At 43.7% G+C, this 72089-nt stretch overlaps 3 protein-coding genes and 1 pseudogene across 5 annotated transcripts in view; 2 read left to right on the forward strand and 2 right to left on the reverse strand.

Moving 5' to 3' along the window:
- Nucleotides 1-625, reverse strand: part of LOC308149743 (glycerol-3-phosphate acyltransferase 4-like) — a 6897-nt pseudogene extending 6272 nt beyond the window's left edge. Inside the window, exon 1 of the transcript in view lies at nucleotides 470-625. The product of the transcript in view is annotated as a glycerol-3-phosphate acyltransferase 4-like (transcript). The remainder of the gene's footprint in view (nucleotides 1-469) is intronic.
- A 15939-nt stretch (nucleotides 626-16564) lies between these two features.
- Nucleotides 16565-38935, forward strand: LOC308149744 (structural maintenance of chromosomes protein 6-like; the record flags this gene model as incomplete). Its single annotated transcript, XM_080522640.1, has 26 exons — nucleotides 16565-16687; nucleotides 16933-17050; nucleotides 17271-17376; nucleotides 18534-18670; nucleotides 19110-19171; nucleotides 19323-19403; nucleotides 20329-20430; nucleotides 20691-20813; nucleotides 21292-21390; nucleotides 21650-21796; nucleotides 23431-23519; nucleotides 24490-24654; nucleotides 27545-27723; nucleotides 29044-29245; nucleotides 29442-29556; nucleotides 30105-30265; nucleotides 30505-30640; nucleotides 31237-31317; nucleotides 31503-31619; nucleotides 32334-32471; nucleotides 33703-33848; nucleotides 34014-34139; nucleotides 37048-37153; nucleotides 37322-37456; nucleotides 37773-37870; nucleotides 38830-38935. 26 exons carry the CDS (start codon nucleotides 16565-16567, stop codon nucleotides 38933-38935), a joined length of 3198 nt encoding a protein of 1065 aa, XP_080378766.1.
- A 3557-nt stretch (nucleotides 38936-42492) lies between these two features.
- On the forward strand, nucleotides 42493-54552 carry hoga1 (4-hydroxy-2-oxoglutarate aldolase 1). Of its 2 annotated transcripts, XM_080524344.1 has the most exons (7): nucleotides 42504-43047; nucleotides 44888-45016; nucleotides 46300-46427; nucleotides 46619-46753; nucleotides 50790-50886; nucleotides 53609-53742; nucleotides 54197-54552. In XM_080524344.1, exons 1-7 carry the CDS (start codon nucleotides 42834-42836, stop codon nucleotides 54344-54346), a joined length of 987 nt encoding a protein of 328 aa, XP_080380470.1. In that variant the 5' UTR covers nucleotides 42504-42833; the 3' UTR covers nucleotides 54347-54552. The 2 variants fall into 2 exon arrangements, with proteins under 2 accessions (XP_080380471.1, XP_080380470.1); XM_080524345.1 differs by lacking the exon at nucleotides 44888-45016 and having other exon boundaries at nucleotides 42493-43047.
- A 12223-nt stretch (nucleotides 54553-66775) lies between these two features.
- LOC308152045 (MORN repeat-containing protein 4-like) overlaps nucleotides 66776-72089 on the reverse strand; it is a gene marked incomplete at both ends in the record, with an annotated part of 11262 nt that continues 5948 nt past the window's right edge. Inside the window, 2 exons of the mRNA XM_080524952.1 lie at nucleotides 66776-66930; nucleotides 70009-70118. Coding sequence (XP_080381078.1) covers nucleotides 66776-66930; nucleotides 70009-70118 — 265 coding nt within the window. The remainder of the gene's footprint in view (nucleotides 66931-70008; nucleotides 70119-72089) is intronic.

Raw genomic sequence — 72089 nt, forward strand, 5'->3', positions numbered from 1 at the left:
TGTGTGTCTGTGTTGTGCATGTGTGCGTTTGCGATGTTGAAACTGGACTTGTAGATTTCAGCAGGTTGGCTACTTGAAAAGATCTTGGTTCAAAAAAGATTGAACAATGAGCACCCCTGATATAGTCGAAACTGGCAACTGTTTTTTTTGTTTTTGGTAATCTGATCACAAAGTGACCCTACAGTTTATTAGCGGGTTCTAGGGCATCACAATTGCATTTCCTTGAAACGGCGTTCACTGATAGCGTGTATGTGTAATTATGTGTATTTCTATATCTTATGCTTACCCAATCTAAAAGCTCACGGCACGTGCCTGGTGTGTAGATTCTGCTTTATAATGTCCCTGAAGTTGTCTTTATTCGTAACCCGTCCAGTCCTTTCTCCATCCTTGAAGTAGGTGAACTGTCCTATATCAAAGATAATTCAAGACAGACATTGAGTTGAGTCTGTGTCTGACCAGGTGAATTCACCTCAAAGACCTTGAGAAGGGTCTTCATGTAGAGTCTCCGGATCCCAAAGGAAACACCAAGGATAGCTGGCACAATGATGAAGACCAACCACACAGTAAGGGAGATGCCAAGGAACATGCACAGTAGGTTATCAACGGGGAAGACGAACCAGTCCATGTTGGCACAGTTGGGGGGTTAGGTGCAGCAGGGTAGTGAAGGTTGGAGGATAGCTAGACCACGTGTTGCATTATAGCCTCAGCTTTTGAAGCCTGTTAGGGGCTGTTAGAAAAATACATTATGTCTGTTAGAAATATAAATTTTGCCCAATATCTTTCATTATAGAGATGCAGCAACGTTAGAGCAGAGAGTATCCACTTCACAGCTCTCATCTGTATCCAAGCGCCTGCAATAGGAATAGGAATATTACTTCATTATGCGGTTCACTAGATCCAAGTAAGTAAGATAAACAAACATGTCTCTAGCTAGCTAATAATAGAGTTGTTTTGAAATGTATACGTGGTCACAGTGAGTGGGTGGCCATCGCCAAAATGATGACAGCTAGCCTATCACTGTAACAGGCCAAACAGTTGCATGCAGAAAACAAAAGCACATTATGAAATTCATGAAGTCATTGTGTTGAAGTTAGCTAGCAATGTAATACCGGTAATTAGCTCTCTGTCTCTGCTCTGAGCACAGGCTACAGTAACAGGACGCTAGACGGAGAGCATCCTCGTCTATTCAGTGCTCTGGGCAGAGAAGTATTCACTTTGCCCTGTATCGAAATAAACACGACCCCGTCAAGAGTAAAGTGTATGTCTGTTGCCAATAATGTTTGTAAAAAAAAACAAAAAAACATGCACATTGTATGTAGCTACTCTGGTGTGTGTGAGTGATATATATTTCCTGCAGTTAACCAGTACGTTCCACTGTTTCTTCTACCTGACAACATTCACATAATTCTGTCGGATGTTTTCCCATAATGTTAAGAGTTCCATTCAAATTACTGTGCCCTATTCCTATTCAGCAGGCCTGTAACTTGTAACTTTTTTGGTTGGGTGATTCTCAAATGATTTGTGCCCTCTCAAATGTATAGTTTACACTAATCTGCTGTCTATGTATATTCAGTGGCATTTCCCCTGCCTCACCTTGTATGGCACACACAGGGGATGTTCTTGTTGCAGGGCTCTCAAGTCTCACGCATTGGGCGTGAGACACACGCGGCGTGTGAGCGTGTGAACGGGTTGAAATGCGTGTGTCTCACGCCCAATGCGTGAGACTTGAGAGCCCTGTTGTTGCTCCTATGCAGAACCTGAGGGCCCGGGCCTGGATCACATCCAATTCTCCAAGCACAGTCTTTGCTGCTGATCCATATACCACACTCCCATAATCCAGCCTTGATCTAATTAGTGCTACATATATACATTTCACGGATGCTACATCAGCTCCCCAGTCCAACCCTACAAGGCATTTATCCACAATGTTTTTAATGTGTTCCCTCCATGTTAATCTGAAGTCAAAGTATACTCCCAAGAATCTAAATGTCTCAACTACCTCTAAATTATTTCCATATAGTTTTAACTGGGTATTTCCTCTATTCCTCTTTTTGGTGAAAACCAAAACCCCTTTTTCACAGAGTCCCATCCTCTGCAAATAATGATCTTCCCATATCTACCAAAATATTTCCAAAGATATCATTAATCATGATAGAGAATAGTGTAGGACATCACACTCCCCTGCGGTGTTCCATTTCCCACCTCATCTATTAGACTCCCTACTTTTACCTGGATGGTTCTTTTATTAAAGAAATCCATAATCCAGATAAAAACATTACCTCTAATTCAAAAGCCCCTCCTTCCATATCATATCATATTGTGAGACAGTCCACCATGGTTGGCTTTCCCTGTTGTTGTTGTTGTGTTTATGTTACCGTTATTGTTGATTGGTTACTGTATGTCACATGATCACCCAGAGAGAGAGATAGCTCGTTACCTTGGTTACGTAAACAGTCAGTAAAGGGAACAACGCTCATCGGTATGGACAGCAAAGCTGCTGTTCTGTGCCAGAGCTAGTTTTCCCGTCATCTATTAACCTGCCATCTGGGACACAATTAGTTGTATCTTGTATTGTGTATTGTGTTAAGAAGAAGTTCACTAAAGAACCAGAAACGGAGAATCCCTTGTCGTGTGAGTCATTATACCCACGCACATCAGACGGACAAAACACGACAACTGGTGTCTGAAGTAGCGATCATCCGTGAGTACATCCACCTGACAGAGGAAAAGCTAACAGAAGCTAACGGAAGATAATAAAGTTATAAGAGCCAAAGCTAACGGGAGCTAATAGGGGCTAACAGGAGACAGCTAGCTAGCCAGCTGACTGGATTCAGGAGTTGCTACAACAACTGGTTGAGTACTGCCACCTGGTGGTGTTTGGGCAGACTGTACTCCCGTTAGACTCAACTAAATTAAGCGGACAATTCCATTAATAAACAACTCAACAAAATCAAAGAGACAATTATATAAATAAACAACTAAATAATACAAAGAGACAACTACATGAATGAGAACAAGACAAGTGGAACAGACAATCCACCGAAAATAAAAGGACAATTACATGAACAGAAAACTCAATAAAATGACAGAGGAACAAGGAGCTACAGTAGGACCTACTGAGCCTGATAGAGCCCCAACATGGCTACAAGCTTTGTTGGATAGCCAAAATCAGCAGACAAAACACCTGCAAATGATGCTAGCCCCCGTACTAACACACATAACAGGAGGAAATCCCGTTACACAGCAAGCCTCACCACCACTTGCTGCTTCCAGTCGAAATGGGGATAAGATCTTACAGCGCCCCACATTGGACAGGCATGCTTCTGAGCCTGAAGCTATACCTTCAGCCTCTTGGGATATACCAGTAAGACCAAAAACTCGTGTTGGTGCCCCCTTTGCAGCTGAGTTGGATGTCATCAATCAGCGCACTCGCAACTTTGGTCCCACCAGGAGGGGCGGCAATGCTGAACCTGACAGTAGATGGAGAGACACTAGAGACTCTGAGAATGAAACCCAACGCTCATTTCCCTATGGTGAGCAGAGACTGAATAGTTCTGGTCACAACAGTCAGCACACTCTGCAAGAAGTGCGTAGACCTAAACTTGCCACATTTGAAGGAAATGATGACTGGGACTCTTTCTTGTTGCCATTTGAGCGCCAGGCCAGGAAGTATGGATGGAGTACTACAGAAAGAGTGGACAGGCTGCATGAATGCTTAAGAGGAGCTGCAATACGATATGTCTGCTCACTGCCAGAACGTACACGGGAGGATTATGCTCTCTTAGTGGAGGAGCTTACTCAGCGCTTTGGGAAAAGAGACCCCCCTACCACAGTAAGGAGAAAGTTGGGAGAACTTCGGCAAGGTAGAGAGGCGTCAGCTGAATTTGCAGAAGAGGTGAGACGCCTCGTCACACTTGCATATCCAGGAGTGGATCTCCAGCTGCAAGATCAACTTGCAACTGATGCCTTTCTTAAAGGTCTAAAAAATCAAAAAGTGGCCTATGAAGTTATGAACCGAGATCCATGCTCCCTTGCAGAGGCTCAAAAGTGTGTAGAGGCTCATGAACACAACTTCAAAGCTACGGTGGGACGTGAAACAGAAATAAAGAACAGAACACGACGCATTTCTTGGGCTGATGATGGAGACATCTGTGAGGACTTTACTCCTACCTCTCGTAGGGTACAGACCCCTCAGTATGTAACTGCTGAACAGTTTGCTACACTAACGGACCAAGTCAAGACCCTCGTACATACAGTAGGGAATCTACAGCTGCAGTTTGAACATCATAAAACTAGAGCAACAACACAACGTCCCCTGTCACTAGAGAGGACACAGAACCATTATCAGGTGCAGCCCGGCCGGATGCGCTCCCAGTCACCAAGCCCAACCCGGGGAGCAGCTGGCCCATGTTATAAATGTGGAGAACAAGGACACTTCAGGAGGGACTGCAGTAGATCGCCGAGCCCAACAGCTGCACGTAACCGCGGTGACAAAGGCCCAGACCAACGGGGGCGGTCAGAAGGGAGACTACATGCAGATCACAAACCACAAGGGCTACAGATTGGCTGCACCAAAAACAAGGGTGAGAGTCTACAGATTCCGGTGACAGTAAACGGCATTCCAACACAGGCTGTGGTGGACACGGGAGCCCAGACAACAGTAATCTCAGAGGAGCTGTATAGGAGTTTCTCTGGAGGTGATCCGACAAGCCTACGTAAGACCTACCTTCTAAATGCGGGAGTTGGAGATGGCATGGAAGCAAAACGTGGACTGAACGTCACCTTTAAAATTGCAGCCAAAACAATCGACTGGGATGTACACGTAGCCCCCATACGTGACTCTGTCCTCATAGGATTGGATCTGATGAAGACTCATGATGTTGTCATCCACACCCGTGGTAAGGTGTTCATCGGTAACGAACTTGTGCCCTCCAAAATAGTAAGAGGGGATGGATCAGACTATCATGTTGCCAGAGTGACCCTAGGAGAGACAACCACCATACCACCTACATCTGAATGTGTGGTCTGGGGCGAGGTGGAAGAACCAAGGCCAGGTGTTCCAGCTGTACTAGAGCCTTTGAACATCACAGAAAATGTAGTCTCCGGGAGTGTTGTTACCACTATGGAGAAGCGGGTGCCAGTCCGGCTATGCAACTTCTCGACCAGCAAAGCGGCCCTGCCAAGAGGAGCATGCCTTGGACTCTTAGTTGAAGCTTATCCTGAGGAGCCATCATGTTCACCTGAGCAAAGTGTAGAGCCCATCATAGAGGGAGAGTCAGAGAGTGTGCCATCACTGGTGGTTGGAAGAGTAGCAGCAATCTCTGAGCTACCTGAACATCTCCAAAGCCTGGTTGGTGCTACTAGTGAGGCACTCAGTGAGGAGCAACAAGAACAATTTATCCAACTGCTAGTGACCTACCAATCCCTCTTTGCCAAAAGTGATTCCGACCTGGGTTACATGTCTGCTGTCACACACAAGATTGACACAGGATCGGCTAAGCCTGTGCGCCAGCGAGTGAGAAGGGCACCTCTTGGATTTCAAAGTGAAGAGCAAACACATCTTCAAGACATGCTTAAAGCCGGTGTCGTTACACCATCATCATCGGAGTGGGCCTCTCCGGTCGTCTTAGTACGCAAGAAGGATGGAGGAGTACGATGGTGCATAGATTACCGCGGCTTGAACAGTCTGACGGTAAAGGACGCATATCCTTTGCCCAAGATTGAAGAGTGTCTTGATGTTCTTGGGGAAGCTACAATGTTCTCAACACTTGACCTTCAGTCTGGCTATTGGCAGATAGCAGTGGATGACCAAGACCGCGGGAAGACAGCATTCATCACCAAATGGGGCCTCTATGAATACACCCGCATGCCATTTGGGCTCTGCAATGCCCCAAGCACCTTTCAGAGGGCAATGGAGCTCGTCCTCAGGGGACTCCAATGGGAAACATTGCTGATCTACCTTGACGACGTCATTGTCATTGGCAGGGGAGTGGATGAAAGCCTGGACCGGCTCGCACAGGTCTTCAAGTGTCTCCACAGCTATGGGTTGAAGCTGAAGCCTTCTAAATGTCACTTGCTTCAAGAGGAAGTTCTCTTCCTGGGCCACATTGTGAGTGGAGATGGGATCTGTCCAAACCCAGCTCTGGTCAAGGATGTACAGCGCTGGGAGCCACCCAACAAGCTGAAGGAGCTGCAAGCTTTTCTTGGACTGTGTAACTACTACCGCAAGTTTGTTCCAGCTTTTGCAGAACTGGCAAGCCCTCTCCACAGCCTTTCAAAGAAGGGGGCTACATTCCTGTGGACAAATGAGCACCAAGATGCTTTTACAAAGCTGAAAGAAAAACTGACAACTACACCAGTGCTGGGATACCCCACTGTTGGAGGCAAGTACATTCTAGACACTGATGCCTCGAACCACAGTATTGGAGCTGTTCTGTCACAACTCCAGTGGGGAGAAGAGCGAGTCCTAACATACGCCAGCAGCCATCTTACACCAGCTCAGCAGAGGTACTGTGTTACCAGACGTGAGTTACTTGCTGTCGTCCGCTACACTCGTCAGTTCCGCCACTACCTACTGGGCAAGAAGTTTCTGCTACGAACAGATCATGGCAGTCTCACCTGGCTGTTTCGGTTCAAAAACCCTGAAGGTCAGTTGGCTCGCTGGCTGGAAGAGTTGAGCCAATATGACTTTGACATAGAGCATCGAGCGGGCCGGCAACACTGCAATGCTGATGCCATGTCAAGGCAAACCAGAGAACATTCAGACAAATGTGACTGTTACCAAGCTGGAAAGAACTTGTCTGATCTACCATGTCAAGGATGTAAGTACTGCCGAAGACTTCATGAGCAGTGGACAAGATTTGAAGACGATGTTGATGATGTTGTGCCGCTCGCAGTTAGGAGTATTGAGTCTGGTGAGACCAGTGGTGATAACACTCAGTCGATGGAAACAGATCCACCACATACAACCATGCTGGAGACTCCAGTAGTTAACTGGCTGCAGTCAGTCAGATTGGAAGAGCTTGCCAAACTTCAGAAAGCTGATCCTGTCCTCTCCACCCTCCACACATGGAAAGAATCAGGAACCCTCCCTACTAAAGATCAGGTGATGCTTGAGAGCCCTGCAGTGAGGAAGTTCTGGCTCTGCTGGCCTCAGGTCATGCTGCAGCAAGGAGTTCTCTACTACTCCTGGGAGAGAGTAGGAGCCCAACAACCAACCGTGTTGCTACTAGTTCCAGCTTCCATGCAAAGAGAGGTCCTGCAGGCTTGCCATAATCCTCCTCAATCTGGTCATCTTGGGGAAGCAAAAACACTGGAGCGCTTACGCCAGAGCTATCACTGGTATGGAATGGGTGAAGAAGTCCATCTGTTTGTGAAGAGATGCCAGCACTGCAATGCATGCAAAACTACGGGACCAGTGAAACGAGCCAAGTTGCAAAGCTACCAAGCTGGAGCACCTTTGGACCGTCTCCACGTAGACATCCTCGGGCCATTCCCTGTATCCAGCTCTGGAAACAAGTACATTCTCGTCATAATTGACCAGTTTACTCGATGGGTCGAAGCCTTTGCTGTTCCTGACCAAGGGGCGGAAACAACAGCAAGGAGGCTTGTGTATGACTTTATCGCCCGATTTGGAGCCCCCCTCGAGTTGCACACTGACCAAGGTCGCAATTTTGAGAGTTCCCTGTTCCAGAATGTATGCAAGCTCCTACAGATCACAAAGACAAGGACCACCCCCTACCACCCTGCCTCTAACGGACAGGTGGAAAGGTTCAACAGAACTTTACTCCAGATGATCCGATGCTACGTGGACCAGAACCAAAAGAACTGGGATGAGCATCTGTCACTACTCACCTCAGCCTACCGCAGCTCACGCCATGCAATCACAGGGTTCACACCTAACAGGCTCATGTTTGGCCGAGAAGTTCATCAACCACAGGATATCCAGTCTGGGGCTGCAGAACTCAAATCTGACCGAATGGAGGTAGCAGATTTCCTTCATAACCTGGGAGAAGGACTTAAGGAGGCACAAAGCACAGCGAGGGAGCACCTCCGCACTGCACAAGAACGTCAGAAGAAGATGTATGATGTCCGAGCACGAGAACATTCTTACAGCGTTGGAGATTTGGTGTATGTAAAGGATGACACGAAAAAGAAGGGATTAAGCCCCAAGCTTCAAGCACCTTGGAAGGGCCCCTTGATTGTGGCTGGATGCCGTGGTCCTGTCCTCTACGATATTCAAGGGTTGAAGCGCAGAAAGATAATGCACCATGATCGGCTTAAACCATACAATAGTGAGGTGGTCCCTGCTGGGATAAAACGTCAAAGGAGTCAAGTGCTGCAGCAGTGCCAAGACCCAGCTACACAGCTACCTGAAGAGGATGTCCCGTTGGTACCAGAGCTGCCACTACAGAAAGACAATGATAAAGATCCAGCAGGGGAAGGAGCTTCTCGAGAGTCATGTGATCAAGAGGAGAAACCTCATCTCAAAGCTCCAAGGTGTCAGCAGGAAAAAAGACAAGAGGACACTCCAAAAAATACTGTTAAAACATCTAAGGGACGCATGGTTAATAAGCCAGAGAGATTCAGGAACTAGTTATTGAAAGAGAGACTGTTTAGTTTATCGGCAGATTGGTTACTTCATCCAAGAAGTTTTGCATTATAAAGAAAAAAAAAAATGTTTTACTGTAAAAATTGTTTACAAGTAGTTAAGTGTTTTAATTGTTTCACTGTTGTTTAGCTATAGGGCCTACGAGTTTGCAAAGAATGTGATGTAAGTAATCAAATAATTTAGACATGTTCATTGAGTCAACTGTTCTATTCCTAGACATGTTAATGTTAAGTCACCTGTACTGAAGGGACTCAGTACTCTTGGAGGGGGATAGTGTGAGACAGTCCACCATGGTTGGCTTTCCCTGTTGTTGTTGTTGTGTTTATGTTACCGTTATTGTTGATTGGTTACTGTATGTCACATGATCACCCAGAGAGAGAGATAGCTCGTTACCTTGGTTACGTAAACAGTCAGTAAAGGGAACAACGCTCATCGGTATGGACAGCAAAGCTGCTGTTCTGTGCCAGAGCTAGTTTTCCCGTCATCTATTAACCTGCCATCTGGGACACAATTAGTTGTATCTTGTATTGTGTATTGTGTTAAGAAGAAGTTCACTAAAGAACCAGAAACGGAGAATCCCTTGTCGTGTGAGTCATTATTATACCCACGCACATCAGACGGACAAAACACGACAATATGCTTTTTCTACATCAAAGAAAACTTCACGCATTTTGTAACTTTCAGGCACTGACATTTTGATGCCTAAATGCTATTTATTCAGCCCTAACCGCCCAAAATATATCCCGAAACTTCGATTAACGTTGGTGAGAGAAGTTTTTTGGGTTGTGGACAAGCTTGTCTAACGATATTAGCCAAAGCCCAACGAGTTGTTTTTCGATGAACTGCGGGAACTAGCTATGTTGACCTCATTTGCATACTCACGCTGTGCGTTGTCATACGCAGGTTCACGTATGTTAATTACGTTCATGTCTATAAATGTGAGAGCGCCAAATAAATCTGTCTCTTTCCTGAATCTTCACCGATGTGAGTGGTCGCGTGTATTTGTTGATTAGAGACAGTTAGCATTAGCAAGCATGGCTTCCACACCGTCAACAGGTTGGGCCCAGGCGTGAAGTAGGAGGAAGCTGGTCTAGAGACTGTGCTTTGCTGGAGACGAGAGAAATTACGAATTATGAAAGACAAAGCTCAGAAGTTTCGGGGACACCGAAAATTATCGTGTTGACGAGGACAACGGCCGAGGCTGAGGGAGACAGCGGACTACAGGATTCGACGCCACGGAGTTGAAGCAACCGCGGAGAGACAGGACACTTCGGTGGACACCGGAGCAACGTCACACATAATAACGGACATACACAAATTCAAGAAGTTCGACGACGTTTCAGCCAGAGAAGCACTTAATCGAGTTGGCGGATGGCACCAGGACAAGCGGCGTGGCGATGATCAAAATGGGCGACGCAGAGGTGAACCTGGTGAATCGCTGACGCACTCCTGGCAGCTACCGCCAACGGAGCTTCAATAAGGTTCAAACAAGGACATGAGAACTCATCCACAAGAGTGGCACGAAATTCGACATTAAAGAACACAACCGGCTCTACTACTTAAACACTGTGAGTGATGCTCCTGTATGAATGATGATTCATGTAACGGCTGTTATGATAATATATATATAATAATAATAATATAATTATCCAAACGGGGCACACAATTCTTGGGCACTGTAATTATGATGATGTTTCCAGGTTACAGAATGTTGTAAAGGGAATGCAGATAAAGGGTAAACTTTATAAGACTAAAATGAATTGTGAAATATGCACACAAGGTAAATTCGTTCAGAGCAGAAACAGGGAACCAGACACAAAAGCGAGGGAAACATTTGAACCTGTACATACAGATTTGGCTGGTCCTATTGTCCCAGTAGCCAAAGATGGGTTTAAATATGCCCTAGCTTTTACAGATGACTACTCAAGTGCAGTATCTGTGTACTTTAGGGATGGACGGTTTTTCGGTTAAACCGAAAACCGGGGTTTATAAAAATAGAAACGGTTTTTTATCAAAACCGTCTGAAACCGTATTTTTTTTTTTTTTTTTTTTTAAAGAATAAAATAGAATAAGAATAAAACTGGAACATGTCACATGTTTGTCGTGTGTGAAAATAACTGATACAGTCTGAATCTGCCGCGCAATGAGTGAGAGGTTTGGTCAGTTGTGAAGAATAACTGAGGATTAATATCTAATTGGGATTATATTTAAGGGTAACGAATCACTCTATGGGAAAGATAGTTGCCTTCAGTTATTGGTAGATAGGAACGTTTTTTTACAATTACTTGCTTACATTTAATAAGATCATTTTCGCTGCTCTCTGTAAAGCGCACCACACTTTTGTGAGAAATGCGCTATAGAAATAAAATGTGATTTGATTTGATATCAATCAATCAATCAAACTTTATTTATGTTCTATAGCACAAATCATGCATTGAATGTAGCTCCAAGTGCAGTATTTACTAAACCACAATATAATAAAACAAGAGCTATACGGATCAAGAGTGTTTGTGCACAGCGCCACTGTGTGTGAAGGCGCTACTGAAAGTGATGACAGAACGCATGTCTCAGAAGATACGCGGTCACTTAGTGACGCAAAGGTAGTTCTGTATTTATCTCTATCTGTATTAGTACATTTATTTTGAAAGCTCTATTTTGACAGCTCTACCATGGGCACTTTTATTTTGATGGGGCATTCTTTGTTGATTGACTTACGACAGTTCAGGGCAAGTCAGTCTCGCGGCATGTGGTTTTTATGAAAAGCTTTAAGTATGTTCACTGCATAATTCTAAGTCTAATATTTCAGTGATTATTGAGCAGTATTCAAATATTTAAATACATTGAGCAGCAGCTGAAACTTTGTCTAAGAACCAAGATATTGAGAAAGCAGTTCATTCAATGAAGACGCTGTGTTGCGACTGTGCTTACGGTGTTTTAATGGTGTTCGACATGAGTGTATTGTAGCAGTAGGGCTCAATTATTTGAAATTGGCGCTCTTTTTTATTTTTATTTTTTTTTTACTTTAACTTTATTTTTATTTATTTATTTTTTTTCGGTTAACCGGAAAACCCCGGTTTTACTCTCTGACGGTTTTTCGGTTTCAATAATTGGAAACCGTCCATCCCTAGTGTACTTCCTAAAAACTAAGAGTGATACGGCGAAAGCTACAGAGAGATACCTCGCAGATATAGCACCATATGGAAAGGTGAAGTGCCTTAGGTCCGATAATGGGACTGAGTTTACAGGACAGGAGTTTCAATCTCTGCTTAACAAGAACCGCATTAGACATGAGTTCTCAGCACCGTATTCGCCACCAAAATGGCACGGCTGAGAGAAACTGGCGCACACTATTTGATATGGCACGGTGCATAATTGAGAGCAATCTGCCAAAGGAGATGTGGACGTATGCTGTACAGACAGCGGCAGTAATACGCAACAGGTGTTTTAATAACAGAACCAAGCAAACTCCATTTCACACGCTGACAGGCAAGAAACCTAACTTATCTAGGATGAGGGTATTTGGGTCGGCGTGCTACGCATACCGACAGGACAAAAAGAAACTGCACCCACGAAGCGAGAAAGGGATTTTTGTAGGATACGACAAAAATAGCCCCGCATATTTAGTGTACAACCCAAACACTAAGAAGGTCATGAAACATAGGCTAGTGAGGTTTGCCACAAAGCCAGTCCTGGTAAAAGAGACGCAGACAGACCCGATTATGACTGATGATGACTTACCTGGGGGGAGAAGTATCCATAAGAGCCAGTGGCGGACTGGCCATCGGGCAAGCCTGGCAAATGCCAGGAGGGCCGCGAGACTCTGGGCCGCTCAGAATGTATTATATAAAAAATAAATGAATAACATATTTGTAATTTTGTCTCTGGTAATTTTCATTGAAAATAACTTATTTCGGCAGACCGCGGCCCAAAACATTTTATATCGGCCCGGGCCGGCCGTGCAGTTCTGCACGTATGCCCAGGGCCTAACGAATGTTCTCATGATCAACTCGTTGCTACGCAAAGCTAGATAACTCGAGTAGAAGAAGAAGAATAGAATATAAGAACGAAATCTGTTTGCGAAGCAACACTCCTCAACTAGCACTAGGACTAACATTGAACTTGTGGTAGAGGGAGACGACGAGGGAGAGAATGATTGACAGGGTTGTAGAGAAAAACAAACTACTTAGTAGTCTGATAACTACATGAAGGTAAGACACATTTTTTACACTGTGGCTGTGCAGTGCTCTTTTTCTGCTTTGGTGAAGCTAAATGTAATATGCACTGTGGCTGGTGTATTGTTTAGGCTCATACATGTGATGGTTCATGTAACTAGCTTTTTTTTGCTAACGTTATTGTATTCCGTGTCAGAGCAGCTTCATTTAGCTACACAGAGTCTTTATTAACGTAAGCTATTAGGCTTAATTGGACCTCAAGGTCCTTTTGGCTAAGACAGATCCCACAGTTCAGGTTAAGTCAGTCACTGTGGATTGTTGTCGGCACTCTGAATTCATCAGTGATTGTAGTGTGTGTCAGTTGCGTGTGTTATGTGTTCCAAATGTCTACATTGGATTCTAGTCAGTCTGGTTATCTCAAGCTTTATATGTTAACAATCCGTGTTGCGTGTTGGGTTTGGAAATAGGGCTGTTGTGTCGCAAATGCCAGGGCTGTTTTTTGAGCCCAGTCCGCCCCTAAGAGCAGAGGTGACAGAAACGACAGGCGTGTCTCAGGACCCTGATCATTCTGATAGACCAGACAATATGGGTCATTGACGGATAAGACTTTTGAACAGGCCAATTTTTAAATACTAAAAATAAGGATATATTTGGCCATTGTTCAAACATTTGGAATGTAGTGTACATATACATTTATGCAAAAACTCAAAATTAAGAGATTTTAGTGTTTTTAAAGTTGAATTAATAGGACACAGCCTTAAAAAAAGTCATTTGGGGCGACCGTAATTTATCTAAAAATTAATATATTTCCTCAACATTACTAATAGTTTAACAAGTATCAGTAATTAAATAAACAGTTTAAGAAAGACAGGCTTGTGTGCCCTTTCATTTTTTGTGAACCACGATTTGACAAGTTTATTCTATAATGGCAGTGTCTCCCTTGTAATGCAGTTACAATACCAATTTTTAGGGATGCACCGAAATGAAAATTCTTGGCCGAGGCCGAAGCCGAATTTAAGGAAACACTTGGCCGAATACCGAATACCGAATGTGTATCGGCAGTTTTTAATTTTATCATTGCATAAACTAAATACATTTTGCTTTTTATTCATGCTTCTCAAAGAAAGAAATTGAGATTGAAAAAAAAATACTTTTATTGAACATTCCAGCAGACATCAGTCTATACCAACAAAGCACAATAAATAAAATAAATCAGTCAAATTAAATGTTTTTGTTTTCCCTGAATAGCTGCTGAAAGAAAATCTTTGTAGGCCTACAACAAAAAAGTGCATTGGGATAAAAGTGCTTTGAGCCTACTTTTTACTAGGCTACTTCTTTTCGTAAAAGACCATATTTAACATTTTAACAAAATGTTTTAAACTTTTTTCATTTTAACAAAACATTAGAAAACAAACAAACAACATTATGCCTATACTTGACTGACTGCTCAAATTAAATCTGTCTGTATAACGTATGTATATAACTTATGTATGTGTAGCTTGTCAGCTATGGCATGTCACTTACACAATATATAACAAAAATGTGCATAGGGATCAATAAAACAAATGAATAACTGGCTGCCCTTTAAAACAATATAAGCCTACTTATGAACTCATGGGTGTTGTAGAACACTAAGCAGCTATGTGCTGTTGGCGCAGTGAGCAGATGACAGCCCGGGTGCGTTCGTAAACTCGCTCCGGGGATCTGATCAGCACTCGCGGAATGCCTCTCGTCCAATCGAATCGCTCGGTCCCTTTATGACGTCGGACCCAGTGTGCGCCCCGGCGCTCTCAGAGCGAGTTTTTTTTTTTCAACGAACGCAGCCACGGTTATGGAGCTAGCCATGTTGGGTCTTAATTCCAAACCCAAACTGCCGACATGTTTTCTGTAGGCTAATTATAAGATGTAGCAGCATGCAGTCAATGCTCGTCTCATTCGCTGAGCAGCATGGGATGCTTACACTGTTTGATTGCGTCCAAATCCAGATTACAGCCAAATCTGTATGTACAAATTCAAATGTTTCCCTCGCTTTTGTGTCTGGTTCCCTATTTCTGCTCTGAACGAATTTACCTTGTGTGCATATTTCACAATTCATTTTAGTCTTATCAATTTTACCCTTTATCTGCATTCCCTTTACAACATTCTGTAACCTGGAAACATCATCATAATTACAGTGCCCAAGAATTGTGTGCCCCGTTTGGATAATTATATTATTATTATTATATATATATTATCATAACAGCCGTTACATGAATCATCATTCATACAGGAGCATCACTCACAGTGTTTAAGTAGTAGAGCCGGTTGTGTTCTTTAATGTAGAATTTCGTGCCACTCTTGTGGATGAGTTCGTCATGTCCTTGTTTGAACTTGATTCCGTTGGCGGTAGCTGCTTTTACCGAGAATATCTCTCGTGGGTAAGATGGTATCAGGAGTGCGTTCCTCAGCTTGGCCTTCACCACTTTCCTAGCGCGATTCACCAGGTTCACCTCTGCGTCGCCCCTTTTGATCGCCACGCCACTTGTCCTGGTGCCATCCGCCAACTCGATGAAGTGCTTCTCTGGCTGAAACGTGTCGTCGAACTTCTTGAATTTGTGTATGTCCGTTATTATGTGTGACGTTGCTCCGGTGTCCACCATCAGCCCTTTGTGCTTGGAACCGGCTAGCTGGACGTCGCTTGCTTTGAAGGCATATGCGTGTTCCTCTTCATCGTCACTTTCTTCATCGACCGCTTGCTTTGCGTTGTCTTGCCTTTTACTCCTGCAGGTTGCATCTGTGTGTGTGGAGCTCTTGCAGTATCCACACCATTTCACTTGTCTCTGGCGCTCGCCACGCTGACATGCCCGGGCGAAGTGTCCCTTCTCTCCGCAGTTGAAGCACGTGGCGTCGAATCCTGTAGTCCTCTCTCTCCCTCGGCCGTCGGAGGCACTCGCTCTCATCACGTTGTCCTCTGTGTCAGCACGATACTTTTCGGTGTCCCCGAAACTTCTGAGCTTTGTCTTTCATAATTCGTAATTTCTCTCGTCTCCATCAAAGCACAGTCTAGACCATCTGCTTCCTCCTACTTCACGCCTGGGCCCATAACCTGTTGACGGTGTGGAAGCCATGAGCTCAGACAAGTGTGTTCCATTGCGGTGTTCCATTTCCCACCTCATCTATTGGACTCCCTACTTTTACCTGGATGGTTCTTTTATTAAAGAAATCCATAATCCAGATAAAAACATTACCTCTAATTCAAAAGCCCCTCCTTCCATATCATATCATATGCTTTTTCTACATCAAAGAAAACTTCACGCATTTTGTAACTTTCAGGCACTGACATTTTGATGCCTAAATGCTATTTATTCAGCCCTAACCGCCCAATTTCTTTTTTTTCCAGACCAGTGTGATAACCCGCCCAATCTGGCAACCCTGGAGATCACATGACAGTAATTTTTGACGTTGCGCGAAATATATCCTGAAACTTCGATTAACGTTGGTGAGAGAAGTTTTTTGGGTTGTGGACAAGCTTGTCTAACGATATTAGCCAAACCCCAACGAGTGTTTTCATTCTCTGATTTCATGTTGTTTTTCCACCATTAGGATGAACTGCGCTAGCTAGCTGTCTTTCTCTGAGGAAGGGTCTACCAGCTTGCTCGTATCTTTGTTCTGTTCTGTTCTTTTTGTTTGTTTGTTGAGGTTTGTATTATAATTAGAATTATTATACGGTTTTGGTTCACTTACAGTTAGTTTTATATCTGGTTAAATGCATACTAATGTTACAGACCTGGCCAGGGGCAGGATGTCGAAGAGGAAGAGCACTCTTGAACCCCCCCAGAAACGGGCTCGGACCGCGGAGCCGGAACCTGAGGATGCCAGTGGCACAGTGGATCTCAGCCTACCATTGCCATCTACATCCCTGCAGGTAGGTGACAGTGACGTTATGTTTTCCACGATGAGGAGCACTCTCGGTTCTCAGATTGTACTTATACATTACTGACATAAACTATTGTTTATTTAATTAATGCTAAAAAACTATTCGTTTTAAGGGGTACTGGCTTTATGTCAGATACAATGAGTAGAGTAAAATAATCACCTGGAGTTCATATGTTAGCCTACATGTTGAGCAATAAGCAGTTTTGACTATTCTTCTCTCTGTTTTGTTATAAGTCATCTGGAGATGTGGGTATTATCGAGAGCATCACCCTGAAGAACTTCATGTGTCACTCTCTGCTGGGACCTTTCACCTTCGGACCCAATGTCAATTTTGTTGTTGGCAACAACGGGAGTGAGTTTATCATTTGCTCCCATGACGGCATTGTTGTCCATCCTGAATGTCACAACAAGACGCTTTTCGTATTTTCTCTCCACCTACTATTGTATTGCATGTTTCTGTGTTTGTATTACTTTCTTGTAATCCCACACTGATTGGTTTGATCGCTTGCGTTGTGTGTCCTCTGTGTTGCACACTTCCATTTGTTTTTAATATATTGTTTTTAAACTGACAGGTGGAAAGAGTGCCATTCTCACTGCCCTTATAGTTGCCCTGGGTGGAAAAGCACAGACCACAGACAGAGGATCCTCCCTGAAATGTTTTGTGAAAGAAGGAGAAAGGTAACTTTCTCACCCGGTCATCAGTACTAAATCAGTACTAACCCTAAATCTCTCAGAAGCACTAATAGGGCTTTCACACCGCCAAGGAATCGCGTTCGCGAACCACGTCTGGAACCGGCAGGTAGATTTTTTCATAGAAAATAGTGTTTATTTCAGATACTGTAGTGTAGTGGAAGATATTATCCTCATTTTCCGTGAAGTAGCTGCCATCTAGTTGTGACATTTTTGTTTATCCCGCCCCTTCATCACCCATCGTTGATGACGCGGATAGTTCTGGTTACACTGGTATGAACGCAGGCTGGTTCGCCAGACAGCACCAAGGTTCGGAGGTTTCAGAACGCAAACGGGAACGGTTCCTTGCCGGTGTGAAAGCCCTATCAGAGGGGCTGGCTAATCTCTGCAGCCTTCTTCCTCCACGAAGCTGAGAGGCAATATATCTTGGCTTAACAAGAGGCATTGAGCTTTTGCCTGTTCGGTTCTGGTGGGCGTCACAGCGGTGCTTTGAATTGGCAAAATATCTGATGCGACATTGCTGCTGCTTGTCCCCCACTGGGAGTGTTTCTTTGTGCTTGAAGAGCATATGATTTCTCATGGGAGCGTGCACTGATAGAAGAGCTTGATATCACTTAATTTGCATTGCACATGGAATTCATCAGTTTGGTGAAAATACTTCCAAACTTTCTGCGTTTCAGCATATCATTTAAAACCTTCTAATAAGCCTGTCCATGATAAGGAACCTAATGTATCATGATGTCATGTAGATGAACTATCCTTTTAAACATTCACCCATAACTGGCAACTGTCCGAGTTGAATCACTGCCTTGGGTGTTTTCAGTCATACAGTAGGTCACCTGAGCTGCAATGGTGTTGCGTAACATCATATCCACACCATCACACTTGCTAAGAAAAGCGTGCCTCTTTGGGGTGCCATGTTTATAATGCACGATCATATTGAAAATGCCTTAGTCAGCATCAGAAGCTCTATTAGTCCCATGGTCTGGCATTTAGGGTCGCCGTCAATTTGTAACCACCAAAAAAGGCTTGATGTCACAAAATAACAACACCTTTTTTACATAGTGTCCTTGAAATAGGGCATCTTAATTGTGAAAAAAAAAAAAAAAAAGCTTACCCTGTTTTGTCATCTTCTCTTTTTCCAGCTCTGCCGATGTTTCCATCACACTGCGGAACAGGGGGAAAGACGCCCACAAACCCGAGTTGTTTGGCTCGGCCATCATTGTGGACCTCAAGATAACCCGCGAGGGTCTGAGGACTTACAAAATCAAAAATAAAAGTGGTAAATGTCCCAAAAATGTAGGGATACACCTCTTCAGTCTGTGCATCTTTCATTCAAGCACGCATTTGAAGTCACTGGATATATGCTTGTAACTTCAGTGTGAATATTTCCTTTAAATCAATGCACCAAGCTTGTGAGTAGCACAGGGTTAATTTGGGATAGTGTGGCCCGGGGTGGTCCAGTGGTCTAGCACCACGGCCTACAGTGCACACATTATGTCCATGTCGGCATGGGTTTGAATCCGGCCTGTGCACTGCTGGCATACCCTCTCCTTACTTTCCTGTGTATCTTCACTATCTCTATCCAATAAAAATGACATATCAGAGTGCGATTGCCCCACTCAGAAAAAATATAACCATTCATTTGGGATAGTAATGCATTCCACACGTTCATTTACTGAAAATCAGATGTAACTTTTACACTGGGTTCTGACTTGCAGGTCAGGTGGTCTCCACGAAAAAGGAGGAGCTCATGAACATTCTGGATACCTTCAACATCCAGGTACTGTATGACTTGCTCATCACCTGCTACCTTCCTATTATAATGTGTTGAAATTATTTGATGACGCTGTATCACTGACACTGGAATCGATGAGTATTTATTTTACACGTTACAAATATTTTTGTTGTTGTTCTTTTTCTTTTCCCATAAGGTGGACAATCCTCTAACTATCTTAACTCAAGAGATGAGCAAGCATTTTCTGCATTCCAAAGGTGAAGGGGACAAGTACAAGGTATGACCCAAAGCCCTCAGTAATAGTAATACCACTGACATGTTAAGATATCCAATGCAAATGTTATAGCAGTGTGAAATGCAAATGTTTTGTTACGGGTAGAAGACTTCCTAGGTTTTTTACCACTGGATTTCAAGAGATTGAAATGAGAACAGAGGCGTATTCCATCAACGTCGCTAAAGGAAAATCCAGGCTTATTTTTGAGTCTTGCAAGCTTTTCAAAATAAGCCTGGATTTAAAAAGAAATCTTGCGAGATGTACCAAAATAAGCCTGGATTTTCCTTTAGCAATAGAAAACTGCCGTTACATAGTTAGGGTGGAATCTGGTGTGGGAATCTATTTCTTATCAACAAAAAGAGTACTGACAAATGACTGCAAACTTCTAAAAGCTTTATTTTAATGCTGCAGCAGGGAGCACAGTTAAGTCACACTAGGTAAGCACGCCCCAGGTGTCCCCATGAGCATCAGTGGCATGCCCCCTTACACAATTAGTTTGCATGTACACTATTAATGTTACAACAGGATATACAAAACGGGTCAGATGATCCCCAAGATGCTGAAGCTACAAGACTCTTCATATCAGCAGTTATGATGTCAGCAGTTATGATACTAGGCTGAGGGGTAACATCAACACTCTTGAACAATCTCCAAATAAGGACACTGCGCATCTCAAGGACATGTGTTTTGCACACAACCCTTCCATTCAGCATGCTTCCGCATACAATGGGGAATTACAGCAGTAGAACAGTTCAGTGCAAATACAGTACAGGTCACAGTAATTTAAGTTAACCCTTCCTGTGGTGACTTGATTTGTGTAAATCTTGCATTGATGTCAATGGGAAGTATGCGTGATGATCCAACTTAAGCGTGTGGATCTCTAGTTAGAGTCCCACTCTTGGTGATCTGATTGTGTTTTTGTCCCTAGTTCTTTCTGAAAGTCACACAGCTGGCACAGATGAAGGAGGATCTGAACTCCGCCATGGTGACTAAGAATGTCACCTTGACCACAATAGCAAAAAAAGAGGAGGTAGGCATTGTCTTGACTTGATTTATGATCGACTGTGTGTGTGTGTGTGTGTGTGTGTGTGTGTACGCTTATGTCTTTCCGCATCTCACACAGTCACCAATCCTTTCTCTCTCGTACATCTATTCATCAAAAATCAGCTTTGAATCTAAGCCACCAATTGGTCCTGATCAAATCAATGTTTCTTAACAAAAACACATTTGTGCCTGAGAGCTATTAACTGTGTTGACATTCCGTGTTGTCTGTGTGCTCCTGTGCTTCAGAACTTGGACGACCTCAGAAAGACGTATTTGGAAAAACAGGATACGTACGAAAAAAGCCTGGCGTCGCTGGAAGACTTGCACACTAAACTGAACGAGCTGATGAACCAAATAGCCTGGGCTCGGGTGAGATCATAGACCTTCAATAGAAATATAGAGATAACTGAACAACTTAAACTCTAGTCCCACAATTTCAGATGGTGTTAGACTGGCTAATAAGCAACTACATCCCTATGATACTAACAATACTAAGAATAACATTTTATTTTCTGGTACCGAGACGATTTGCCAGAGAGAGAGAGAAATCTAGTAGTACACTATGCAAAATATGAGTGTCCAGTTCCTACTTAACAATAGAACAGCCATGGGTGGGTGAGTAAAATAAATGTTATATCTTTGCACTCGATAAAACAATTTTTGTGTAGGAGGCAGGCTAATTTACAAGCCGGCCAACTAGGGGTCGTTGTATGTAAATAGCAGCTTCCCGTTGTAAAGACTATGGTCATTTGACCCCAGAGGCGGTTCTTATAGTAGTTAAAAAAGGCACGGCTGTCCTAGTGTTCAGTGATTTCTTACTGACACCACTTGTGTCCCTCTGTGCCAGGTGACAGAGATTGAGAAGGAGGTGACGCCCCTGAAGGACAGGCTTGAATCATGGGAGAAGTCCACTGCCAAATACGATCAAAAAGTGGACGAATGGAAGGTAAGGTCGACCTCTTATTTACAGGCCAAAACCCTAAGACGAGTTATGGCTCCAAACCTGTGGTCCTACATTTCAACTTGGTCTGGCATTTTGATTAACCTTCCAGTTCAATATTCAAAACCTACAGTTATTGGTAGTATTTTCCATTATTTAGACCAAAAGTGATGGGTTGCCCTGTTGGTTTATGTTTTCTCATTGCCATTTTTCCCTCCACTGATTGTAATCGCTGGTGCTCTTGTTCACCTCAATTCCTGTCCAGGCCAAGGTGGTGGAGGCAGAGAGGAAGTACAAGGAGATCGAAGACCAGCTGGAGTCCATCACTGTGAGGGTGCAGGAGATGCAGCCCCAGCTGACTGAGCTGAGGAACGAGGCCCAGAAGAGCAGAAAGCTCTCCAACATCGCTGAGGTGAGCTTTAAACAACAACAACCACAACATAGAGCAACCACAACAACAACAACAACAACCAAAACAACAACAACACAGAGCAACAACAACAACCACATAGAGCAACCACAACAACAACAGCACAGAGCAACAACAACAACAACAACAACAACAACAACAACACAGCAACAACAACTGCCGTAACAAGACCAGAGCACAGAACGACCACAAGGGCTATGATAGCTGAGATGACCAGGGGGGTATTCCATGAACGCTGATAAAGGAAAATCCAGGCTTGTTTTGATAATTCGCGATAATTTCACTCGGAGTTCCGTTCCCTGAATGTGGCTGAAAGAAATTGCTATTGAGTTACCATGGCAATTTATGCCTCAGAACTAACCTGATGTGTGTTAAAAATGTCTTACAGGCGGAAACAAAATCCCGAAAGACAGTTCCGTCAAGAGACTCTTTGGAAACATTATGTCCGACCTTTTTAGATAGATTGATAGTTTGATAGATAGATAGAGAAAAAAGGTATAAATAGATAGGTATCTGTATCAGCTTGCATCAAAAATAGCAGAGCGGGGTGTCTGGCACAGGGGTTAAGGCAGCTAGCATTCAGATGGTTGCTGGTTCGATCCTTGCCTCAGGAGAGAGTGGTTGACTTTAATTTAATGTGTGGGGGCATTTAACATTTGGGGGTGCATTTAACAGAATCCTTCATGCAAATCGATTTACAATAAATACATCTGTCTAAGTAAGTGAATCATCTATCCATCAGTAATCATAAGAAATAATTATCTATGCCAAATTCAGGGGCCAGCTACAATGCTAGAAGAACATCATTACTAGTCAGAAAGGCTTCAAACACCATTGTAGTTATGTCAGGGGGATTATAACCCCCATCTTAAAAGAACACTATGATCTGACGGCAGCAGTTAATACCACTCAATGTCACTCAATGCCATCCCGATGATCTGATCCTGCATAGCATGCTGCTAATATAACCACAGTAGTGAATGTTCATTTATGAAAAAATGTAAATAAAACAATTAGGGGCTAGTAGTACGTACGTATTTAATCTGTCAGAAAATGTTTTGCCAAGCCATTTCCCTCGCCTCGTTAATTGTGGCAATATTGCCCTTTTTTACTTCTTAATCTTCGTCTTCATAAAGCTCCATAAGTAGAGTGCTGCGCTGTCATTTTCCAGTCATAGTATCTTCTTTTCGTCAATCGTCTGTTCTGGGCTGCTTATTACTACTAAAGCCAGGATTTTTATAAACCAGAACTGAGTTACCATTTACGAGACAAGCCGGAACTGGATTATTGGAACGAGTTGAGTCTTAAATCACAATCGAGATTAGCTTGAACCAGGCTTTTTCAACGAATCGCTGATGTAGTTATCAACGTACGTGGAATACCCCCTAGGGCTATGATCGTTGAGATGAGAGCACTGTAATATGCGTAACCATAACCCAAGCTGTAACTAGCCATTAGGATCCATCCGTAGCTTATGACTATACTACAAATCCCTTGAACTACAACCTTAAGAACTACAATAGATTAAACAAGACCTTTGGGGGTTTCTATCAACACACAGGAGTTGGCCCTCTCTTGTTCGCTTGATCGTCTTAGTTGTTGTGACTCTTTCCCAGACCAGTGTGCACAGATCCAAGACCAACCTAAGAGACCTGGAGAACGACAAGGATCAGCTCTCCAGGAGAATTGATGAGCTCAAATTGAGGTAGCACTTCCACCCCCCCGTTCTCCTTTACCTTTCACACATTCTTCCTTTAACTGATACCACTTTCTTTCAGACTGATTACAAGTATAAGTCTTACTTTTGGGTACTTGCCAATACCAAATACTGTTACCGAGTACTTAATAATAATACCACTACAGTTCTAACAATGACATTGAAAACATATATTAATATATAATTATAACTATAATATTTTAGCTGGTAATAGACAAGCTAGTCTGACATTGTCAGAATTAATCTATTGTCTATTGCCTTCAAATCACTTCATAAAATAAAGTAAACAGGCTGTTGATGTACTTTTTCACAATGTGAAACAGCTTCAGTAATACCATCATTGTGCCGTAATACCATTGTTAATGCTCAAACTTTGTGGCCGTTTCTATGCTAGTAACAGAGTAGCTTGTAGTAAGAAAATGTGTTTAGAAAGTGTTTTCCTATTTTTCTTCATACAAAATAGTGTATATTTATTTCAGACACTCTAGTGAAAGATATCTTAATTTCCAGTAGGGGTGTAACGGTACACGTATTCGTACCGACATTTAAACATATATATATATATCTTTAAAAAAAAAAGAATGTTATCATATTTTTTTGTATTATGGTTTCCAAATTAATCTTAATTCATATACAGTATATTATGTTTGGTGAATGTTTACCCTGCTGTACCAGGAATCTGCGGGAGAGTAATTTGGCATAACACCGTAAAGTGGTATCAGGGGGATGTATCGTATCACAGTTTTACGAATACGAGTTTTACGAATATGAGTACTGGTATCGGTATCGGTGCATCCCTACCTTTCACACATATTTTCTTATAATCATTCTTCTTGCTTTCAAAGTTTCTTTCATTTAATGTCATGGCATGGGAGGGGAGGGGAATGACTCTGTGACTGACCACTTGGAATTTATCTTTCCAATTTCTCTTTTCTGTCTCCCTGTCACCCACCCCCAGTATCAGCCAGGCTTCGGGTGCAGAGACCCAGGTGCGTGCTGAGCGGATGGAGCGGCTACAGACGGAGATGGACGCTCTCAGCGTCCAGGACTCCACCTTGGGACAGCAGATAGACCAGTTTAAGCTGGCTGTGGCCCGCGCCAAGGAGGAGCAAACCCGCATGTTGTGAGTATACCTCACAACGTGGTCCTCTGTGGTTCAGTTGGTAGAGCATGGTGTTAACAACGCTTAGGTTGGGGGTAGGGATGTCCCGATCCGATCCACGGCATTAAAGACGACATGAGTATTTGAATGTTGGTGCACCTCAAGAATGAGAATGTAACAGGAGAAGAGTGACTGATCAAACCACAACAACAAACGCTGCTAACAGCTAGCGGCTAACAGTGATACATAGCTACGAAAGTCTAACTGCGTTTTTATAACATCACAACATGCTGAGAGAACATCGACCCGCTAAAAACACATAACTACAATAATGGACCTATCGCTAAGCCACACCCCCTTTGAAAACTCAGACAAACAAACAACGCCTCACTGACAGTGACTGACTGACCGACCGCGACTGAATGACATTCACTGACTTACAATGGTGGGAGTTGGCACATTTCTGATTTACCACAGCAAGTAATAGACATGTTTTTTAAAGATGACAAGAATATTTAGTCTAGAAGCTTTTCACCATCAGATATTTGCAAGTTGTTTGTCCGAGTGTTCTGCCTGTTTTGACTTTTGCTGAGATATGATTGGACAATTTCTATTTTGGGGCGTGGCTTAGCGATAGGTCTATTAGATGAACACACTGTCCTTGCTTTTGCGCTCCACTATATTCGGCAACACCTGGACAATCGAAACACCTACGCCAGAGTCCTGTTTGTGGATTATAGTTCAGCCTTCAATACCAACATTCCTGACCTCCTCCACAATAAACTGGCCCAGCTGAATAGCCACCCCTCCATCTGTCAGTGGATTACTGACTTCCTCACCAACAGAAGACAGTATGTCAGGATGGGCCCTCACCTGTCTCAGCACCGCACAGTTAACACCGGTGCTCCTCAGGACTGTGTGCTCTCCCCCTTGCTCTACTCCCTGTACACCAACGACTGTACCTCTGGTGACACATCTGTCAAGACCATCAAATATGCAGATGACACCACCACCATGGTTGGCCTCATCACTAATAATGACGAGACTGCCTACCGGAAGGAGGTCGGCCGCCTGGTGTCCTCGTCTGCAGCCAATAACCTGGAACTCAACAACACCAAGACAGTGGAGGTGATTATGGACTTCTGGAAAAAAACTCAACTCTCCACTGGTCATCAATAACTCCCCTGTCACAATAATGGATCAATTCAAGTTTCTGGGCACTACCATCTCCAACAAACTAAAATGTGATAACAACATCACCCATTTAGTTAAAAAAGGCCAGCAGCGTTTGTTCTCCCTCCGTCAGCTGAAGAGACTTCACATCAGTCGTCACATCCTGGTCCAGTTCTACAGGGCCGTCATAGAGAGCATCCTAACATCTTCCATCACTGTCTGGTATGACTCTGTGTCTGCTCGATCCAAGGCCAAGCTACAAAGAGTCGTACGGACAGCTGAGCGGATCATCAGCTGCCCCCTGCCTCCCATCACAGACCTCCATAGCTCCAGATCAGGCTGACCCCTCACATCCAGCTCACAGCTTGTTTGAATTACTCCCTACTGGACAGCGGTACAGGGCCATCAGGTCAAAAACATCAAGCCACTTGAACAGTTTCTCCCCCAAAGCCATAGCCCTCCTCAATAACTCCTGATCATTGCACCTTGCACTTTACATGTTCTTGCACTAAGTTGTACAGTATATTTGTTCACTCATATTGGTACTGTATATATTGTCTTGAGTATTGTTGTATTGTCGTCTTGCTGTTTGTATGTACTGTAGCTTGTTCAGCATGGAGAATACCAAGTCATGTTCCTAGTGCACTGCACATGGCGAATAAAGTTGAATTGAATTGAATTGAATTGAACACGTCCTAAAACGAAAGTATGTTTACAAGTCATTATCACTTACCGGTAGCCTACGGCAAACGAGAACAGTGAATCCAATTCACAAATGTAGTGATCGTTAAACGTGATCGTATATTATATTGAGTGGCTACTTTAAAACTTCAAGTTGCCTGTTATGAAAAAAAAATGAAAACCAGATGTTGTTGACACAATAAGTTTCACTTTTTGACCCCTTCGATTCTGCGACTGATTTAGGGTCTCACCAGCGGGTGTCACCAGGCTACACTTTAAAAAAGGGTGCTATAATTGCATGCCATTTGTAAGAGAAGATAAATAGAATAAAAACCTGAAGGCACTAAAACTAGAAATCAGACAGTAATTATTTATTTTTTTACAATGCTGAATGCTGCTAAATTGTTTTAACTTGGTCACTGAGTACTGCAGAGTACTGTTTTTGTTGCTTCAATAAAGGCTGGCAGTCTTTAATAGCCAACTGTTGTTGTGGACTATATAATGGGGAAGTATTTGTTATTATTCAGGAGTAAAAAAATAAATACAAATATCGGATTGATATCGGAATCGCAGATACTTGAAGCCCAGGTATCGGTATCGGTAGTGAAAAAGTGGGATCGGGACATCCCTAGTTGGGGATTTCATTCCCGCTGGGAACATATATACCTAAAAATGTATGCACTCACTGCAATGTAAGTCGCTTTGGACAAAAGCGTCAGCTAAATGGCATAAGAGGAAGAAGAGTATACTAACTTCGTCCCCAGGCTAGTGAGTATACTGAGTATTGAGGGAACAGGCTCCGCAATATATATCGCTGGGGGCTCCAATTTCACAAAGAGACATAACTGGGATTGAATACCGCAACTAGCGTTTGCCTGATGTGCAGTGCATTTTCATATTGTTTTACTTAACTTTGTGTAATCACCTACCTACAAACATATCAGAGATGGTCAGATGGTGCTGCGTGGCTTAATTGGTACCGTTAGAGCATGGCGCTAGAAATGCAGGGTTAGGGTTAGGAACTGAGACAGCTGAATGTTTGTCTGTCTCAACCTAGGACGGAGGAGCAGAACCTGAGGCAGTCTGTGGATGCCAACCGCAGGAACCTACGCACCATGGAGGGCAGTCGCTCGAACCGGCTGCTGCGCTTCGGGGAGAGAATGCCCGCCTTACTGGCTGACATAGATGATGCCCACAGGAGGGGCCAGTTCAGGAAGAAGCCACTGGGACCGCTGGGTAAAGCTCAATTTATACTTCTGCATCGAATTTACGCGCGGCTACGCCGTAGCCTATGCAAGGGCTCTCCCAATTTATAGTTCGGCATAATAGCGATTTTTTTGTTATGCTTGTTGTAAAGAAAATGCATTGAAATTACATTAAACTAAGATATAAGATGGTTATCATAATTTTTCAAATCTTAATTAATAAGTAATTACAGAAAGAGTAAATGACATTTCTTAAGGCTTCCGCATTTAGGCCTCAGAGAGAGTCGGAATCATGCGCTACCAAGCGGACCAATCACAGGTCTTACGGTCTGCGTAGGTGTGCCGCGTAATTACATTTTTGGAGAGGTGCGCGTGAGCCTACGCAGGCTACGGCGTAGATTTTATGCAGAAGTATAAATTGGGCTTTAGAGTGTGTGTGTGTGTGTGGCTGTATGTGTGTGTGTGTGTGTGTGTGTGTGTGTGTGTGGCTCTGTGTGTTTGGCTGACTGTGTGTGTGTTTGGCTGTGTTCTTCTCTCTGTGTGTCTCTGACTCTGGCTCTTTCTGTCCCCATCTCACATCACCAGTCTTTTTTCTCTAGGTTTCCAAATATATTTACCACAAATACCATTTGGCATTCTCCCCAAAGAATGTAAGACTGGCGCTGCACCACGCTGTGAACTTGGTGGCACCACTATGTCGTTGTAAAATACAAAAGTGAAAGCGTTATGATGTTCCTCAATGAATTCAGTGTTTTTTTAGCTGTAGTTTTTGACTTGAATTAAACGCAAGTCGGGTTCTGATAAAGAAATCCAGCGCCACCTTGTTCATACATTATGTGACAGCAGCTGGTGAAACCGGGAAGAAGTCGGCAACCAATCAAATTGTTCAGACTTTTTTATTCTGAAAAATTTAAATAAATGTCAATGTTGTTGAAAATCAATGACACACTCGCTAGTCAAATCAAAACATTGCAATGCAATTATGCAATGGATTCGGTGAGTAATCCCCACTACTACCTAGTTAATTATAACACTACTTTACATTGTTAGCAGGCTCACAAAACAAGCTGTGTTAGTTGACTAGTGAGTGTGTAATTGATTTTCAACAAAGTTGACATTTATTTAACTTTTTCTGAATAAAAGTCAGAAAATTTTGATTGGTTGCTGACTTGTTCCCGGTTTCACCAGCTGCTGTCACATATGTCCTGGGAAGAACCCTGCCGTTCCTCTGTGTCTTACGCTAGATCTACAAATAGTTCTCTCTCTCTGTCTCATTCACATGGTCCACATGGCATCTTGGATGAAGAACAAGTTCTCTCTTCCTCTCCTGTCCTTCCTTCCCTCCCTCCAGGTTACCTTCTCCGTCTGAAGGACCCAGAGCTGGCCCTGGCAGTGGAGGCGTGTCTGAAGGCCCTGATGCTGGCTTTCACCTGTGACAACCATAAGGACGAGAGGGTGCTGCAGGGCCTGATGAACAGATACTACCCCGCAGACAGGAGGCCTAACATCATCACCGGCCAGTTCTTCCCCAACCAACACGACACCAGCAGGAGGTTGTTTTACCTGTTTGTGGCAACTTTTATTTGTGTAACGCACATTTCATACACCGATGCAATGGGCTTAACAGAAAGAAAGAAAGTTTATATGCAGTATATATTAATTACTCATGTAACCGTGTGTGTGTGTGTGTGTGTGTGTGTGTGTGTGTGTGTGTCTGTCTGTTATCTCTCCATGCATCCATCCGTCCAGGGAAGTCTACCACCCAGACTACCCTTCAGTACTGCAGGCCCTGGAGATAGAGGACCCAGTAGTGGCCAACTGCCTAATCGAGCAGAGGAGCATAGAGACCGTCCTGCTGATCAAGGTAAGAGCGTGGCACCACAGGCTTGGCAGCCACAGTTAAAGGGTTAGGTTACTATTATAATTCTGTGCAAACCAGCTATTATGTGTTATTAGTGTACATTTGTCAGGTTTTATCCTATGTTTTAATATGTTACTGTTGTTTTATCTCGACTGAGTACTAGTTTTTATTTGATTAAAGTATTTTTTTTTATTGTTGTCAGTCGCTTTGGACAAAGGTGTCTGCTAAATTCCCTAAATGTAAAAAACAAAACAAAAAATAAACTAAATGTTGGAAATCTGTTCCAAGTCACCCATGGGCCAGTAGTGACTGCAACTATGACTAGGGTCTCTTTATTTTGCTACAGGAACCGCAGGCTAAAGTTAGCTCACACCAACGCACAGGTGTGAAATGTGTCCCCCTACTTTAGCGAAGTGACAATTGCATTCTAAAATCAATTCATCTTAAAACCATATCCTCTGTGATGTTACTGACGTTGGCTTTTAGGAAGATAAGAAAAACCTTATTGTGTGTGTGTGTGCGTGTGTGTGTGTGTGTGTGTGTGTGTGTAGAATAGCGCAGAGGCTCGCAAGGTGATGCAGAGGAGACAGCCTCCTAGGAACTGCAGTCATGCCTTCTCGAAGGACGGAGATCAGATATACAACAACCGCTTCTATTCCTGTGATCAGAAGAGGGCCTCCTACCTCAGCGGAGACGTCGAGGAAGAAATCAGGTGTGTGTGTGTGTGTGTGTGTGTACGTGTACATTCATGACTGCATGTAACTCATACCATATTCGCAGATCTATTAGTTTTGAAGAGATCCCTCATACTTGTTCTCTCTGAGCCCCCATTTTTAATCTCTGCTTTACGTTTTCTCTCTCTCTCTCTATCCTCTTGACTCCCCCTTTTACCCACCCCATTTCTTCTTCTATCCCCCCCCCTTCCCTTACTCCGTCCCTCCCAAATGCCAGGCACCTGAGTGGGGAAATAGAGAACCAGGATGCCCACCTAGATCGCTTCCAGCAGCAGATGAAGCGGGTGGATGAGGACGTCAGGCAGAACCAGGGACTCCTAAAGAGGGCCTGTGATGACAGGAAGAAAGTTAAGGTACACCCACCTAATATATAACACTATCTGCCATTTAGCTGACACTATTATCCAAAGAGACTTACATTACAGTGAGTGCATACGTACATTTTTCAGTATATATGGTCTGGACTGGTTACTATAGCAACTTAATTCTTCCTTCTTCTAGCGTTATGGCTGCCAATGGCCCCTGGTCCGGGCATAGATAACTTTTTCTTGCGATGACTGATGGATAGATGATTCACTTTCTTGGACAAATTTATTTTTTGTAAGTCGCTTTGGATAAATCCATCTGCTAAATGCCAAAAATGTAAATGTAACATAAATTCTTTGTAACATCAAATAAAACACGTCCTCTCCAAATGATGTCGACCTCAGTTCTCCTTATGTCATCTTATCGCAAGACCTGAAACCTGTTGCTGCGGAAGAATTCTACAACCGTTTAACATCTGTCTTCCTTTTCCTGCAGTTAACGAGTCCCTGAACTCATTGAAGGATACATAGTCACTTGATTAGCACTTCTGCTCCTCCAGATAGGGAGCACTGTACTACTAACAGATTTTACACCATCTCATGATCCCATCTCCTTCTCCTCCTCTCTTTTCCTTCTCCTCTAGGATAAGTTCTGGAGACTGGAGATGGAGATGAGTGACTTGCAGAACGTGGAGGAGCCGCAGTCAGAGGACCTCAACCCACTGGTGGGTCGTAATGAACATCAGTGTCTGTTCTTATGACGTGTCTCAGATTGGATGGAACTCATGGACTTTCTCCACATCTCTTCTGTATTACACACACACACACACACACACACACACACACTCCCCTATAGGAGGAAGAGCTGCAGGAGATCATTGTGAAGATCTCTGTGTCGCGTGCTGAGAAGGATGCCGCTTGCGTCCAGATGGCCCAGCTGAAGGCCTCCAGCGAGGAGGTGGAGCAGAGGTACAGACAGCACAAAGACACCATCACCGCTGTGACCGAGGAGGCCGAACCCATCACGGTCAGTTTAACCAACGCCTCTGAGCATTCTGGGAACATTTGTTCTCTAGAATGGCAGTAGAACAGGTGCTAGATCTGCTAAATCTGGACATTTCAGGCTGCATTCAGTGTGAAAGATGGTTTATAGCTTAGATTGCCTTTAATTGTGATGGATTAAGGTGTGTAAATTCTACAACTAGTTGAAGTGATACAGGATGTTTATATGATGTCAGCCTCTGGTTCTAAAATCTGCCAAAAACTGGCCCCGACATGTGCACCACACAGATACTAAACAGTCATAATATTGATATATGTTTTTTTGTTTTTTTCTGCTGGAATTGTAAAAAGGAAGGATGCAAGTTTTTAAAAGCATTAAACGAGAGATAAAAAAAATAAAAAAATATAAATGTAATCGAGAAGATCCAGCTTCAAACAGGTTTTTTAAAATGGCTCAGGAGGACTTTTACTAGATAAAGCTTCTAGTGATGTGTTGTAGACGGAAGGTGTTAATTCTAGTTAGATTACTATGAAAACACCTAAACCCTGAAAACATTGTTTCACCACGTTATCTATTGTGATATCTATATATCCACAAAAATATTGGATTTCAGTGATATCCTTCATGTCTCTTCCTTCATATTATGCTGCAACCAAATTGCCCAGCCATTGGACTACGGTATATGAAGGACTTCTCAATCATAATCTGAATGGCTTGTCCATCCCTCTGCGTTGTCAGGGGGAGCTGGTTAGGAAAGACCAGGAGGTGGAGAAGAGCAAGCACCATAGGAAGCACTACGAGGAGAGACGCAAGGCCCACATCAACAGCATCCAGGCCCTCTGGACCAGCATTCAGGCCAAGGAGCAGGAGCTCTTGGTAGGACCAAGTATTTTACCTGTCAACATCACTTGTATAATACCGTCATAACTAGGGGTGGGAATCGCAAGGTAACTCACGTATCGATAACCGTACAATATATTGCCCCCCATATCGATAGTATCGCGGTACATTGATTCTGAGATAATCGATTTTGCGATAATCGATACATTGTAAGACAATTCATCAACGATACATCACAATATCTGTGTTAACTGGTATTTCATAACGTGGTTTCAGTGTTAGCAGCATTCGGCAGAAACCTTCATTTTCCACAACACTGTACAGGCGAAGGTTTTTGCAAATAAACCCAGCGATAGACTTGGCAGTAGTCTGAGCCCTCGGGCAGTTAAAGGGAAGCGTTGTTTTGAAATATAATCGTTCCAGACTTTAGATGTCGCATTAGTTTTTCCCCGCTTTGCGCCATTTCAGCCATTCATCTTCTTAATTTTGATAACATCACAACATGCTGATAGAACATCGACATGCTAGAAACACATAACTACACATAATTAGATGATCACACAGCCCCAAACACTAACACATCCCAAAACGGAAGTATTTACAAAAGTCTCCCTTACCAGTAGCCTATGGCAAACGAGAATAGTGAATCCAATCCACAAATTTGATCGTTAAACTGTTGTTTATTATATCGAGTGGGTACTTTAAAACCTTCGTGTTATGAAAAAAAAACTAGTCTGCGAATGGTTTATACCTAGGCTGCGCTCGTAAATTCGCTCTGGAAATCTGATCAGCAGTCATGGAATTCCTCTTGTCCAATCAAATTACTTAAAAGTTCTCTTTATGACGTTGAGCCCAGAGTGCCCTCCGGCGCTCTCAGAGCGAATTTACGAACGCAGCCCTAAACTGGCTTGCGTACCCCTTTACCTAGCTTCTACCCTGCTGCTATGCTGCTTCTATAACAGGATCATATCAGAGTCAGACGCAGGGTGAGACTTTCAAAATAAACCTTTTTAATGGCTTCTGTGTGCCTCCTCCTGAGCGTGTGTGTGTGTGTGTGTGTGTTTGTGTGTGTGTGTGTGTGTGTGTGTGTGCGGAGCCTGTGTGTGTTCGTCAAACACTTTAGTGGTTTCTAACTGTGTGTGTGTGCTTGTCATTCTCACTATTCTCCTGTTTTGCTGTGTGCATGCATACACCCCATTTGTATGTCTACTGTATGTCTCTGTTCATCTCTGCCTCCAAACATTGTGTGCGCATGTGTGTGCTCCAGACCGCCGTAGAAATAGCTTCTGAGATCTGCCCTGAGCGGTTGGAGGTGCGACGCTCGGCCAGGAATCTGGACAGCGAGATCAGCCGCCTGAAGGTGAAGATCAGCACCCAGCAGGACCAGCAGGGAGACCGCGAGACGGTCACCAGGTAAACTACTGTTGACCCACCTGGGTAAACACCACCACTAGTGTGCCCTTGAGCAAGGCACTTAGCCCTCAGTTACTCCAGGGAGACTGTCCCTGTAACCTCCAATTTGTAAGTCACTTTGGAGAAACTGTCCACACAATGATGACGTCTCTCCTCCCTCCTCAGGCAATTCCATGAGGCCAAGCAGAGCTACAAGACCTTGGCCCGGGAGTTAAAGAGCCTCAACCGCTCCACCCAGACGATGGGCACTATCATAAACGAGAGGCTAACCACCTACACCAAACTGAGGACGTAGGTGGATCCCACAGACCGCATCTCTCTCTTCTTGTCCTATTAGATAACAGGATAGGATAGGGGAATGTCACACCGTGTTTCTATCAGACACAGGTATCAAGTCTGTTATGCCCTTTTCACACTGCTGAGTAGGGTTGGGTATCGTTTGGGTTTTATCCGATACTGGTTCCAAACCGATACTTTATAAACGGTACCGGTACCGAAACGCTACTTAAATCGGTACTTTTGATTTAAAAAATGTATATATATATAGCTCAGTGTTTCCTCCAGGATTTTTCACATTAGTGGCGGGGTGGTCACTTACGCGATATTCCGCGTGCACACGCATGAAACGCGCACACGCGTCAAGACGTAATTTCACCAAAAACTAGAGGGTGGCAAAAATAAAATAAAAAATAAATTGCGGTTAAGCCATTAATGCGGCGATGTTTTATATAGCAGGTGATCAAATACCAAGATATCCTGAGGCTACAGCTGCAGCAGAACGCGCATACAGCACTGAACATAGGTTACCGTATAATATACATGTGACTGACAGATATGCACACACACACACACACACACACACACAGTGAAAGATAATCAGCTCATCAAATATGAAGTACACAAGAGTACACACAGAACCGGGAACACGCATACAGCACTGAACAACATCCGTAGAATATAAACTGTCACATACATACATACACACACACACACACACACACACACACACACACACACACACACACACACACTGAAAAGACATCAGCTCATCAATACGAAGTAGGCCTACAAGAGAGTACACGCCCAAAACCGGCTAACGTTACTCACTAACTGTTAAAAGTAAAATCACAGTGTGACAGTCAGATGGAGCATTTGGTATATTTGGTACATAACAAGGTATGCAAGGTAATACATATTATCAGCTGAGAAAACCAACTTTTACCTTTGATGACACCGACATGAGCCTTGTTTTCCCGTACCTCCGCCGTTCTGTTCGTGAGGATTTTAGAGGCAATAGATTATTTTTGCCCCACGCATATTGCCCTGTAATTAGACCATGTGACCACAGCTCCCTTGTGTCTCTTATTGTCCAAATGTTCCCTGAATTTTAGCTGCTTGTTTTTCCAGCATGTAAATCCGTTGTCAATAAAAATTCGACTCACCTTCTTTTCCCCTGCCAATACTGTGTCGTTGCTAAAGTGATGGAGAGAGGGACAGGGAGAGGGATTTCCTGAAATCCAAATTTCCCGCTAAATTCGGACCAATCACAAAACTGTTTTGCAAGCGCGTTGCCTTGCGCGTGTTGAGAGCGGTTCAGTCTCGACTTCAGTGCGAACACAAACCAAGAGGAGGTGCAACATTGTAACATATTGTAACTTACTACTCCCTAAATCGGAACGAAATGTAGGTCTGAAAGCGGGCCTAAATCTAGCTTCAATCTGCTTTTTTACTGTTCTCCGGTCATAATACCTCGCTGCCTTTCTCGTTGCGCAGCCTGAGGAGAAAACGTTGACTTAAGCCTGATTTATACTCCTGCGTCGAATTTACGCGCGGCTACGCCGTAGCCTACGCGAGAGCTCTCCAAGTTTATAGTTCTACGTTGGTCCGCGGACCGCGTCGCGTTGGTCGGTGTATTCATAGCGGCATAATAGCGATCAAAAAACTTATTTTTTTATGCTTGTTGTAAAGAAAATGTCTAATGCATTGAAATGACAGTAAACTATCATACATTTTCAAATCTTTATTAATAAGTAATTACAGAAAAAGTAAATGACATTTCTGTCATGACTTCCGCATTTACGAGAGTCGGAATGTGACGCTACCAAGCGGACCAATCATAGTTCTTATAGATAACTTAACATTAAATATGTCTATCATAAATATCATTTAAACCCAACGAACAGCCATGGGGCTCCCTGTAACTAATCATTTATTTCAAAATAAACAGGATTGTACATCTCGTAAATGTGAATCGCGCTCAGGAAGGCTGTGCCTGACGCTTCCATAGGGCGCTCCGTTGGAACGGTGTACTCAAAGCGGCATAATAGCGATCTTTTTGTTGTTATGCTTGTTGTAAATAAAAGTTATATGATACATTGAAATGACATTAAACTAAGATAATACGATGGTTATCATAATTTTTCAAATATTTATTAATGAGTAATTACAGAAAAGGTAAATGACATTTCTGTCATGGCTTCCGCATTTTGGTCTACGAGAGAGTCGGAATCATGTGCTACCAAGCGGACCAATCACAGAGCTTACGGTTGCGTAGAAACTGACGCGTTCTTAAATTTTTGGAGATGTGCACGTCAACCTACGCCGTAGGCAAGGCGGGCCCACGCGGGACTACGCAAGGCTACAGCGTTGATTTTACGCAGAAGTCTAAATCGGCCTTTAGTGGACTGAATCAATTAGTGGCGGAGAAAACTTATTTGTGGCGGCCCATAGAGGAAACACTGTAGCTATATAATAACACGGTCGACAACATTAAACAGCTTTTTACTTTTTTATTGCTGAGGCACAACTCTTTGTCACTCAACTGCTCAGCTCCTCACCACTACACGCACTGAGTGGAACTTTAACGGGCGGTTGACTGTTGCATGTAACGTCCGTTTCGGACACCAGGGGGCGAGAGGAACCGAAACGAGGAACCAAAATCTCTGTTGCAATTCGGTTCGGTAGGTACCGAATGTAAAGTAAGCGGTACCATACCGTTACCGGTTTTCGGTACCCAACCCTACTGCTGAACCCAAGCTAAGTTAAACTGAACAGAGCCAAGCGGTTCAGGTCGTCACAAAAGTGTAAAAAGCGCATAACAGTCTCGTAGAGGTCACTGGGTGGTGCTGCAGGCAAGCATAAGGTCCTGTATCAAATTTGAATTTGATATTGAATTCAATTGTCGCTCGCCTCTCTCCAGGTTACTGTCATTACGCTGTCAGCACTCCTTTGACGACATGCTATCACAGAGAGGCTACACAGGAAGAATGGAGTTCGACCACACTAATGAAACCATGACCATCTCGGTAAGGACAAGCCACAGCTCCTTCATGTATTTGCCAGCCTACAGTTTATGAACTATATACTGTATATAGATAGATGGATAGATCTCTCTCCCTCTCTATACATAGATCACTAAATAAACTCCTTCTCTTCACTCTCCCGCTCCCTCCCTCCCTTTCTCTCTCTCTCAGGTCCAGCCAGGTCAAGGTGACATGCGGTCCCTGTCCGGAGGAGAACGCTCCTTCTCCACTGTCTGTTTCGTCCTCTCCCTTTGGGCCATCTCCGAATCCCCCTTCCGCTGCCTTGATGAATTTGACGTCTACATGGTGACATTTTACATTCATGAAATTAACTGGCTTTTAAGTCTTGACCCATTTATCTTGTGTTAGCGTATTTGTGAGAAAAGTATGTGACTACATTTGAAATGGGACTAACTGACTGTAACTGTAATTAACTGTACATAGCTCATAACTGTGTATACCTCTAAACTGCCATACTGTACCTATCACTGTTCTTATATCACTATTTGCACTTCTGGTTAGATGCTAAACTGCATTTCGTTGTCTGGTACTTGTAATCAATGACAATAAAGTTGAATCTGATCTAATGTAACTGATCTAAAGTGTCTTTGGCACTTTTTAGGACATGGTGAACCGGAGGATATCCATGGACATGATGCTGATGATCGCCAACAGCCAGCCCTTCCGCCAGTTCATATTCCTCACCCTGCAAACCATGAGGTACTGTCACGTCCCATTACCGTATTTTCCGGACTATATGTCGCTCCGGAGTATAAGTCGCACCAGTAAAAAAATACACCATGAAGAAAAAAACACATATAAGTCGCACTGGACTATAAGTCACATTTATTTAGACATTTATTTCACAAAATCCAAGACCAAGAACAAACATTTAATCTGGAAAAGCAAGTTATTCAACTACACAATAGCACACAGAACAACAGGCTGAATAGGTGTCCGGTATGTTAATGTGACACATTAACAGTTATTCAGCTACACAATAGCATAAAGAACATACCTGGGAGGCTGAATAGGCTAAATTAACATAACAAGCCAGCTAGTCCAACAAGCAAGTTACCAGTAAACAAGTTCACCAAGCTCCTGTTAATGTTTCAGTTAATTTCTTCAGTGGTACAGGAGCAGCATATAGTTGTCACAAGTCCAGAGCGCCCTCTCGCGGCTGTAGACGGTAATGTAAAACTATGAAAAAAAGTGTGACTTATAGTCCGGAAAATACAGTACATTTGTTTGTTTGTTTTTCTTCTGTCATCACATCTCTTGACAATTGTGGGTTTTGAATTGCCTCAAAGAAGTTAAAGAATGTAAACAATTATATATTTTAACATCAAGAAGATCCATATCTGGGGTGTAGCTAGGCTAATTTAGCATGAGGGCATTGTTTAGCTAGGCTAATTTAGCATGAGAGCACAATGTAGCTAGGCTAATTTAGCATAAGGGTATTGTTTAGCTAGGCTAATTTAGCATGAGAGCACAATTTTGCTAGGCTAATTTAGCATGAGAGCACAATGTAGATAGGCTTATTTAGCATAAGGGCATTGTTTAGCTAGGCTAATTTAGCATAAGAGCATTATGTAACTAGACTAATTTAGCATGAGAGCACAATGTAGCTAGGCTCATTTAGCAAAATGTGGTTAAATGGCTGGTTTGTCTTCCCCTAGTTCACTCCCAGTGAACAAGATGATCCAAATCCTCCGCCTGAAAGACCCTGACCGTGGTCAAACCACACTGCCATTTGGCCAGAGGAACCAGGAAGAGGAAGACTGAATGTTCTTCTTCTTCTTCTTCTTTTTATTTGATTGGCGGTTGGCAACCAGCTTAAGGTGCATTACCGCCACCTACTGGACTGTGTGGCGCATTACCACCCCCTACCGGACTGTGTGGAACGTTAGCTTGACAGGTGGAAAATTGTAAATGAAATAAATAAACAAAATGGTGGGGAGGGGTAGGGGGAAAAATGTAAATGAAAGAAATAAACAAAATGGTGGGGAGGGGTAGGGTTAAATCCTACCTATCAATCCTGTTTCTTTCAGGTATTTAATTACCTGGTTATTTACTGTATCTGTGTTTCCAAGTAAGTTCCCTACAGTAAACCTTAACTTAGCTTTCTGAATTGCTGCTTTCAGGAGCTTTCTCTGTTCTTCATATTTTCCACATTCCAGCAGCACATGCTGAACAGATTCCGGGTTATTGCAGTGTGCACAAATGCCGTTTGGGTGTTTTCCTATTCTGTAAAGTGTGTCATTCAACCCAGTATGACCTATCCTGAGCCGGGATATCACTGTCTCTTCTTTCCGGTTCCTGCCCATCCTACTTCCTATTCCGACTTTCTTTTGAATGTTAAACAAATGCCTTCCTGTTTCATTTCTGTTCCAGTTTTCTTGCCATAGTTCCTGCATGTGTTTGTTAATGATTGATTTTACCTCAGCTTTACTAAGTGGAATATCCATTTCTATTGATTCTGATTTAAGTGACTGCTTAGCTAATATATCCGCATCTTCATTTCCTTCTACCCCTACATGAGCAGGAACCCAAACAAAGCAAACAGTGATATCCATACTATATATTACATAAATTAAATGATGGATCTTGAAAACAATATCCTGTCTGCATGATTTCAACGATCTGATACTTGACAGTGCTGCCCAACTGTCAGAGGCAATGAGTGCATTACTAACCCTATTCTCTACCAACCATTCTAATGCTGTCAATATTGCTAGGAGCTCCACTGTGTACACTGATAAATGATCAGTGGTTCTTTTTTTAATTCCTGTTTTATACTGTGGGAAGAATACTGCAGCTCCTGTACGTCCTGTCTCTGGGTCTTTTGAGCCATCTGTAAAAATTAAGAACTTGCCTGTATAGTGCTGACCAATATAGTTTTGTACCACATTCCCAGGATGTGCATGTTTGGACTTCTTTCGTAGTTCTTGCTGTATATCTAAATCTACTAATGGATTCACATATAACCAGGGTGGAATAATTGAGTGCGGGATTACTGGACTATACCGTAATTTATCTAAATCGTACCTTTTTGCTATTGTATTCCCTATCCATCCAAAACTCATATAATGTGTCTTATTATGCTCCCAACAATCTTGTACAATAGACCTAGTTGGATGTGAACTATTCTGACCTTGGAGATTAACCCAGTAAGCTAACAATAGTTTAATTCTGCGTATCCACAGTGGCTGTTCCCCAACTTCAACTTGTATTGCTGCTACTGGGGATGTTTTAAAAGCTCCACTACATATTCTAAGTCCTTGTGATTGTTGCACATCCAACTTTTTAAGATGGCTTACTGCTGCTGACATGTATCCTAAACATCCATAATCTAGAGAAGCCCTCATCAAAGCCTGATACACATTAAACAATGCTGCTCTGCTTGCTCCCCAATCTCTCCCTGACAGGCATCTTAACAGGTTATTGACCTTTTTACATTTATCTTTTACTTTATCCGTGTGCTGTTTCCAGGTCAACTTTTCATCAAATAAAACACCAAGGAATCTAATTACATGAACCTGTTCTAAAGTATGCCCATATAATTTCAATGACACTTCTCTCGATCGTTTAGAAAAAACTATTACCTGTGTTTTAGGTATAGATAATTTGAACCCCCACTCATTTGCCCATTGTTCCACCTTCTCAATTGCAATCTGCATTTTCTTCTCTATGTATCTCAGATTCCGCCCCCTTATCCACAAGGTCCCGTCATCTGCATACAAAGACTTCCCTATTCCTTTTTCTATTTGTTCAAAGATGTCATTAATCATGACATTGAATAATACTGGACTACAAACACTCCCCTGTGGAGTCCCATTCTCAACCCTGTATTCCTTTGAATGTTCTGTCCCTACCCTTATCTGTATTGTCCTGCCAAAAAGAAAATCTAACACCCAGTTATATAACCTACCATCTACCCCCAGTTTACTTAATTTGATTAGCAATCCTTCCTTCCACAACATATCATAAGCTTTCTCAACATCGAAAAAGACAGCTAACACCATTTCTTTGTTAGTTTGAGCTTTCCTAATTTCTGACTCAAGACGTAAAATGGAATCCATAGTATTTAAGACTGAATGTTAATGTTAATGTTAATGTATATAGTTGTTTATGTTAGTTTGTCTACCTCTGTGTATGTGCGAGTGGGCTCTACATGTACATGGTGAGGAGGAGTGTCAGATTATTTCCAAATATATCCGTCCTAATTTCAGTGACATTTTGAGGGTATGTGGAAGAAACAAGTTTACCTGGGAACCTACCAAATCCTGGACTCCATTTTCTTCATGTTTACCAAGTTACCTGTTAGGTGTGAAAGACATCATTAGTTAAAAGGTGAGCTTCAGATTCAGATAGAAATCTGCACAGATGTAGCCCCGCGGTGGCGTAGCGGTCTAAGCACTAGCCACTAGTGCAAGCTGCCCACCGGGGACTGGGATCGAATCCCGGTCTCGCCAGACCCGGATATGGCCGAGGCACATAGGGAGCGGCATATTGAGCGGCCGCTCCAGAGGGCGGTATAGGACTATTTCCGGACAAGGATCCGTCGCGCAACAGCGCCCCCGGGGTGCCGGAATAACGGTGCTGGGCTCGAGGAGCCAGTCAGCTAGTCTGCCTGGCGATCTCCTCTGGGGCTGCCGGCCACGGGGTCGTGCGGCGGATCCTACGCAATAGGCAGGGGATAATTGGATAATAGGTTGGGTGCAATTGGATACTAAATTGGGTGAAAAAAGGGATAAAATCAGAAAAACAAATTTAATTTAAAAAAAAGACTGCGGTGCTAGACCACTGGACCTGGACCACCCCTGGCCACTACTTAAAAAGTATTTAAAAGTTGTGTTGAATGCATTCTTAAACTGAAATACATTTTCATAAACATTTGTGTGCCTGATGAATTATGAATTGCTATAATTACATCTAAGTATGTTCTGTCAGCCTCCAGTCTTGTCATGTTATAGCCATATTAAAATATATATAAACCTGTTTTGGAAAATATATAAATACACAATTCAATGATGTTGCATTCTGAAGGGAAAGTGAGTCAGTTCAGTTATGTGCTCTGGATTACCAGGGACTCCAGATTAACCTGTTCATCTTCCAACTCATGACCTTCAGGTTTAAAAGGGGGATTAAACATGTTACAGTTTAGTGATGGTCCCTTAAACATGTTACAGTTTAGTGATGGTCCCTTAAACATGTTACAGTTTAGTGACGGTCCCTTAAACATGTGGGCGGAACTGGTCTACTACGGCCGAAGCAGCTGACACTCCACAAGAAAAGCCAAAGTCTGCCACCGATTACCGACTACGCAATGCACGTTTAAGAATGTAACACCGTTTTCTGTTGTATTATACATTATATCACATGCACCGGTATGTCTTCTGTCTTATAATATCACAATCGTGCAACTGAAGAAAGCGCCGACATTGGGCACTGGAGCTACTTGTTGCGTACCGCGTGTGATTATGGGAAATGTAGTGTAATCTGAGAACACCTGAGTGTCATTTTGGGACTATTTCAAAACCCCTAACCTTGCATTTAGTCAATATTTAGAGAGTGGAGTTGTCCATTAACTGACAGAGGCTTTGCAACAGCTGCCGCTGGTCACTGGGCACCATTGCATCGCAACCCAGTCGGTCGTCGTGTACTACACTGATCATACAGAATGTTGAGCGTCCGAACTTTTCGAACCCTCGGTCCAGTTCGCAGACGCGTCATCTCCGCGCTGTGGAAGCGAACCCAAACCCAGTCAGCGGGACAGAGGCTGGACATCAGCGGGATCTACCCGCCTGTCGCCACGCCGTTCACCCTGAAAGAGGACGTGGATTATGAGAAGCTGGAAGGAAACCTGCAGAAGTACGCCAAAATACCTTTCAAAGGTAATCCCGGTGGATTTTGCTGACCACTTTTTGCATCCGGTTTTGCAAATGTTTAAGGATGGAAATTAAACATAATGCCTAGTCTTAAAATGAAAAAAAAAAAAAAACCCGCATATGAACACATTAATTGATGTTCGTGCACATGTAGCCATGTAGTAGTACACTCTTTAATTAAAACGTTGTATGAATGTCAAGTGGTTCAAGTTCAACCGTGTAGTTAGTAGAAGTCCTCATTTTACAGTAGACTAGGTACAAAGTTGTGATGTGACCTACTTATTTGGTATTAGAGAGGGGGAGGCGGAAAGGTCATTGGTATTGGAGAGAGGCAGGGCGGAGGGTGAAAGTCCTACTTTAGCACACAGACGCATAAGTGCAATGAATGTCGGCTACAGCCACCATTTGAGTCAACGGTGTGTGTCGCCCTCTAGCGGTTTCCATGGGTCAATTCAAGCGCATTTTCTTTCATCCTGACTTTTCAGGACTGCTGGCGCTGTTCGCTCTCAGTTTGCGTGTGGCAGGCAGGTGCGTCCCATTAAAAGTCGGAAAAAAGTTCTCATTTTGCACTACCCCTACCAGTGGAAGTCCATTTCAGATACCTGCCGAAGTGGAACCAGCATATTTCACTCTTGTGTGTGACATCGTAGCCATCCCCGCCTGATATTTAAACAACAACAACCCAAAAGGTCCCTTTGCCCCGGTGCACACTTTGATCGAATTTAAAATCACTTGAATTTAAAATCAAGTCCGCTGATGGTGTCTCGATAGTTTATTCAACTGTTTTCAGTTTTAGCCTGTCAAATATTAGTGGAAACATACAATGGACTATGCAACAGAACATTGGAGGATTATGTATTTTTTTATGTATTAAGACATGTTAAACACGAATATGACTGCTTTAGGTCTACTTTAGCCTACCCTCAAATCACATATCACGGTTATTGATCATACTGTGGTTATTTGCGTGTATGTTTCATGAAGCCTGATTACAACAGTAAACATTTGATGATGTAGCGCTCTCTGCGTTCAGGCGCGCACTGTAAAACATTAAGTGCATTGTATCAAATCCATGGGTTGCTGTATTGAGGCATATTTCTAAGGTCTACTTGTTTTTGTACAAGGAATCCTAGTTGGAGATAGAATGCACCATTGCAAGATCCAGCGTAAAGATGACTGATTGGTAGAAGTTAAAAACAATAAAAAATAAAATAAAAATAAATAATAGACCAGAAATGTCTTCAATTTCGTCAGTCGCAGATAACGTTTATTCCATAAAAGGCCAGCTACTCAATTTACACATTTCACTTCGATTTTGAATGCTGACAATCATTGCATTTTAACACATTTTATTCATACGAATAACATGTTTATTTCTAATTGCTGCCATTGTCCCACTCCACAATGAACACAGTTCGGTTGAAAGCTCCGTGATTGGTTTGCGGTCATCAGTAACTGTCGTCGCAACATGATACCGAAATGGTTAGGAGGATGTCGTCCCAGTTCTTCTCCTCAACCATCATCTCCTCCACTCCTCTCCTCTCCTCCTCTCTTCCACTCCTCTCTTCCACTCTTCTCCTCCTCTCCTCCATACCATATCGCCTTCAGATCTGTCCGAGGTAGAGTGGTAGTGAAAAGGAGTAATGAAAGGTTTTGGGACGCACCTCCTGATTGTATTGAAGAATATGATGATGATGATGATGATGATGATGATGATGATGATGATGGATGCAGGCATGGTGGTGCAGAAGGATGATGATGATGATGATGATGATCATTTTGATGATGGTCGTCTTTAAGATGATGATGACCATTATTTTGATGGTGATGATGGTGTGAGTTGCAGGTCTGGTGGTGCAGGGCTCTAACGGTGAGTACCCCTACCTGACGGAGGAGGAGAGGGTGGAGGTGGTGCGGAGGGTCCGACAGGCGCTGCCCAGAGACAAGCTGGTCATGGCAGGCTCCGGCTGCGAGTGTAAGACCCCTTGCCCTGTGTGTGTGTGTGTGTGTGTGTGTGTGTGTGTGTGTGTGTGTGTGTGTCTCTCTGTGTCTGTGTCTGTGTCTGTGTCTGTGTGCATGCGTGCAAACACTATGGAATGGAATGGAATGGACTTTATTTGTCATTGCTACAGTACAGGTACCAAACAACGAAATTTAGGAGGGGTGGCTCCCCTGGTGTTAGGAAAGGAAAAAGAAAACACATTTTAGAAAAAGCATAGATGCATAAAATCACAAGAAGGTAAGGAGCTGGTTTACATCAATAAAGGCTATGTACACAATCCACTGTACTATACTGCACAGATAGTCAACTAGGGTTGTCATATTGCACATTATTTTAAAGTGTCACAGTTTGCAGGCTTGAAAATGTACATGTTTGTGCCTCAGCACTAGCTGCCATACAATCCGTCCGGACTGTCCTGGGCCCAGAACTTAGGCCTTTTCTGTGTTCAGGGCCTTGACGGCCCTGTGGTAGAAGCAGTCCTTCAGTCTGTTTGTCTTAGCGGCCGGGGTCCTGTACCTCCTGTTCGAGGGCAGCTTGACAAAGTGTACGTGCCCAGGGTGGGTCGGGTCCTTGGAGATCTTGGAGGCCCTCCTGAGACAGCGTGTGTTGTACAGCTCCTCCAGAGAGGAGGATACACTACAGTGTATTCTTGCAGTGAGAGAGAGAATGCATCTCTCTCTCCCTTGCTGCCTGTGCTGTATCTAAACCTGACCCACATTGAGAAGCACAGACACTTACACCAGTGTGTGTGTGTGTATGTGTGCGTTTAATACATTGAGAGTCTTGTTTTTATTGTCATTTCATGCGTCAAGTTTTATTTTATTGTCACGTCAACTGGGATACAAGCTCATCGTCTGATTTTATTGGCCCGGTAATGGATGTCGGAGAATGCCAATAAGGTTGTCCTTCAGTAGGCTGCACAGGCCTGCTGTGTTACCTAGGTAACGTGTCCTGGTGTTACCTAGGGGACGTGTCCTTCAGTAGGTTGCACAGGCCTGCTGTGTCCTGGTGTTACCTAGGGGACATGTCCTGGTGTTACCTAGGGGACGTGGAACACGGCCCTGCAATGACTCACATACAAGAGCACGGCAGCATGACTCTCATATCAGACACTTACCCATCCATGCTGACTGTCTACTTTTATATCCTCTCTCTCTCTCTCTCTCTCTCTCTCCCCCTCTCTTTCTCTCTCTCCCTTCACCCCCCCCCCTCTCTCTTTCTCCCTCCCCTTCTCTCTCTCTCTCTCTCTCCTCTAGCCACCAGGGCGACCGTCCAGATGACAGAGATGATGGCGGGGGCGGGCGCTGACGTGGTTCTCGTGGTAACGCCATGCTTCTACAAGGGCAAGATGGACAGCCGGGCGCTGGTTCACCACTTCACACAGGTGGGCTGTCCCCTCAACACACACACACACACACACACACACACACACACACACACACACACAACCAGACCTTTAGCTTTCACTCATCCTCTTCTCGTATGGGAGGCTGGTGGAGGCAGAAGTCAGAGGCACCATCTGAATGAAGGAGATCCTGAATGAAGGAGACGTCGTCTCTTTGTCTCCCCCTGCAGGTGGCAGACAGCAGTGCGGTACCGGTGGTTCTGTACAGCGTCCCGGCCAACACGGGTCTGGAGCTGCCCGTGGACGCCGTGGCGAGGCTGGCTCAGCACCCCAACATCGTGGGTCTCAAGGACAGCGGTGGAGACGTGAGTCTATCGAGCATCAATACCTCTCTGAATCAACCTAGCATCAATACCTATATGAATCAACCTAGCACCAATACCTACAGTACGGTATATGAATCAACCTAGCACCAATACCTACAGTATATGAATCAACCTAGCATCAATACCTATAGGAATCTACCTAGCATCAATACCTATATGAATCAACCTAGCATCAATACCTATAGGAATCTACCTAGCATCAATACCCATATGAATCTACCTAGCATCAATACCTATATGAATCAATCATCAATACCTATATGAATCAATCATCAATACATATATGAATCAATCATCAATACCTATATGAATCAATCATCAATACCTATATGAAGCAACCAACAATACCTATATGAATCAATCAACCTAGCATCAAGTGAAGTGAAACTTTATTTATATAGCGCCTTTACATGAATGCAACTCAAAGCACTCAAAGCACTTTTCAATACCTATATGAATCAATTAACCTATCATCAATATCTATATTAATCAACCTAGCATCAATACCTATATTAATCAATCATCAATACCTATATTAATCAATCAACCTATCATTGATACCTTTATTAATAAATCAACCGATCGTTCGATGCCTATATTACCTGAATACGGGCTGGCCTTGACACCTTGTGGTCGATCTCCACATAACTTAACCAAGAAAAACTCTGGGCCCTGGAAAAACTCTGGCCCCTGGAAAAACTCTGGCCCCGGGAAAAACTCTCATCGTTTTAGCCCAGTTTTGTTCTTGGAACTAGTTTTAGTCACTCCCATTGATAACTGCGGCACAGTGTTTTTCTGAGGCCTCAAATGAGAAGCCAGAGAGAACTGAAGGTAACACGACAGATTGACTGATCAATTACACTTCTGCTGTGAGCCACAGATTGAGTGATGGAGCTAAAAATAATCCCATGCTAGCTGGGAGTGAAATGTGCGTCTCCTGGTTTTCCTTGTGGAGTTCAAAAGAGAGAGAGAGTGTGTGTGTGTGTTGGGGGTGGGGGGGGAGTCGCTGGATTTTCCCTTTGTACATTTCAACATTTCAAGTGTATTTGGAAACGGCGGTTGATGTCTCGATTGACGAACGAGAATCCGAAAGCAAAACAAAATAGCGCGAAAGATGAATTTTGCATGAGCCGCTCCTCTCCTCTCGCTGTTTGAAGTGTGTGTGTGTGTGTGTGTGTGTGTGTGTGTGTGTACCTTCCCCATCGCATCTGGGCCTCTCAACCCTCTCTCTCTCTCATCTGGGACTCTCAACCCTCTCTCTCTCTCATCTGGGCCTCTCAACCCTCTCTCTCTCTCATCCCCTCCTCACTGCTGGTACCTTCCCCCTCTCATCTGGGCCTCTCAACCCTCTCTCTCTCTCTCATCCCCTCCTCACTGCTGATACCTTCCCCATCGCATCTGGGCCTCTCAACCCTCTCTCTCTCTCATCCCCTCCTCACTGCTGGTACCTTCCCCATCTCATCTGGGCCTCTCAACCCTCTCTCTCTCTCATCCCCTCCTTACTGCTGGTACCTTCCCCATCGCATCTGGGCCTCTCAACCCTCTCTCTCTCTCATCCCCTCCTTACTGCTGGTACCTTCCCCATCGCATCTGGGCCTCTCAACCCTCTCTCTCTCTCATCCCCTCCTTACTGCTGGTACCTTCCCCATCGCATCTGGGCCTCTCAACCCTCTCTCTCTCTCATCCCCTCCTTACTGCTGGTACCTTCCCCATCGCATCTGGGCCTCTCAACCCTCTCTCTCTCTCATCCCCTCCTTACTGCTGGTACCTTCCCCATCGCATCTGGGCCTCTCAACCCTCTCTCTCTCTCATCCCCTCCTTACTGCTGGTACCTTCCCCATCGCATCTGGGACTCAACCCTCTCTCTCTCTCTCATCCCCTCCTTACTGCTGGTACCTTCCCCATCGCATCTGGGCCTCTCAACCCTCTCTCTCTCTCATCCCCTCCTTACTGCTGGTACCTTCCCCATCGCATCTGGGCCTCTCAACCCTCTCTCTCTCTCATCCCCTCCTTACTGCTGGTACCTTCCCCATCGCATCTGGGCCTCTCAACCCTCTCTCTCTCTCATCCCCTCCTTACTGCTGGTACCTTCCCCATCGCATCTGGGACTCAACCCTCTCTCTCTCTCTCATCCCCTCCTTACTGCTGGTACCTTCCCCATCGCATCTGGGCCTCTCAACCCTCTCTCTCTCTCATCCCCTCCTTACTGCTGGTACCTTCCCCATCGCATCTGGGCCTCTCAACTAGGGGTGGGACGATTAGAAAATGTCATGTCACGATTATCGTGGGCAAAATAATCGCGATCCACGATATTATCGCGAGAATAAAAAAATAAAAAAAAATAAAAAAATTAAAAAAAAAAAACTTTAGAATGCCAATAAAACACACTGTAATCACTTTAACTTATATTTTGTTGTATTTTTATATCAATGACAATAAAGACCATTCATTCATTCATTCATTCATAATTCATTACTTCTATTATATACTTTTAATTCATTACTTCAACCATGTCATTATTTTGTTCACTTTTGCACAAGCTGTAATCAAAGATGCTCTGTCTACTTAATGTTAATTCACTGTATGATTAGTTTTTCACGGAGACTATTCTAACGAATTCTATGACATTGAAAATTATTTTTGACTGGATAGGATGCCGTGGCCACACACACCCGTAGTCTATCCGTATCCATTCATTTCAATCCATTTGAGAGCTAGATAAGGACACTTTCGTGACATGAGCTGGGCATGTATACAGTAGGATAGCCTGCACGTTCACACATAGGGCTTTCACACCGGCAGTTCCGAACGCCGGTTCGCGTTCGCGTGTCTGGCGAATGAGCCCGCGTTCGGAACTGCCGGTGTGTAAGCCCTATCAGTGCATCATGATTCATGTTGCTAACGAGCATTCAGATGAATGTCACAGTCACATGTTAACTAACTAGTAAAGCCAGGCTCATTTTACCTGGAGTTCAGAGTACAACGCAGGGTGACGGTCACGGAGGTGCACATGCAAATTGGACGTGTTTGCCCTCGGGGCAGACACTTTCCTCCGGCAAGTTCGGCATGTTGGCTCTTCATCCTGGCGTTCTTGACTTGTGAAGCCAAAGTACTTCCACACATCAGATTTCACTTTTTTATTCGGAGGATACAATGGACACGGGGCCGATGCAGCCATGGTGTATGCTAGCATACTAGTGACTGACTGACAACGCTGACTTGACAGTCACGTGCAGGCTGAACAATCCCGCGAGACAAATTTCTGTGAGGATATTCGCGCGCGGCTCATGTGAGAAATCAAAATTATATTACTATGTATTTATAACATACGATTATGACGATTATTCAACTAATTAAAATTCTCCACGATAAAGTTATCGCGTGTGTTTTTATCGCGATTAACGATAATCACGATAATCGTCCCATCCCTACTCTCAACCCTCTCTCTCTCTCATCCCCTCCTTACTGCTGGTACCTTCCCCATCGCATCTGGGCCTCTCAACCCTCTCTCTCTCTCATCCCCTCCTTACTGCTGGTACCTTCCCCATCGCATCTGGGACTCTCAACCCTCTCTCTCTCTCTCATCCCCTCCTTACTGCTGGTACCTTCCCCCTCTCATCTGGGCCTCTCAACCCTCTCTCTCTCTCATCCCCTCCTCACTGCTGGTACCTTCCCCATCGCATCTGGGACTCTCAACCCTCTCTCTCTCTCATCCCCTCCTTACTGCTGGTACCTTCCCCATCGCATCTGGGACTCTCAACCCTCTCTCTCTCTCTCATCCCCTCCTTACTGCTGGGAAGCATATTGAGTAACTACTCCAAAAAGCTCGCCTAATTCGATTAGCGGTTAGTTTCTGATCTGAGCTGTGCTGCTGTTTTACCTGTTCTGATGTACCTCACGTTGTGACAGCCACTCCTGAGAGTTAAACATTATTCATGACAACATGAGCAGTATCTGAGAGTGACGGCCCTGAGCTGTTTCCCTTCCGTTTACGCCTCTCTCATCTCTTCCTCAGATCACAAGGATAGGTCTGGTCGTTCACAAAACCAAAGCCCAGGATTTCCAAGTCCTGGCGGGTTCTGCCGGGTTCCTGATGGCAGCGTACTCCGTGGGTAAGAACCCAGAACCCCCTCGGTTCTACCGTCCAAGCACAAGGGTGCCTCTCAACTCGCTCTCTCTCTCTTCTCAATCCCTGCGTTCTACAAGATAGGACTATCTTTTTTTAGGGGCGTTTTTTTTGGTATGCATTTTCTTGGCTTTTCGGATCGAGACGGTAGAGATTGACGGGAAGGAGAAGGTGAGAAAGAGGAGGGATGACGAGAGGGTCGGAATCAAACCCGGAACCTTGTGGATAGGTGATATGGGCATTAGTGCGCCCCCTATCAGATAATCTTGACTGCATAATCGTGAGTTTAGAATGATAAGGTTCTATCTCCGTTTAGGGTAGTTCAGAGATATTGAGCGTCAACGTTTTTACATTCCATTATGTTTTGTGAGATGGAACCATTGTATTTTATTAATTACTAACTAAAACATTTCAACATTTAAAAAATAAAGGCATTAATAAACACCTAATGGATCAGATTCTGTAAAAAACTAAATTTTGACAAAAATTGAGATAGAACCTTATAATTCTAACGTCACGTAATGACTCGTTACTAGGTATTCAAGGCGATTTGCAGATCAGTGATTCAGTGCAGTGTCCTGCACAGGCACCTATTTTCAATAATCACAGGCTAATAGACCTATCGCTAAGCCACGCCCCCAAAATAGAAATTGTCCAATCAAAGCACAGCAAAAGTCACTACAGGCAGAAAACTCGGACAAACAACTCGCTAATATCTGATGGTGAAAAGCTTCTAGACTAAATATTCTTGTCATCTTTAAAAAAAACATGTCTATTACCTAATAAATCAGAAATCAGAAATTCGCCAACTCCCGCCGTTGTAAGTCATTGAATGTCATTCAGTCACGGTCGGTCAGTCAGTCACTGTCAGTGAAGCGTTGTTTGTTTGTCTGAGTTTTCAAAGGGGGCGTGGCTTAGCGATCCATTCCCTGGAGCGTAGTGGCCAGGGATGTAGTGTCAGTAGTGAACTAGACCCCAGAGAGAACGAGAGAGAACGACAGAGGAAACGCTAATGTAAATGAAATCCACTCGTTCTTATTAAAGGTGGGTGAACACTAGGGTTAGGCGGTTATACCGCAACCACGTTTAAAAAAACAAAAAATAGCAACGGTGTCCGTTTCAATACCGTCAATACTGTCATAAAACAAATTCTAGTGCGCAATAGGCGCATTATACTGTATATGTACTGTGTATAATAAACATCTTAAGAGCGTTTGTCCAGCACCACTGTATGCAGATGCTATCAAAGGGATGACAGAACCTTTTGTAAACAATGTAATTGTTAATTGTTAATAAAGTTGGTCTACTGGTCTACAATCACACACATACTCACCACTGGGCATGTAGCTTAGGATTCAACGCTTCTCTCAAACAGCCTTGTGACTAGCCATACCTTCTGGCTCAGGACTGGTTGGTATTGCCGACATGTAGAGATATACAGTAGTAGGGTATGAAGATGGAGAAGCCTCCGACTGGCCTCTCTCTGCTCTCTGACATGACCTGGGGCTCAATTACACCATCGAGCTGATGGAACTGCTGTCCAATAGTCCGAAAGTGTGTCTGTGAACATGTGGGTGTATCTGCTTGTGAATGTGTATCAGTCTGTGAATGTGTGTGTGTGTGTATCAGTCTGTGAATGTGTGTGTATATCTGTTTGTGAATGTGTGTGTGTGTGTGTGTATCTGTCTGTGAATGTGTGTGTGTATCTGTTTTTGTGTGTGTGTGTGTGTATCTGTTTGTGTGTGTGTGTGTATCTGTCTCTGTGTGTGTGTGTGTGTGTGTGTGTGTGTGTGTATCTGTCTGTGAGTGTGTGTGCGTGTGACAGAGTTGTCAGAGAGTATCTGCAGAGAGGTGGAGTTACAGCTCTGTGTGTGTGTGTGTGTGTGTGTGAGATTGTGCTTTGATGTTCAGGCCCTGCAGTCTCTGAGCTCTCTCACATACCCCTCAGGATTCCGGGGCGGGAGGGGCTCATGGCTGTCAATCAATCAAAATGCTGATCTACGGCAAGAAGTTTATATAACATATCTGTCATACTGTGGGGAGGGAGGGAGGGGGGAGGGGGGCGGGTGCTCATGGATTGTCAATCATTCCAGTTAGACACGTCTTCCACAAGCTGTCAATCACAGACGGGACTGCATGCCAAAAAGAAAAGCATATAGCCAGAAAGCAGAACGCTTCGATCAGTTACAGTGTCATGTTGTCATCTTGGTATTTTGGGTGCCACTTAGCCAGTGGCCTAAATAAGTTGCCTCTAATATTTGGTTTTAAATCATTGTTAACCTGGATGTTTTCTTTCTTTTTCGGCATATTCAGAATGACAACAACAACACAGGAATTAGCTATAGATGAAGCAGACTGCTATTCTGGCTAGTATACAGTATGTACTGTATATCTGCGTCGTTGTTGTGTTAGCATTAGCTTTGCTTGATCTCCCGTTGGACGTCATGTCACTATGCTAACCCTCGACACAGCTGCTTACACACTCTAGTTTTTTTACAACCAACCCCTAATGAAGACCATAGCACTTTGGCTTCCGTGTCAATCGACTTTCTGGTACACTGCAGAACAATACAGGATATTTGTGTGTGTGTGTGTGTGTGTGTGTGCGTGTGCGCGTGTGCGCGTGTGCGTGTGTGCGTGTGTGTGTGTGTGTGTGTAATGTATTGGTGAAGTGATTTGTTGAAAGCGTGTTTGTTGTGTTTTCCCAGGTGCGGTGGGAGGGGTGTGTGCCCTGGCCAACATCCTGGGCCGCGAGGTGTGTGAGCTGGAGCGGCTGTGTGTGTCGGCCAGCTGGGACCAGGCCCGGGCCCTGCAACAGCGCCTCATAGAGCCCAACACGGCTGTGAGTGGAGCTACGCAACCCTACACAGGAGGGACAGAGACATAACCCTACACAGGAGGGACAGGCAGAGACATAACCCTACACAGGAGGGACATAGGCAGAGACATAACCCTACACAGGAGGGACATAGGCAGAGACATAACCCTACACAGGAGGGACATAGGCAGAGACATAACCCTACCCAGGAGGGACATAGGCAGAGACATTACCCTACCCAGGAGGGACATAAGGACTTCATAGCAGAGACATTACCCTACAGAACACTGACATAAGGACATCATGGCAGCTAGCTACATTACCTAGAACATAGTCTCTTCCAGGAGCTACAGAACCGTGACATAATGATATTAATGGTAGTTCTGTCACAGAACTACCATACACCAGAACGCTGCTTTCTTCTCCAAAAGCGTAATATCACAACCATCCTTTCCCCCACACTCTCCCTTGTTGCTAGGTGACCAGGAAGTTCGGAGTGCCCGCCCTCAAGCAAGCGATGGAGTGGTTCGGTTACCACGGCGGCGCCTGCCGCTCGCCACTTCAGCCGCTCACGGAGGCGGAGTCACAGAGTCTCAGGCAGGACTTTTCTGCCAATGGCTGGCTCTGAAAGGACTTGGGGGGCGGGGGGGGGGCGGGGCCGAACAGGAGAGTGGATTTGGTAACAGGTTCTGATCATTCACTACTGAAATCGTCCATTCCACTCAGGATTCAACTTTAAATTTTTTAAATGAAGAGTTTCATTACGTCACACTATATCCACCATTGGAAAACAAATAACTTTTCTGTTCTATAAAATAAGAAATCCAGTTGTAACATTTGTGTTCCTTCCTTGATAGCCTGTATTGGTTTCCATGAAATAAGTTATCAATGAGTTGCTTTAGCAGTTTAGTAGGCTACGCTAGTAGGAAGTGAGCAGTTTAGTAGCATCGGTAATACATCAGAGTAACAGGGAATATGTGGGAAATTGACATCGGCTCATGGTAGGATAAACAGAGAGCTTCTGTAGAAGAAAAAAAACAAGGGAAAGGTAAGGGAGCTGGCATATTTAGTGCCAATGTTTAACCGATGATTGGCAAAGGAGCGTCTGGAGGTGGTTTCACACACCTTTCCTGATGTAATACGATTCTCGTGTATCATCACATCTGTGTGACTTGTAGAGAATCCGAATCCGAATTATTTTTATCGCCAAGTATATGCACACATACAGGAAATTAACTTGGTGTGGTTGGTGCATAGGACATGAAGAAAATAAATAAAGAGTATCCAAGTTATCGTAGATTCGATAGGAGTGGCTGGAGGTCGTTTTGAGATGCACTTGAAAAAAAGTTCCCCCGTGCTACATCTGATGCAATGCAAGTGTGTAGTTGAGATGTTGTGATGACATCAATGTGATCCATTGGGTGTGCTGTCTGGGTTGATGTTATCGTCTCTGTAACACTGGAACTGCACTGCGTTTCCTGTCTTCTTATGTTACACGGTGAAAAAGTGTTTTTATGATCACACAAATACAAATGACTCATGAGTTTGCAGCATCTAATGCTTGCTAGTCGATTGAGTCACTGTTACTTGATATAGGCCCACACAGTACAGCCTGTACACGTGTGTCTTTGCGCCGGTGTCCTGTCAGTATGTGGCCCTTGTCAGATAGTGTCAGTATGTGTCCCTTGTCAGATAGTGTCAGAATGTGTCAGTATGTGTCAGATAGTGTCAGTATGTGGCCCTTGTCAGATAGTGTCAGTATGTATACCGTGTCAGTATGTGTCCCGTGTCAGATGGTGTCAGTATATGTCAGATAGTGTCAGTATATATTCCTTGTCAGATTGTGTCAGAATGTGTCAGAATGTGTCAGAATGTGTCAGAATGTGTCAGAATGTGTCAGAATGTGTCAGATAGTGTCAGATAGTGTCCGTATGTGTCGTGTCAGATAGTGTCAGTATGTGTCCATCCTCGATTCATTGTACTTTTCAGAGGTATCTAAGGAACAGTTTAATGGAAGATTGTCACAATTGCATTCAAAGTGTTTTCATGCATTTTATAGAGTATTTTAAGATTTTAAGAATGATTTAATTCAGAACATCAAATGAGGTTATCGCAATTTGTCAATTTAACATTGAAAGTCATCACAATTGTTTACTTGAATGATATAAGATTACAGATGCAATCAATGATATCATGAATGATCAATGAATACATGAAAAATACAATATTATGCATATAAGCATATTTCGAATACATAATTATATAAAGTGCATGGAAATGTCAAAATCACTGTTATAATATTCAGAGAAATGTAATGAACAAGGTGATTGACAATCATTACTGAAGTAGTAATTAATCATATTTGCAAGTTGAGTAATATAATTAATATTCATGGTATCATCAGTTACTATATTAATTAGTCATCATGAAACTGCTTTGGAGGACCCAGTGTCATAAGTGTAAGCCTGTATCAGTGTTATTTTACAATCATTTTCATTAGATTACTCGTAAAAACACACTCTCTGTCAGATTAGGAACACTGACAAGGGAACACTATTTAAAACGGCACCGGGGACATTTTCGCCGGTCATCACTTAATTCAGGTGAGGGTTTTATGAATTCAGATCTCTACAAAGCAGGCTTCAAATCGCTTATGCGACAGCCTACATGATGCAACACTAGTGGAAGTGAGTGAATTATAGGTGTTCGTGGAGATTCCGTGTCAATTTTGGGTGTCTGCAAAGTTAGGCCCCTTACAGTGACATCACAAACAACATTGAGTCTAGATGCCTGAGGTGGCAGGTGATGTTTTCTGTTTGAGTCAAGGCAGAGTAGAACTATGGTTACATTTAACCCAGATCCTCAAGTTCATGAGTGAATGTTTTCCTAATCTAACGTCTAATGTAACCATCCAATGTTGCTATGGTCGAGAAGCCCGCAAAATGCGTTATTCCCACTGAAAACACCAAGCAAGGCGCTTGCACATTGAAAAATTGCTTATGGTCCCATTTAACCCTAACTACACATGAGAGACATGTGAGTGCATGAAATATGACTAAAACGAATTGTAATCAAACCATTTTAAAATGTTGACCCTTGATGTCATGGTGAGCAACAACAACAAAAAAGCGTTTAAATTGTATTATGCCAAGAACCTTCAACCTTTGTGTGGAGGGTTCTTTTAGGAAAGTGTTGGAACACTGGAACACTTGTTGGAAATTATGAAAAGCTGATGAAAAGCTGTTCCCAAGGCGATAACACCACCACCAGGAGTGGCCATCTGCTCACCAACAACCTTGTCTTTTTCATGTGGATATGTATTTTAAAAAAGGCCTCTATGTAAATGGAGATAATTATTTTTGTCAATATGCCGTACAGAAAGGCAAGGCCAAAGAGATGGAGAGAGAGAGAGAAGTCACAGACACTACACGGCCATTAGCCACTTTGCTTTGTTCTGCCGTTTCTTTTCAAATGTCATACTTCTCATTTCAAAATGCACACTACTGCCCTAGCCTCAGTCCACCACACGGGGGCGACGTGCCACACTGTGAATCACTTCTGTTCGGCTTCGCTTGGATCGCCTTGCATTAAGGGCATCCCTCTGATCTCAGTCAAAGACGATCTAAACCCTAAACCATGTGATTCCAGGCTCCTGGACGGCAGTGTGAGGGGGGGGGGGCGTCAACAGAGCTGCACTTGGGGGGCGATGATGACATATGGGGGAAATATCTCTCCCTCCCTCCACCCCTGTGCCAGCTCTCCTTCTCTTCCTCCCTCCCTCCCATGCCAGCTCTCCCTCTCTCCCTCCCTCCCCCCGTGCCAGCTCTCCTTCTCTCCCCCCCCTGCCAGCTCTCCTTCTCGCCGCCCTCCCCTCTCTCTCTCTTCTCCTCTCTCTCTCTCTCTCTCTGTGGGGGGGGAGCCCCTCTAGGCGATGCAGTGACCTCTCTGTGTAGTGTAGCATGTAGGGCCCAGATTCTCTCTTCCTTCTCTCTCTCTCTCTCTCCCTCCCTCCTTCCCCCCCTCTCTCTCTCTCTCCTCTCCCTCCCTCCTTCCCCCTCTCTCTCTCTCTCCTCTCCCTCTCACTCTGGCTGCGCCCCAGATTGCACAGTTGCACGCTCAAAAGATTGCCAGATTCCTACCCGCCTTCTTCCTCTCCTCCCTCCCTCCCTCTCTCCCTGAGGTTAGCTGCCTGACTGACTGACTGACTGACTGACTGGCTCCTCCGTGGCTGCAGACTGGGTTTCCCCTCACTCCCAGTGACCACCACTTCTAGCACACTGCACTGTCAGATGGAGGGGGGGGGGGAGGGGGAGGGAGAGGGGGAGGGAGGGGGGGGGGAGAGGGGGAGGGAGAGGGAGGGAGGGGGAGAGAGAGAGGGAGGGGGAGAGAGAGAGGGAGGGGGAGGGAGAAAGAGAGAGGGAGGGAGATGCATGCACTTTCAATATTCACATTGTGTCTTTGTGTCCCTAATTGGCACTCTTTTTATACAAGTCTGCCTTTTCTTTCCATTTTCGAGAACTCAAATATAATTGTTCCCTCGCTCAGAGCTGCTGTACACTCCACTCCTTCATTCTCTTTGTTGGCCTCATCTTTCTCCTCAAGGCAAAATGAAGCATTTCACTGACGAAGAAAAGATCTATCAAGGTCTATTAAAGCCTGTTATTCAAAAGATGTGTGCAATACAACCAATACGATTTTGCCATCAATAATATCTGTCATGTACTGTGAAAATCACCCCGAAAGAAATCTATGCAGTCGACTGTTAAGAGAAAAATAGTACACATATACGTTACATGCACTGTCATATCCTGCCCTGGCTTTGTTCAGATGAGGCGACATCTAGACAGGTTTAATTGCACAGCCAACTTTATTTGTTCCAGGTGATGCTCAGTAACAACGTCCCAGACAGCAGCGGGGTCACAGCAGCCTGCCACGGTGCTAGCACGGCTAACAGCTTCAGGGAGCCGTGAAAAGCCTGATAAGATAACAGACAAAGAACTGAAAACACACACATAGAAAGAGCTCATTTGTAAGAGAAACAATACATTCTGAAAAAGGAACTGTACGTTTATAGAAAAGAAAAGGTAAAAAAAAAAAAGATGACATAAATCCCAAATCCAAAACACTGGTTTGTAAGATTATTATTTTTTTATCAGGGAACAAAAGAATACACACACACACACAGTCTTCCAACTGACACCTCTGGACTGTCAGGTGAAGACGAACAGCAGAGCATATTTAAATAGTTTGCCATGGCAACAAGCTTTATGATTAGGGCAACAGGCAACACTATGGCAGCAATCTGGATTGAGATGAGACAAATTAAGGGAACTCCGAACAGTTGCCAAGGAGACCAAATAGGCAGAGGGTTTAAAGTCCAGCTTAAACACACCTTAAAGCTATTTTAGTGACAGGAGGAGAATAAAGAACGGGGAGGGGTGGAGGAGAGAACGGGGAAGTAGGGGGGGGGGTTGTCATTAAATTCTGAACAAATATTGGATAGACCTCGGGAAATGTGTGTGATCAGTCCAAAATCCTGCTCACTCGTGTAGCGAGTTGGTGTCTTTTGATTAAGGGTGTATGCGCGCACACGTATGTGCATGTGCGCGTGTGTGTGTGTGTGCATGTGAGGTTGTTATCTTTTGTTTGGTGGTTTCATGTGTTAGTCCTTCCATACCTTCCCTGACATTTCTGACACAGAAATGTTGATAACCGGGGCGCTTAGGTGGCGTAGCGGGTTAAGCGCTGACCATGTAACCGCAGGGTCCCCGGTTCGATTCTGGCCGGGGACATATCCTGCATGTCATCCCTCCTCTCTCTCTCACCCATCCTTCCTGTCTAAATCTTCACTGTATCTGTCATTAAATTGACAAATTTGAGTGGGACTGCCCCACTCAGAAAAAAAAATACTTAAAAAAATAAATAAAAATGTTGATAACCACCACAAAAGAAGAGCTCTCTTCTAGGAAATGTTCATTTCAATACTGAGTGCTGTCACTGTCACTTGTGTTCAATAATACTGTATGAAAATGTTGCTGTGAGCAAATGGTAATTCCAATCCGATGATGCGCCACCATCTGACATAATCACAGCATGTTTCTCAAAGGGCCCAAACAGAGAAAACAACGTTTACGTCCTATTACGAGTCGGTCTTTAGTCTGCTTATTAGAGCTAATAGTCTGTTTCTCTGTACACAGTGTACCACTGAAACACAACTCAGACAGGTCTGACCCTCCTTCATTAGAGAAGAAAAGACGAACCAAACGCGCAAAACTGTTTTCCGAGCACAAAGTCGTCTCTATTCAGGCACGCCGCTGTTTCCGTCTGATTAGCTGTGTTCTAGGTTATTATCCTGTTGACGCAGATGAGCCTCTGTGTTTATTTAACCTTCTGCACTCCAAGCATGGCAATGACGACTGACACCCTAAACAACTTTCTTTGTCATTATGAAGATTCAAGAAGATGATTCAGAAGATGATTTCAGCTTTCTGTTGTTTATACAGAGAGTCACTTAGGAGTGTGTGTGTGTGTGTGTGTGTGTGTGTGTGTGTGTGTGTGTGTGTCTGTGTGTGTGTGTGTGTGGAAGTAAAAGTGAGAGAGTGTCCATGCAGTGTATAAATGTGAGAATATCATTCTGATACGTGTGTGGACTACAAACACGAAAGAACACACAAAGAACACGGTACGTTTAAATGAGGAAGAACATCTTATGTTACAACTCCCAGAGATACATGTAGAAACCAAACATTCATTCGACTTAAAGGTACACTCCGCAATATGACGTTACCACGGGAAGTGGAAGGACCTGTGAGATGTTTGGGCTTCACTAAAGCGAGACGTTTCACTTGTCGCAAAAAAAATGTAGGCACACAAGCACGTCATTACAACATGTTAGTTGTGCAGCTAAAAGAATGGACCACAGTGAGTTGTCTTGAATTTAGCTAGTTATCTCTGCCTGCCGCTATTTCCATGTCATATTGTACCTTTAAGACTTTAAAAAAATAAAATAAACAGAGACCTGGTATACTAAAGGAAACAGTCATATAGCCTTGTTAATAAAAGAAGAAAAAAAGACGTAACCATTATAGTCTCACTTCCTATAAAGGCATTTGGTTCATGTCAGGGTGATTATAGGCTTGTTTAAGTTACAGTTCACTCCAAGAATGTGTGTTAAAAGTGCTTTCTGTTCTCAAAAGTCTAATTTGGAGACTTGTCCCCTGATGTGACAGGTCCAGCTGACAGGGAACTGTGATCCCTAGCTAGTGGGGGAAATAAGTATTCCACACATCAACAATTTCTTAATTCAACATATTTCCATTGCAGCGATTCACATGACATTTAGACCAGACAATTGTCTCAAAACTCAATAAAACTACACAGCTAAAGAAATTGTAACACTCCAATCCATAAAAACCTATGTGCCAAAAAAGGGGAATGACACAGAAAAGAAGTATTGAACACATTAACTACAATGTATTTAATACTTGTTGGAGAAGCCTTTGTTTCCAATGACCGCTTCAAGTTGCTTCCTGTGCGAAAACTAATCTCTCACAGGTCGGATATTGGCCCATTCTTCAACACAGAGAGTCTTTAAATCTTGAAGATTCTGGGGGGCCTGTTGGTAAATCTTGATTTTCAGTTCCTTCCACACACATTTTCTATTGGATTTAAGTCTGCGATTACTCCAACACCTTTATTTTCTTCCTCTTGAACCAATTGAGAGTTTCCTTTGCAGTATGTTCGGGATCGTTGTCCTGCTGGAAGATCCATCCGCGTCTCAGATTCTTCTCAAGAACTTTCCAGTACATGGCTCCATCTTCCCTTCGATAATTTGGATTCTACCAGTACCATGTGAAGAGAAACAGCCCAATACCACGATGCTTCCACCTCTGAGCTTCACTGTAGGTATGGTATTTTTAAGAAGTTCCATTTCTCTGCCGAAAAGTTGATTTTTTTTGTCTCGTCTGATTAGACATTCTCCCAGTAATCTGCAGGTTTCTCCAAATGTTCTGTAGCCAACTTCAAACAAGCTTCAAACAAGCTTCAAACAAGCCTTTTCTTCAGTAATGGAGTCTTCCGGGGTGATCGCGAATGGAGACTGTGGCGGTGGAGTGCATTGTCTATTGTTTTCCTTTGTGACAACTGCTTCCAGGTCTTTCTGGAGCTCTGCTCGAGTGGCCCTTGGCTCTTGGGCTACTCTTCTGATTAACTTTCTGACTGGCCGGTCAGTAATCTTGCGAGGAGCTCCTGTGCATGGCTGGTTGACGTTCGAGTGATGTTCCTTCCACTTGCGGATAATGGCCCCAATGAGTTGAGAAATCCATCGGTAACCAGTGCCATATGCAAAAAAATCTTGTTACGAAGGTCTTGGGAGAGCTCTTTGCCTCTAACTATCATGAGATGTTTTTTTTACAGGAATGCTTGGTAACAAATGATTTGTTTACTTGCATTCAGAGGTGGGAAACACCTTTTCAAAGAGTGGAAGTACTTAGCTACCAACTTGCACTAACCCAGCTGATTCTAATTAGCAGGTAGGAGAACACATTGGTGGCAGAAGCTGGTTTCTTATTCTGTTCAATACTTTTTCCTGTGTCATTCCACTTTATTGCACAGCTTTTTTATGGATTGGAATGTTAAAATGTCTTTCGCTGTGTAGTTTCATTGAGTTAATACTAATGTCTGGTCTAAATTTCATGTAAGTAGTTGCAAAGAATTGTTGATGTGAAAAAATACAGATTTTTCCCACTGTGTCTGGGACTGTGAGAAGGGAGCTGGAGGCTGGGAAAAAGAAAAATAATTTGCCAGAAGGACTGCATACTGTACCCAAGGCAAAAAACAACAACAACCCAGCCTATAAGGCTTCGTTCACACGGCAGTGAAATGTGACCCAAATCCTTTTTTTTTGCCAACATGCGACTCAGGTCTGATTTATGCATGACCGTGTGAACAGCGCAAGTCACATGAAATCTGGCTTTTTAAAATCCGACCTGGGTCGCGTTCAGAGGTGGTATTACATTGGATACATATCTGATATTTAGCAACGCGCCCGCCGCCTGAATTGTCAAGTTGCGTTTAATGCGACTTTTACGTCACTCTAGACGCAAGTATTGCAGCGAGTGCTCTACAAAAAGCCATAGCTAAGCATTTGGCTCTCTTTTTCCTCATCCTCCCTCTTTTGACCACTTGCTCATATCTTTGCCGGCTTCCGCTGCACAAAAACGTGAAAATGAAACCGGTTGTATCGTTATCATGTTATCCATGGTTACTTAAATCAAGGACCCCAATTGAAATAAGCCAGTGGCTTTCTTGGGTTTTTATCCTTTTAGTTGACCTTGTATGTAATATGTACTTTCATGTACCTACTTCTGCAAACATTCTAATAAAGTTTTCAATCAATCAATCACTTCCGTAAACAGTGCGCTGCGCGTGACGTCCTGACGTCATTGTTATTGTCCTTCTGCGCATGCGGGTCTGTTCAGTGCCATGGAATGTTCACACGGGAGTCAATGTAGGTCAAATATAGGTCACATTTTAAAAGTCATGTGAACTGCCAAACAAAAAAATCGGATCCGTGTAAAAATTCAGAATTGAGCATCAAGACCTGGGGGAGGGGGGGGGGGGGGGGAATCATCCTTGACAACCCCCCCCCAGAGGAGAGATCCAGCTAAATGGTACCATTATGCCTCAATCTCCAGATTTATTTGTTGGCATAATATTTTCCATTCATTTCGGGGCTGAGGCATATTGCTGGACTACACAACAGAACAGATGGTGTGGGACATGTACCACTTTGCTTTAGAGTGGACTAGCCCTTTTAAAGCCACAATCCGTCATTTGAAGAGAAAGAAAAAAAAAGCGCCAGGCCTGCCAAAGCTGAGGGAAGGGGTCGGAGAATGTTCCCACTCTCAAAGTCATACAGAACTGTGGATGAAAGGACTGTCACTCTGTGACATCACAGTTTTAAAACATATCGGATCAATTGCAACCAACATTCTGAATGGGATGACTATAAACTGGGGGGTATTCCATCAACATCACTGAAGGAAAATTCAGGCACATTTTTTATCAATCTTGTGAGACTTATCAAAATAAGCACAGAATTTTTTTTATAAATCTCACAAAACTTGAAATAAGCCTGGATTTTTCTTAAGAGACGTTGATGGAATACCACCCCCCGGCTCTCTTGTTAAATCAGATGCAGGTGTAAAAGAGATTATCCTAATTGCTAAGATTCCCCTCTGCGACTAGAGCATAGTCTCACCTGGGGCTCATCTTCTTATATTAGATAATCCATTTGCTACCAAACATCATCACCCCCCCCCCCCCCCCCATCTCAAGTGGATGCTCTGAAATGGAGACAAAGCATCCGTTAAAACACCTAGACGCACGCAGAGCCTTCTGATGGACACGGCTGATTATAGTGGGAGAGTTTTTTTTCTCACTGTGATGCTCGCACGCGCTGCGGGGCAATCACGTCGCGTCTTGACATCCATCTTTTGGGGTTGGTGAGCCGAAGAGATTGCGAGGACTGACAACTGCTGTGCTAGACTACTGACGGTGACAATCAGCAGATTTTTCAAGCAAATTATTTCATTTTCTGGGACTTAAATACATGGTATTACTAAACGCCCATTCCTACCTGCCAACGCATGACAAAAACGTTTAGCTTGGTCCTTCGGAACGATTTAATAAGTGAGATATGATTACAACGCGGATTCTACTAACAGAGATAGAATGAACATCAAAGGCCGTGTATTGCGCAAATCGCACTCTGACTTCATTCAACTTTTGCAGAGTGACCTCAAATGGGCTTTTCTGATTGGTTGATAATTCAGATGGCCGGGGGTAGAGAGCCTCAGCTATGAAAGCGAATTTACAGTTGAATATCTAACTGTCCCACAGCTACATTCTACATTCAATTGGCAAGTCAGATCTTTCAGATGCAATTGGCCCATCCTGAAGCTACCGTTTGTTTATATTCCTGTTATTTTTAAATATTGAAAACGGGTTACAATGGGGTAAGACAGTTGTATGAAGCTCATGAGGCATTAATTAGTCATATTCTTCAAGAATCATTGGTATACATGCATGTCATAAATGTATCCATCCCCCCAAAAATGGCATCACAAATTACGGATTGTGACTTTAAGTGTTCAACCCTGTGTTTTTTTATACACACGTAACCTTTGAAGCTAAATGCAATCATCTAACACTGATAAAACAGCCCATATGGCACACGCCATGGCACACGTCCTCCAAAATAAAAAATAAAAGTCCCCATTAGGATATATATAAAGACCAATTAAAGGTGTGATATTGCCAAAAGGGCGCAAACAGGTTTCAAATGTGTCAAAGTGTCTGATGCTAAGAAGATGCTAAGGCAGAAGCCATGGTTCCTTACAGGGCAGGAGGATCCTGCTCCCAAACCAATCACACATATGACACCTCCATACAAAACCCAATTATCTCCCACCCACCCCTAACCCTACACTACACCCAACCACCGCCACCACAAGTATACACCAAACCCACTACATACACCGACAACCCCCCAAACAGGCCCCATACACGTGTGAAAATGTGTTAGTTACGACTATTCACAAGATAAGTTAGTTCGGAGCAGTTTCCTTTCTCATTTCTTTCTTTTTTCTTCTTCTTCTGTGTTCACAGAGACTCACACAACATTAAAGTGACATCTTAATTAGCGTGACGTAACGTCATCTTTTGAATGATACAGGAGGCAGCAAAGAGTGTCTTTGTTCCTGTAGTTTGTTTGTTTGAACTTCAGATCACTACCTGTTCCCCATTTACTGCACTGACTAGACCACGGTAAGGGAGGTAGGGTGTCATTAGTTACACAGTCTGTTGTCGTCTGTTGACAAATCAGCGCTTCATTCTTCACAAAAAACACTTTTGCAGAGATAGTTGTCTGCTTTGCTCATCTACTGTATGTAAACCCTCATTTGTGGACGATTACACACCAGAATTCAAATTGCACAAGATAACGACTTGATTGCACTGGTGTTGCCTAATTGCAGACACTTCTATTACACCAAACCCATACCCATACCCAAGTAACCCCAAAAGACCCTGTACCCAAACTCAAATACCCCCCCCCCACCCCACCCAATCTCCACCCGCCCCCCACACTGCAGTAACCATACTGGAACTAGTGGTGTCCACCATTTTGTTTTCGGATCACGTGACCAAGCAAGGGAAAAACTGGGCCTTTCTTTACAGTCAACACCAGGACCAGTTTTTCCTGAGCAGGCCATGTGCTCTGGGAAAAACTCTGGGCCCTCGCCATAAGATCAAGTCATCCGTACTAAGTGGAGCCACTGGTTCAGGAGCAGCTCCCCCGGCCTTTGTAGGGTGGGCGCTGAAATCCGTCTCTCAATCTGACCTCCAGATTGAGCCATCATAATATGTGGCACTGAGTGATAAAAAAAAAGAAAAAAAAAAGGCCTGAGTTTTCTGGCCTTAAGACAGATACAGATAGTCTCTGGGCACTAGTTTTCAACTGCAACCGAGTTGTGGTTGAGCTAATTTCGATGCGGAATCCGATTTAGCACCTGTATGTGGAACGGTTGGGAATGAGATGGTTCGTAGGTTTGGCTTAGTCCGTCCTGCAGTCAAGATTTCTCCTCTGACTGACGGTGTAGAGGAGAGCGGCGGCTCGTGTCGAAACGCTGAGGTGAAGACGGACACCGTCTACAGGGGCGCCAGCTCTGAGGAGCACCGACCGAAACCACGAGAGAAACTAAGTACGAGGGCTCTAGACATGACTGAAGAGAGAGACATGTCGAGAAAGATGGAGAGAAAGATATGAGGAAGAAGAGAACGAGAGAAAGAGGACGATACAAAGAGTGACCAAAAAAAAGAAAACCCTCTTTGTATCAAGATACAAAAGGGAGGTGAGTGAATTGTGTCACCGGAGATGAAGAAAAGAAGGGAGATGAACAGGAAGAGGAAAGTCAAAAAAAGAGGAGTGGAGCTGACTGTCACTGTGGAGCGCTACCCTGTCGTTGCTCCCAGAGTAGCGCCCCCTGGCGGTGGGTCACATGGAGAGCGCCCGTGCCTTGGCGGCTGCCCCCTGCGCCCGCTGTACGGCCCCTTGGCACCCCTCTCTCTTCAGCAGCTGGTTGCTCTCAAACAAGCCCTCCTGGGTCACCGTCGGTCCTCCCTGCCCCCCGTCAGCGAACGTTAGGACACCTGCAAGGAAGGACCACAACACCACAGTCAGCTCAAAGTCAGTTGCTCTCGAGACATGTCATCGGTGGAGTATGGCAAAAAGACATGTGGACTGCCTTTATCCAAAGCACTTTACAACGGCCTCTCATTCACCCATTCACACACACATTCACGGCGGCAAGCTACCATGCAAGGCACCGGCCCGCTTACTGGGAGAGATGTCTCTGTCTTGCCCAAGGACACTTCGACATGTGGCCAGCCGGGGCTCGAACCGCTGATCTGCCAACCTTGCGATCATTAGACGGCGGTTCTACCGCCTGCGCCAAGGCCGCCCCCACATGTCATTGGCTGACTTTTTGATCACTCTTTGATGGTATGTGCATCACTCTTTGATGGTATGTGCATCACTCTTTGATGGTATGTGCATCTTATAAATTGTTGGCTACCACAATCCGTAATTAGGAAGAAAAAAAAAATGGCAGCTACGGATTGAGTTGGAGAAAGGACTGACAGTGAGACATCAACATGGGAGGTTTAAACATATTTTGAAGCTACACAGCATTTGTTAACATTCCTTTTGTTTGTAAACATAACTAAGTAACAAGTAAAAAAGCCTTATATTAGAATTTATGATTGGGTAAGACAGTTGTATTAAGCTCATGAGGCATCTATAGGTATATTCTTCGAGAATCAATGGGTATATATATAATAAATATGAATATCCAAAAACAGCTTCTTGAATTATGGATTGTGGCTTTAAGGTAGCAAAGCTACATTTTGATTTGAAAAAATAAATGAATGGAAATTAAAATGTCATCCTGAATGGAAATAGTCAGGGGGACAGAGACACAAATCCTTCTTTGCATTCTTCAATCTTCCTTACTTTCTCAAATCCTTCCTTCTATCCGAACCCTTCCCTTACGAAGTCATCACTGATCTCACAGAACTGGATTTGTCAACGTTAGGCAGACATCAGAGAAGGGGCTCATTGTAAGACATGTAATGGAATGAGGAATGGTATCACACGTGTTTTGACTCCATTCCTTGTTTCTTTCCAGGCATTCCAATGAGCCCGTCCTCCGATGACTACCTCCACCAGTAAGGAACAGATAGACCTGATGGAAAGGCTGACACCTATGGTTGGTAGCCAATGCAGTAGAAAAAGAAAGAAAGAAATACATTCACACACTTGCTAATCCATGTTATACCCTCTGAGTTTGTGTGGGTGAAATGTCTCTGCTTGTTAAGCCTATCGATGTGTACAAATCTGCTTTTACTTCTACACAGTTGAACTGGGATGATTAGCAGTTGGCTGCATAAGCTTCTCTCTCATCTCTCTCTCTCTCTCTCTCTCTCTCTCTCTCTCTCTCTCTCTCTCTCTCTCTCTCTCCCCCCTTTCTGGGAGTGGCTTCCCTCTCCCAAGGGAACAAATCAAAAAACAGAAACAAATCTTCTCAACTTCTTTTCCCTTGTTGTCCGGCCATGCAGCCTACAGTTACAAAGGGTGTCATTTAAAGCCACAATACGTAGTAAGTGAAACCGTTTGTGGATATTTACATTTATGATAGATGTACCTACTGTATTTGTTATTGACGAATATTACTTATAGATGCCTCATAAGCTTAATACAGCTGTCTTACCCGGTCATAACCGACATATATAACGCTTTTAAAACCCCCCATGTTGATGTCCCAGACTGTCAGTCCTTTCATCCAAAGTTCTGTCTAGGAATTTGAGAGTGGGAACATTTCTTGTTGTTGTTTTTCGAATGACATATTGTAACTTAAACGTTTTTTTTTTTTTTTTTTTAAATGAAGACGTAGTAATGAAGGGTTTGGTGGATTACACTCAGGAAAGTACACAAGACTGATCTGCAATGTATGGGTCACAATATTATTTACTGTGTTGGTGTTTGTGCTGCCGCTGTGTTTAGGACTGTAAGACTTGGATGTTGTCTCCGATGGGGGTGATCCCCCCCATGTATTGTTTTTCTTTTCTTTTGTTTGTGTTTTTGTTTTTCGTTTGTTAGTTTGTTTTTTAAAAAAAAGAGAAAGAACATTCTCTGTTATTGTTTATGGACAATGTACTGCATAACGAAGTGCAAAACTAGTTTTCTACTATTACCTGGGACAACAACCTCCCCCACGGATACTAGTTGTTGTTGTTATGTCCTGTTGTGTACATGTCTCTGTGAAATTCAATACAAATATTAACCATAAAAAAAAAAATGAAGACGTACATCCTGTTTTTTTGATTGAGGAATGGTGTAAAAATAAAAAGCTATGAGAAAACAGATGTTAACAGATTGTCAGAGCGCTATCAACTGTTCTGCTTGTTTAACCCAGCAGAGCCTGACAGCCTTTTGACCTCACTCTGAATATAGCATGTGAAAAGTAAAAACACGTTGATTACCTGTTCTGAATAATCAGCAAATTAGATTTTAGCACCTCGAACCCGAGGAAGACAATCAACACTTTTTTTATAATAAAAAATAAATAATACTTTCAAAGATTTATCAGCAGCCTATTTTGATTCCGGGTGTATATGTATGAATCTAAAGTGTGTGCCGTGGGAGAGACATCGGAGGGCAGGCTCATTGTAATGTATGGAATGGTATCAAACATACAGTTATTTTTTCTGAGTGGGGCAGTCCCACTCATATTTCTAATTTTATTGGACAGATATAGTGAAGACAGACAGGAGAGTAAGGGAGAGAGGGCATGTCAGCAGGGCATGGGCCGGATTCGAACTCATGCCGACATGGGCATATGTGTGCACTGTAGACCGCGATGCTAGACCACTGGACCACCGCAGGCCACGTATCAAACATACAGGACATGCTCTGTTGATGCTACATGCTACAGGACATGCTCTGTTGATGCTACATGCTACAGGACATGCTCTGTTGATGCTACATGCTACAGTAGCCTACATGCTCTGCTGATGCTACATGCTACAGGCAGGGCTCTCAAGTCTCACGCATTGGGCGTGAGACAAGGTGTGGCGTGTGAGCGTATGAACGGGTTGAAATGCGTGTGTCTCACGCCCAATGCGTGAGACTTGAGAGCCCTGTACAGGACATGCTCTGTTGATTCCCACCGTAGCCGTCAACACTTCCGTTCCTGTAGTCCCCCTCAAACTTCATCCCGTCGAACCGGCTGAAGACGCCGGCGCCTTGGAACTTCCCCTGGACAAACTCGCCCTCGTATCTGGGGGGGGGGGAGAGACGGCACGCGACACGTGTAACTGTGACCCAGACGTCACGCTTCCACAAGCAGGATGGTTCCCTCACAGTCTGCAGCTCACAGCCTGCGTCTGTATGGCCAACGCGTGACGGAAGCGTCACCGAAATAGCTATTGTTAACCAGCCACGCCACAGAAAAAGCTATTGGGTGGGTATTTCATCATGAGGAGCGAGATTACATCCTAACTCTGTTACACACACACACACTCTTAGGCCTGTCTAGTAGTATTCCGGTAAAAAAGTAAGTAGCCTTGAGAACCGGTGGTTCTGGAGCCTAACGGCCCTTAGGGGGCAGGAGTCTATCTCCTGTTTCCGTAACGTGAGGCGGCTTGATGTACAAGTACACGCCCCTGGACATGACGCTGGTATGTCGCAGGGTCTTACCCCCCAATCCAACCCCTTAATGCTGAGAGCCAAGCAGGGAGGCATCGGGTACCCTTTGTATAGTCTTTGGTACGACTCGGCCGGGGATCGAACTCACAACCTCCCAACCTCAGGCCGGACACTGAGCTGGTTAGTATTCCCGTAACAACGTTGTTTTAGGGATATTTTGCATTTTCTTAAGATGGAGAAAATTAGGTGTGTCATAAGAGGTTAAAAAACATGGGGTCGATTCTTTACCTATGTTGTTGGGGAACAGTGTTCAATTGACACCACATAAGCAAGAATCACTTTTATCCTAGTATGATCTGGTTGGGATAATCTGTCTACATGTATGGTGAGGTGTAACCCAATGTTTACCATCTCATTTAAAAAAATAAAAATAAAAGTTTATTTCTTTATTTCTCCTGTATAATCCTCCTGTATAATGTGTCCTAGCTATTATATTTTTTTGTGTGTGATTTATTTACTGTAGTCTACATTCAATAGACTATTTTGACTACATAGTAGGTATGTGCAATATGTCTAGCGTATATACAGTACATGTATGTACAGTTTGACCTTGTTGTTGTTGTTGTGAAAAACAACAACAACCACATTGTATTAACACGTTGTAGCCATGGTAACGGCTTTGTCTAGACATGATGGAGTGAAGTAGGGAACTATACACCCTCTCACCTTAGTGATAGGAAATGAAGACAGGTATACTAAAGTGTGGCAGCTGATGCTCGACCATTTGCCTAGAGATTTAGTTGACCTGCTAGAAGGGGGGGGGGGGGGGGGGGGGTGCTATCAGTTGGCGCACGAGTGGTCAACATCGACTCAAGGGGACGGGCTCATTGAATAATGCATGGAATGAAATGAGAAATGTGTGTTTGATACCATTCCTCATTCCATTCCATCACTCACACCCTTTCTTTTTCCATTCCATGCATTACAATGTCTACCTCCACCAGCCTCCCCTGATATGCCTTTATGGAAGCTTATGGCATGAAGGCATGTGAGACACTGTATCTGTCAGTAAAGTTTAATAACTGCAGTACAGTATGTAGAAACTATATTTTGGAGTTATTTTTTTATGTTTCTGTTATGTGGATGAACAAGCCAGAATCCACTGTGTAATCATTTACTATTAACTATGTGAATCGACTTTTACCATCTCTGTTATGCCTTTATGTTTCAAAGTTCAGAATCTGTTTTAGGTCATTATGACATTGTAGAGGAGTGGCTGTTTGAATATAAGGCTGAACAACTTGTGATTCTCCCAGATCATTTGACCACCTAGACTTTGCAAACCCTAGAATCTTCTGATCTCACGGTTTACTGAGAATAAACGGTTTAGGCTGTTTTAATTATAGACTAGTAAAGGCAACAGATATTATCCTAATTTTCTACTATATTGATTGTGATGGAACAATCATTGTGTGTAAATGTTACAGTATGACATCCATCAATAAAATATATATATACGATAAATATAAAATAAATACTGTTTATATATTGCAGACATATCATTCAGAAGCCATCGTAATAAACTGCACAGTAACTTTGATTG

Source organism: Nansenia antarctica (assembly GCF_963989245.1).
Source record: "Nansenia antarctica genome assembly, chromosome: 2".
NCBI lineage: Eukaryota > Metazoa > Chordata > Actinopteri > Argentiniformes > Microstomatidae > Nansenia > Nansenia antarctica.

Coding starts and splice junctions, on each gene's coding strand:
- hoga1 (XM_080524344.1), top strand. CDS start 42,834: ATGTTGAGCGTCCGAACTTTTCGAACCCTCGGTCCAGTTCGCAGACGC. Junction 50,887..53,608: donor GATGGCAGCGTACTCCGTGG/GTAAGAACCCAG, acceptor GTGTTTTCCCAG/GTGCGGTGGGAGGGGTGTGT. Junction 53,743..54,196: donor TCATAGAGCCCAACACGGCT/GTGAGTGGAGCT, acceptor CCTTGTTGCTAG/GTGACCAGGAAGTTCGGAGT.